This window comes from Schistocerca nitens, chromosome 4 (genome assembly GCF_023898315.1).
Source record: "Schistocerca nitens isolate TAMUIC-IGC-003100 chromosome 4, iqSchNite1.1, whole genome shotgun sequence".
Lineage (NCBI taxonomy): Eukaryota > Metazoa > Arthropoda > Insecta > Orthoptera > Acrididae > Schistocerca > Schistocerca nitens.
Window position 1 is genome coordinate 74,162,095 of NC_064617.1, and position 72,089 is coordinate 74,234,183.

Genomic DNA, 72,089 nt, shown 5'->3' on the forward strand with positions numbered 1-72,089 from the left:
TGGAGGAGATGAGACTTGGGTAAACTGAAGGAACCATAGGTTGTGAGGATGTCAGAGGAAACATTTGACCAAATTTTGCCGACCAGAGTGGCCGTGCGGTTCTAGGCACTACAGTCTGGAGCCGGGCGACCGCTACGGTCGCAGGTTCGAATCCTGCCTCGGGCATGGATGTGTGTGATGTCCTTAGGTTAGTTAGGTTTAATTAGTTCTAAGTTCTAGGCGACTGATGACCTCAGAAGTTAAGTCGCATAGTGCTCAGAGCCATTTTTTGACCAAATTTTGCTGAAGCAGATCAAAGGAATATAACAATAGGTGAATGGATAGCTTTTGACAAGAAATTCTGAAGGCAGTAGAGGATCACAAAGATAAAAAGCAGAAGTCTAGTGTAAAGTCTTCGATAACACGTGATATAATGAATTTAATGGACAAAGCAGAGAATATAAGAATGCAGCAAGCGAAGCAGGTGAATGGGAATACAGACGTATAAAACCTGAGACTGACAGAAAACGAAAAGTGCCTATGCAGGAATGGCTAGATGAAAAATGCAAGGCGGTAGAAGCACGCGTGACAAGGCTAAAGATAGATGACACCTATAGGAAAATTAAAGAGGCCCTTGGAGGAAAAAGGAGCAGCTGTACGAAAATCAAGGGCTCAGAGGACAAGTCAGTACTAACCGAAGAATATAAAGCTGAAGGTGGAAGGAATATAGAGAAGGTCTATATCAGAGAAACCAACTTGATGTTGTAGAAAGACTACAGGAAGCAGGTTAAGATGAGACTGGAGATGTGATACTCCGAGAATAATTTGACAACACTGAAACGGCTAACTGGAAACAAACTACTTAAAGGACGTTCCCTCAGAATTACTGACGTATTTGGGAGAGCCAGCCGTGACAAAATTATTCAGTCTGGTAACCGTATATAAGTCAAATAGCCTCAGACTTCAAGAAGACTGTAACAACTTCAGTTCCAAAGAAGTAAACTGATGAAAGGTGTGAATACAGCCGAACCATAAGTTTAATAAATACTGGCTGCAAAATATGTGTGGTGTCACCGCCAGACACCACACTTGCTAGGTGGTAGCTTTAAATCGGCCGCGGTCCATTAGTACATGTCGGACCCGCGTGTCGCCACTGTGTGATCGCGGACCGAGCGCCACCACAAGGCAGGTCTCGAGAGACGTACGAGCACTCGACCCAGTTGTACGACGACGTTGCTAGCGACTCCACTGACGAAGCCTTTCTCTCATTTGCCGAGAGACAGTTAGAATAGCCTTCAGCTAAGTTAATGGCTACGACCTAGCAAGGCGCCATTTCTACCATTGCATGTATCTCAAGATAGTCTCACTTGTATCATCAAGAATGCTGTATACCAAAGGACGATATAAAAGTTAAGTGTTCTAGTAGCTACGTTATTTTCTTTATCACATTCATTACGAATCCTGTTCCAGACTTAACGCCAGACGGCGTGAGTTGACGCGTGCCCTTTCGGCTACTTCACTGTGGACTGGCTGCCTTAACAGTCCACTACAATATGTACGAATTATTTACATAAATAGGGAAAAGTGGGTAGAAGCCGACATGAGGGAAGATCAGTTTGGATTCCGGAAAAGTGTAGGCGCACACGAAGCAATACTGACCCTACCACTTTTCCTAGAAGACAGGTTAAAGAAAAGCAAACCTAAGTTTATAGCATTTGCAGATTAATATACAGCATTCGAGATGTCGAATGGACTACAGTATTGGAAATATTGAAGTTAAAATGTTAAAATATAGGGAGCGAAAAGAGTCGAAGGACATGAAAAGGAAGCAATTGTTGAGTAACGCGTGAGACAGGGTGTAGCCTATCTCCGACGACATTCAGTATGCTCATAGACCATGCTTCGGAGGAAACCAAAGAGAAATTTGGAAAAGGGATTAAAGTTCAGCGATTCCAGGCGCTACAGTCTGGAACCGCGCGACCGCTACGGTCGCAGGTTCGAATCCTGCCTCGGGAATGGATGTGTGTAATGTCCTTAGGTTAGTTAGGTTTAAGTAGTTCTAAGTTCTAGGGGACTGATGACCTCAGATGTTAAGTCGCATAGTGCTCAGAGCCATTTGAACCAAAGTTCAGCGATGTGAAATAAAAACTTAAAGGCTTGCCGCTGACATTGTAACTCTATCAGGGATTTGCCAGAGCAGTTGAAGTGAATGGATAGTGTCTTAAAAAAATTACAGCCCAACATCAATAAAAATTAAAGAAACGTTATGAAATGTAGCCCAAATAAATCAGACGATGCTGAGAGAATTTGATTTGAAAGTAAGGCACTAAAAGTGGTTTGTTACTTTTGAATACATTATGGGAGTGAACAGTGATCAATGTGTTACAAATATTTACTATCAAAAACAGTCTTGATCACAGTTTACTTATTACAGTGAACGGTTTCGACCACTACTGTAGTCATCTTCAGGCCAATGAGTAAGAACCTCCTTCCGCTGGAGAATCACTACTAGTAGTGATTCTCCAGCAGAAGGAAGTTCTTACTCATTGGTCTAAAGATGACTACAGTGGTGGTCGAAATCGGTCACCGTAATAAGTAGTTTGTGATCAAGGCTGTTTTTGATGGTAAACACTAAAAGTGGTATGTGAGTTTCGCTGTTTGGGCAACACAATACCGATAATGGTCGAAGTGAAGAGGATATAAAAATTGGTGACTCGCTATGGTAAGAAAAGAATTTCTGAAAACTAGGAGTATGCTAAGATCTAAAATAAATTTAGGTGTGAGGTAGTCTTTTCTGCAGGTATTTGTCTAGAGTATAGCGTTGTACGGAGGTGAAACGTGGACAATAAGCAGTTCAGCTATATAAAAATGCTGAAGATTTGATGGGTGGTTCGTATAACTAAGGAGCTACTGAATAGAAGTGGTGAAAAATGAAATTTATGGTACAATTTGACTAAACGAAGGAATCGGTTGAAAGGACACATTCTGAGATATCAAGGACATTCCAGTTTATTACTGGGAGGAAGAGGACCAAGGGATGTATACAATAAGCAAGTTCAAATGGATGTATGTTGCAGATATTTTTCGAAGATAAAGTTGCAGAGGACAGATTAACCTAAAGAGTTACCTCTAACATCATATGATAAGGTACATTTGAAGAAGCAAGGGGAGAAAAATGACTATAAACATTAATAATCTAAGTCGCAAAATGGCTTGCGCCTACAAGTCATACTAATGAAGCTATGTTCTTAGTATTTGTAGACTTGGATAAATCTTTTGGCAATGTTGACTGGACTACACTCTTTAAAATTTTGAAGGTAGCAGAGATAAAATACAACAATTCTAGGGACAATTCCACTGTTCCTGTAGATGTTGGATGTCATTGCCGATATTCGCCAGATATTAGTTCTGAAGAGTCTTACCAAAATATACCTTCTTCTGGGAGGGAACTTTTGAAATTAGCAGGTGCGTTATTTACAGTTTGTTCGACACGTTATTTGCTGTCAGACTTTTACCATAAAGCACCCTGTTGTCGAGTAATAGATTGCAAGGAATCGTATCTGGCACAGGTTCAAAATGGTTCAAATGGCTCTGAGCACTATGGGACTTAACTTCTGAGGTATCAGTCCTCTAGAACTTATGAAACGTCCCCTTGAAAAAATTTTAAATGACTGTGCTTAAACTGACACACAATATTTTTTTAGCGCAACGCAATCTGACTTTCAAAAATCTCTACAAAAGAATGGCCCTGACTAACAATAGCCTATACCTTTCATGAATCACTTACAAAAATCTTCGTCACTCAAACTACTGCAATACAGCGTGCGCCAATACTGCCAGCCGAATAAAAGATTCTAACTACTGAAGACACTAACTACTGATAGGCATAGTTAGCAAATGAAAGATTTTGATAGAGAACAAACAATGTATTTGCCTTGATAGTGTTCAAAAGTCATAATATACATATCAGTTCGTGATATCCAATATTACAAATTTATTCTTTCTGATGGACACACGTCCAGATCGTCTGCTCTCAAAACTCCGCCATCTCTCTCCCCACATCCACCACTGCTGGCGGCACACCTCCAACTGCGCAACGCTACGCGCTGTTAACAGCCAACTGCCCAACACTACAATAGCAAATTCCAACAATGCAAACCAGCCACAGACTGCACACAGCACAGCCAGTGATTTTCATTCAGAACGCTACGTGGCGTTACCAATATAAAAACCTAAACAGCCTACTTACAGTATTTTTTTCAACCTGCCATAAGAATTTCACAGGATCTAATACAGTCAACATTTCTAAACTTACACTTAGAACTACATAAACCTTACTAAGGACATCACACACATCCATGCCCGAGGCAAGATTCGAACCTGCGACCGTAGCGGTCGCGCGGTTCCAGACTGTAACGCCTAGAACCGCTCGGCCACCCCGGCCGGCTATCTGGCAAAGGTACAGAACTCAACAACAGAATAGCGGTAGAAGTATTAGAAGAAGAATATTTGTCGTCAATAATGTATGCAGTGGATCGTTTCTCTACCACTCCCTAAACTCGATCATCCAAAGTTACTCCAAAAATTATCGAACTAAATAAGTAACAGATTCTAAGTCTCTCTCTCTGTCGTCTGTCTCTCTCTCTCTCTCTCTCTCTCTCTCTCTCTGTGTGTGTGTGTGTGTGTGTGTGTGTATGTTTTTCAGACAGTTAGAAAGGGAGAGAGAGAGAGAGAGAGAGAGAGAGAGAGAGAGAGAGAGCAAGCACCAGTTCCACCCATGACGGGACCCATAAATTGGTAATACATAACGCTACTTTTCGGAAGCGAAATACAATGCCTTGATGTACAACAACTGTAAGATGTTACTGTGCTCTTCACTAATATTTCGCCACGCTCCTCGCTCTACTTCGTGGTACCCCTGCAACTAAACGATAAGCGAAAATTAAATCGTTGGAGAACCTTTGTTCCCAATTTCGTAACGGGACGCCCACTCTGCGGAGATTCCTATTAAGATACGAGCCCCGAAAGTAATTCTTTCGAATATCGTTTCAATTACAGAGTTTACCACACCTGCTCCACTTATCACACGTTCCGCGCGCTTAAACAAACAAGGAAGCAGCGCCGTAAAGAAATGCAGGGGGCGATCGGATCGCGGGACACGTGTAATGGAATTGTTTGGTGGACACGGCGGCCGTCCAATTACCGGCTGGAGCAGGATAGGAGGCGGAGATGGCATCGTGTGCTCGGCGCCCGCCAGCGGCTACCGGGCCGGCGCGTCTACGGGTTGAAGCTCCGTGTAGGGAAAGCGAGGCCAGCTAGACGGTGGCAGCCATTTTGGTCCCATCGCGCTGCTGCTCGTACAGAGCCGTTTGAAAGGCATGAATTAATAGAAAGGAGAAATGGTAACGAATTACCAATCTGCGCGGAACAGGGACATTTTGAGCCTATTTCAATAAAATCTCTAGTGACAGCTATTACTATACAGTAGAATACACAATGAGGTGACAAAAGTCGTAGGATAGCGCTATGCACATATGCAGATGGCAGTAGTATCGCGTACATAAGGTATAAAGGTGCAGTGCATTGGGGGTAGATGTCATTTGTATTCAGATGATACATGTGAAAGGGTTTCCGACGTGATTACGGCCGCACGACTTTGAACGCGGAATGGTAGTCGGAGCTAGACGCGTAAAACATTCAACTCCTGAAATCATTAGGGGATTCAATATTGCAATTTCCACACTATCGATAGCGTGCCGAGAATACCAAATTTCAGGCACGAACTCTCACCATGGACAAAGCGTTGACAGCCGGCCTTCACTTACCGAATGCCGGACATTTGCCAAACCGGACATTTGCCACGGTGTGCGGACATTTGCCACGCCGGACATTTGCCACGATTTTACCTGCTCTGAAGGGTTGGGTCCCTTGTCTCTGCCCCCCCCCCCTCCTCCTCCCCATCGCTTACTGAGCCTTTCCGCTGGTTCACTTAACATAGAACCAGAATCTCTTTGGATTTTCCGCTACATGTCTATGTTTCGTTGTGGAAACTATTAAATGCATCTCGCATTGAAACCCGCAACAAATTTCTAGCCTTAGTAAAACTTCGCCAATCTTGGAGATTTTGCGTTCGTCGAAATAATACTTGCCTTTTTCGGTGCTCCTGCAGCAGTTGCTGTCGTGTTTATAGTTGAATTCTTTTATCTTGGCGGCTCGCGCATGCCCGCCCAGACGCGGGAGATTGCTGCGTTGCCAGTTGCACACGACGCACGCGCCAAGAGAAACAGCGCCATAGTACAGTATAGTTCGCAAGCTTACGGTTAGGGGGGAGCGCGCAGTTTATGAAGTAAAGCCACCACGGCCGCATTAACCCTTTCGCTGCTACAGAGACGCGCTCCCCGCATTCCGCGCTGTGCGCGATTTTGTCACTGCACTGATCGCCTGTGCTGACACATGGTGTTTCCGACTGCTTTGACACACTTATCATTCGATTCCACAACAACTATTTGGCCCAAAAATTAGATTTTTACACATCTTCTTGACTGATACCTTCCCCCCCACTTCCTTTGACTGACTGAAGTGCTTTAAAATAAAGCCAAACGCGCCCGGTGTAAATAAAACTTTTATTACAGTCGCGAAAGACGGAATATTTCTCAATATTACATACGACACCTATGTGGTACTTAAATTAAATGAGATATTGTTATACAGTAAATTTTATATGAAATTTAGGTACCTTGTCCACATTTCATTCTCAACATTGTGGCAACTAAAATCGACCATACGGAAAGTATAAGCTATGGACTTTTACCTCTGCAAACTCTTCAAAATTTCGTGCAATGGTTTACTACATTTAATGCTGCACAATAACTGGGTTGAACATCGAAACAAAATTAAGTCATTTATGGGGGGAAGGTATCACTCAAGAAGATGTGTAAAAATCTAATTTTTGGGCCAAATAGTTTTTGTGAAATCGAATGATAAGTGTGTCAAAGCAGTGGAAACACCATGTGTCTGCACAGGCGAGCAGTGCAGTGATGACAAAATCGCGCACAGTGCAGAATGCGGGGAGCACGTGACTGCAGCAGCGAAAGGGTTAATGAAGAGACAAAGCACTAGAAATTTCAAAAAACTGCATTCAAACGAATAAAATTCGTGAAGTAAGACACTTCGATATTGTTTTAAAATAAAAAAAAAAATTTAGCGTTGCACAAGGTTTGAACTCGTTACCTATCGCCTGCTAATCCAACGCCTTAACCATTACGCTAACGCAGCCCACGCTGCTTTATCTCTCCATAAGGACTCTAACCCGTCACGCAAAATTCTGACAAACACTGTTGGTATGTCTATGAATTACTCGCACTTCGTCGAAGTACAATAGGAAATAAACAATTACCGCTGTTCTTTATTGCGAAAAAGCGGTTCGTGAAATTGATACAAACACCTTTTCTTGCTATCGCCTGAATTAAGAGTCTTATTGCTTGTTTGGTTTAATTAATTAATAGAAAATGAAGCAATTGGCATAAAGAATGGTTTTTCCAAACTTTCAAAAAACAAAGTCTGCTATCAAGACATTGCTTTTGTTCTATTACTTTATTTATGACTGAACGTTTCTAAAACTGAAGACACTTGTCCGTGCTCTGTACTACAGTCGAGATCTGGCAACGTCGTTCTCTGTTCATTGGCTGACTGTATGTTTTGACGTCAGATGCGCAGAACGAACCTAAACTCGGCCGCCAAGATATATGACGCGCACTTTAGTGTACCATGGGGGATCAGTTCCGTCTCTTATTAATTTATTTGTTATGAATCTCTCGAGTGCTGTTGATACTATTTCTTTGAACTTGAGCCACATATCGTCTTCACTTACATAGTTTGGAAGAATCGGAGATTGTCTCTTAGAAAGACGTCAACCAAATTTTTAGTTGCTTTTATAAACAGATATATTTCGCGTATAGTTTTGGTGAATTTATTTGTTACGGAATTGAGCCTCGCTACGACTGCGTGTTCAATAATCCCAGCATTCGTCGTGATGCTTAGGATTATTTATGGCTAAGAGGTCAAGTGTGTTTTCGTAACCATTTACAATTTGAATGGCCTCGTGAACTAATTGTTCAAAATAATTTTTAAAAAAGCATTTAGAACAATTACGGAAGTTATTTTCTATCTACAATAGGGTCTGAAAATGTATTTTTGTCAACATACGGTAGGTAGGTTGAAGTCACTGCCAACTATAATTGTATGAGTAGGGTACCTACTTGTGACGAGACTCAAGTTTTCTTTGAACTGTTCAGCAACTGTTTCATCTGAGACCAAGGGTCGGTAAAAGGAGCCAGTTATTAATTTATTCCGGTTGTCGAATATAACCTCTGCCCATACTAAGTCACACGAACTATCTGCTTCAATGTCACTTGTGAGCTGGAACAACATTACATTACTTTTCCTTTAGTTTTGCTTCTTGTGTCTGTTGTAGTGCAGATCATTACAATTACGGCTTTTACCTCAAAAACCTTGGATGCTTTCTCTGTGACCCTGTAAATACCAGAGCTAAACAATGTAGGACAACAACGTACGTTACAATCATAGCATTGTGTATTACTTGATTTCCTTATTTCTAAATGGTTCAAATGGCTCTCAGCACTATGGGACTTAACTTCTGAGGTCATCAGTCCCCTAGAACTTAGAACTACTTAAACCTAACTAACCTAAGGACATCACATACACCCATGCCTGAGGCAGGATTCGTACCTGCTACCGTAGCGGTCGCGCGGTTCCAGACTGAAGCGCCTAGAACTTCTCGGCCACCACGGCCGGCCCTTATTTCAAACATTTTAAAATTGTACGTCGACTTTAGATGACATGTCAATCATAGATGTTCTTACCTCTATATAGTGAACGTATTTTCAGTCAGGTTTGAACATTGTCCCGCTAAACTTTATTAACTAATGTTTTGCTGCAAGGGATTTCGCATTTTAGAGAGTAAATTAATATGGAGAATGTCGTTCTTCTTTTCAAACATTCACATACCCATTTATTCTTTCCTTGTTGTCTTTTGGGCATGCAGTTGTAGTATTTAGAGCAGGCACAAATGCAGTGACCAAAAAGAAATGATTAGCTTACATTCACATTCTCTTTACATCGTTCCTTTCTTGTTGCTCCCGTGGCGATGGACTGTTTCTATCGGAATCAGTAAGCGTGAAAGGAAGCTACCGTGCAGACAGAATTAATTACATACTGATATAATCGTCAGTATTGCTTTCGTTTCCCAAAAGTTATCAATATTTCGATTTCGGAAAAGAAGCTCTGTATTTGGCCAAGATGTCGAAGAAGGAGGTCCCCCACTTACTGGTCGTATCGAGTAAGATGTGGAGACGGCGTTTTGAAAGCAGACAGAAGTAGTACGAGAAAGGGCGTCCCTTACCTGAGGGATCGCTACCTGGCGAAGGGGCAAGTGTGGCAAATGAATGCCGGACATTTGCCACGCCGGACATTTGCCACGCCGGACATTTGCCACACTTCCCCCTTCGCCAGGTAGCGATCCCTCAGGTAAGGGACGCCCTTTCTCGTACTACTTCTGTCTGCTTTCAAACCGCCGTCTCCACATCTTACTCGATACAACAAGTATGTAAGGGATCTTCTTCGTCGACCTCTTGGCGAAATACAGAACTTCTTTTCCGAAATCGAAATATTTATAACTTTTGGGAAACTAAATCAATACCGAAGATTATGTCAGTATGTAATTAGTTCTGCCAAGTATAAATATAGATCCTCCTGTCTGTACGGTAGCTTCCTTTCACGCTTACTGATTGCAATACAAACAGTCCATCGCCATGGGAACAACAAGAAAGGAACAACGTAAAGAGAATGCGAATGTACACTGATCACTTCTTTTTGATCACTGCATTTGTGCCTACTTTAATTACTACAACTGCATGTCCAAAAGACAATAAGGAAAGAAGAAATGGGTACGTGAATGTTTGGAAAGAAGAACGACATACTCCATATTAATTTACTGTCTAAAGTCCGATATTCCTAGCTGCGAAACATTAGTTAATAAAGTGTAGCGGGACAGTGTTCGAAACATGACTGAAAATACGTTCACTAAATAGAGATAAGAACATCTATGATTGACACGTCATCTAAAGTCGACGTACAATTTTAAAATGTTAGCAATCAGGAAATGAAGTAATATAGAATGCTATGCTTGTAACGTACGTTGTTGTTCTAAATTGTTTAGCTCTGGTATTTACAGGGTCACAGAGAAAGCATCCTACGTTTTGGAGGGAAATGCCGTAATTGTAATGATCTGCACTACAACAGAAACAGGAAGCACAACTTAAGGAAAAATAATGTAATGTGTGTTCCAGCTCACAAGCGACATTGAAGCAGATAGTTCCTGTGACTTAGTAAGGGCAGAGGTTCTATGCGACAACAGAATAAATTAATAACTAGCTCCTTTTACCGAGCCCGGTCTCACATGAAACAGTTCCTGGACAGTTCAAAGAAAACTTGAGTCTCATCACAAATAGGTACGCTACTCATACAATTATAGGGGGCAGTGACTTCAATCTACCTTCCAAGATTGGCGAAGTTTTACTGAGGCTCGAAATTTGGTGCGGATTTCAATGCGAGATGCATTTAATAGTTTCCACAACGAAAGTCTCTCTAGAAATGTGGCGGAAAATCCAAAGAGATTCTGGTCCTGTACTAAGTAAACCAGCGGAAAGGATCAGTAAGTACCTTTACTGCACGACAGCGATGAGGAAGAGGAGGGGGAGACAAGGGACCCAACCCTTCGGAGCAGGTAAAATCGTGGCAAATGTCCGGCGTGGCAAATGTCCGCACACCCACTTACCGACCAAGGGCCGTGGCGAATTCGTAGAGTTGTCATTGCCAACAGACAAGCAGCACCGCGTGAAATAAACGAAGAAATCAATGTCGGACGTACGGCGAGCATATCCGTTAGGACAGTGTGGCGAAGTTGGACGTCAGTGGGCTGCGGCAGCAGACGACCGGCGCGGGTACCTTTCATAACAGCTTGACATCGCCTGCAACGTCTCTCGTGGGCTCGTGACCGTATCGGTTGGTCCTAGACGACTAGAAAATCGTGACCTTGCCAGATGAGTCCCGATTTCAGTTGCTAAGAGCTGACAAGGTTCGAGTGTAGCGCAGATCCCGGAAGCTGTGCAGTCAACTTGTCAACAAAGCACTGTACAAGCTGGTGGTGGATCCTTCATTGGTGTTGTGTGGTGTGAACCGATCGTTGAGTGGAAATTATGGTCGGCTACTTGGAGACCATTTGCAGCCATTCATGGACATCATGTTGCCAAACATCGATGGACTTTTCATGGATGACACTGCCTCACTACACTGGGGCACAACTGTTCGCGACTGGTTTGAAGAACGCTGGACATTTTAACAAATAAAAATAAAATAAAACAAATAATAACATATAATAATAATAATTTGTAATAATAATAATTATTGTTGTTTGGATAAGTAATTGAGAGATTAAAATTTACGCCGTGAATTTATCGAGCTTCGCACGTCCGAAGATGTACGGAAGGTAGCCAGGGCTCATTATATATATTTTTGTAGACAAAGTCTGATATCTGCCCTCAGCTTCAATCATGACAATGGGGTGACTAAAACTACTAAAACAGAGAAAAGCATACGATTAAATAAAACATATATTCATTACAACATATACTGAAGTGTTGGCAGAAGAGCCAACACCGTGTTGCTACAGGAGGCCGAAATGCACGCTTTTAAGCTCACGTAGATTGGCGTCAGGTCTGGAACAAGGTCAGAGAAATAAGACTAGCAAAACAGGAGGTAACTGGTAGAATACTTAACTTTAATCCAGAAGTGGTATACATCGGTCTGACGGTACAGGCATCACAAGTTATACGAGGGGCGTTCAGAAAGTAAGCTCCGATCGGTCGCGAAATGGAAACGACTATGAAAATCCGATAAAGCTTTGCACAGATGTGTTGGATAGTGTCTCTAGTATAACCCCAGTTAGCATCACGTCGCTCTTCTCATTTCGGAGCTCGCAGTGAGTGCGTAAAGATGTCTAGAAAATAGTGTCTGCCGCCAAGTACGAGGGCCTGGTGAGAAATTTCGCCTGAAGCTATGCAGCTAACATTACATAACTGTCGTGCTGTTTCTTCTTCAAGACAATTCTCAGCCGCATTCTGCAGGGGCAATGAATATGCTCCTGCATCGTTTTCAAATGGAAATGTGAGATTACCCACAATACAGTCCGCAATTGTCTCCCCCTGAGTTTCATCTCTGGTCACATGAACCGCTGTCTTTGAAGACAACATTTTGACACAGACAACGAGGTGTAGGCCAGCGTGGAGAATTGGCGGAAACCACTGGCGGCTGCCTTCTATGATGAGGCTATTGAAAAGTTGGTACAACGCTATGACAAAAGTCTAAGTCAGAACGGCGACTACGTAGAGAAGTAGCTGAAAGGTGTAGCTAATTGTTACAAGTAAAACATTTCTGATGTTCACTGTGGTTTCAATTTGGCAATCAATCGGAGCTTACTTTCTGAACAGGCCTCGTATATCTATTGAATACGGCGCCTTGCTAGGTCGTAGCAAATGACATAGCTGAAGGCTATGCTAACTATCGTCTCGGATAATGAGAGCGTGATTGTCAGTGAACCATTCCTATGAACGTCGGCTGTACAACTGGGGCGAGTGCTAGTAAGTCTCTCTAGACCTGCCATGTGGCGGCGCTCGGTCTGCGATCACACAGTGGCGACACGCGGGTCCGACATGTACTAATGGACTGCGGCCGATTTAAAGGCTACCACCTAGCAAGTGTGGTGTCTGGCGGTGACACCACATTCCGATCCCGCAAATCGGCGTACGGTTGTGTTATAAGGCTTTCGCCCGCCGTGGGGAGGACCCCATGTTGACGTAAGCGACGAGGTGGGGAGCCTAACAACAGGCGAGGCTGTGCCACCCACACCCGGCCATTCGGTCCGAGGGGAGCTAGGAAACGCCTGAAAACCTAGTCCAGGGTGCACGCCAACATGCGGTGTATGCGCCCGTAGAGAGAAACGAGAGGTCGAAGTGTCGACCTCCATCGCGTCGGGGTACCCGACGGGCGAAGACATCTGGTCCGGAGCGTCAAGAGTTCCATGTCGGAGGACAGCTGGTCACGGGAAGCGATCGGCGACTCGTGACCCAGGGAGGCGCCCGGCGGCTGCAGCGACGCGTCCACTGCGGGCGGCGCCGGCGGGAGGACCGGCGGCGGCGGCGGCGCGTAGCCATGGGGCAAAATGGAAAGCAGCGTCGGTATCACCTGGGGATGAGGCGAGCCAGTAGATGGGTCCCCAGGGCGCTGACCGGACGGCACCGTCGCTGAAAGCAGACGGGGAGCGGCAGAACCCGTGCGACGACAGAGGCGCAGCTGATTGAGATGCCGACGCACCTCACCAGAGGCCCCCAAAACCAGATACATAGCGCGGCCGAGGCAGCGAAGAATGCGCCCTGCGAGCCAACGCCGTGAACCGCGATAGTTGCGATAGTACACAACGTCGCCTGGAGCAAAAGCAGGTGGCTGCCGCTGCACAGGAACCTGATGCGGCGGATGTAGCAAAGACATCAACGTTCGATGAGGACGACCGTGGAGCAACTCAGATGCCGAGCGACCATCTCGGGGCTGAGAGCGATACGAGGACAAAAAGAGCAACAACGCGTTCTCCCGAGAGTGCGACTCTTTCAACTTCAACATCTGTGACTTGAAAGTCCGGACCAATCGTTCAGCGGCACCGTGGGACTGAGGCGAAAACGGCGCGGACGTCAGATGTTGAATACCATTGGCCTTGCAGAATGACTGAAATTCTGCGGACATGAATTGTGGGCCATTGTCGGAAACAATAGTCTGTGGAAGACCTTCAATGCAAAAGATAGCGGATAACGCTTGGATGGTGGCAGACGAAGTCGTGGAAGACATCCGTACAACAAAAGGAAAATTACTGAAGGAATCGACCACAACCAACCATCGAGCATTCCAGAACGGACCAGCAAAATCGATGCGTAAGCGTTGCCAAGGGGAAGTGGCTTTTGGCCATGCAAAGAATTTCCGCGGTGGGGCGGATTGTTGTTCGGCACACGCCATGCAAGAAGAGCACATATTCGTAATCGCAGCATCGATTCCGAACCAAGTACAGTGCTGACGAGCACGTTGTTTCGTTCGCACTATACCCCAATGACCTTGGTGGAGAAGCCGTAAGACAGAGGACTGTAACGAACGTGGGACCACGACCCGGGACTGATCATTATCAGAACGCAACAGCAAAACACCACGTCGAACAAAAAGTCTCTCCTTGTGAGCAAAAAATCGGCGAACCAACGGATCCTCGATCCGTGACTTTGACAAGGGCCATTGCGTAGCAACAAAACGCAAAACGGTAGCAAGGACAGGGTCAGCAGCTGTGGCTGTAGATACACGACGAAAATCAATCGGAAACGATGCGACCACGTCATCGGTTTCCGCATCAATAAACATGCCATCAAGTTCGGAAGAATCGAATGCTCTATCCTCAGCAACAGGCAAACGGGACAACGCATCGGCGTTTCCGTGCTTAGCAGTGGACCGATACAAGATATCGTAGCGGTACTGCGAGAGGAAAATAGACCAGCGAATGAATTTCTGCGCTGTACGTGGAGGTACAGGCTTGTTCGGATGAAAAAGCGATGTCAAAGGTTTGTGGTCTGTGATGATTGTAAAGTGACGACCATACAAGAAATCATGAAACTTAGTAACACCAAACACGAGAGCCAATGCTTCTTTCTCGATCTGAGAATAATTTATTTGCGCAGACGAGAGCAATTTGGAGGCAAAGGCAATAGGGCAATCATGCGATCCATCTTTGTGCGCAAGCACAGCACCGATCCCGAAATCCGATGCATCGACCATCAACAAAAGGGGTTTCTGGGGATCGAATGGCGTAAGGCAAGTAGTGGAAATCAACGCCGATTTCAACTGGCAAAAGGGGCGTTCGCATTCCGTCGTCCAGACGAACGGAACACCTTTACGGCGTAAGCGATGAAGCGGAGCTGAAATGGAAGAGGCCTGGCGCACAAATTTGTTATAGTAATTTATTTTTCCCAGCACACTCTGTAGCTGCTTCAAATTCTGCGGCTAAGGCAAGTCCTGTATGGCACGGAGGTGCTCTGGACTGGGACGTATGCCTTGGGCATTGAGTACATGTCCCAGATAGGGTAAGTCACGAGCAAAAAACACACATTTGTCCTTCCGCAAGCAAAGACCATTTTGTCGCAAGACCTGAAATAATGTTCGGAGATTGGCTAAATGTTCTTCTTCCGTCTTTCCGGAGATCACAATATCGTCCAGATAGTTTGCTGCAGTAGGGACCGACGCACAAACAGTTTGCAGATATTGCTGAAACAATGCAGGGGCGGATGCACACCCGAATGGCAGTCGTTTGAATCTGTACAAACCAAGATGCGTGTTAACCACCAAAACGCACTGGGATTCTTCGTCCACCGGTATTTGCAAGTACGCATCTGCGAGGTCCAAATTCGAAAAATATTTACCCGGGCACAGTTTGTCAAAAAGATCTTCCGGGCGGGGGTAAAGGATAAGTTGCAATCACTAGTTGTGGATTCACCGTTGCCTTGAAGTCCACACAAAGTCTCAGTTTTCCGGAAGGTTTTGGCAATATTACTAAGGGTGAGGCCCAGAGAGAAGCCTGCACACGTGCAATCACACCTTGTGATTCCAAATCGTGTAAGGTTCGTGCGACCTCATCACGCAATGCGTGGGGAACATTGCGCGCTCTGAAAAATTTCGGTTGCGCGTTTACTTTCAGTTCCAAATGTGCTTCATAGTTCTTAGCGCAACCAAGGCCCGGTGCAAAAATGTCTGCAAATTCTTCACATAGACGAGAAACACTGGCTGAAGGCACAGTCTGGTTCACTGACAGGACCTGATTGACTATAGACAAGTTAAACAACTGGAACAAATCGAAACCAAACAAGTTCACAGCAGAAGAAGAACGAAGTACGTAAAAAGACACAAGTTTCGTGTGTACCTTGTATGTTGCAAGAAGGCTGCACTGTCCTAACACAGGGATATTCTGACCGAAATAGCTAGTTAACTTAACACTTGCGGCACGCAACGGAGGTGTGCCCAGTTGTTTGTACGTGTCTTTATTGATCAATGAAACTGCAGCTCCGGTATAGAGCTGGAATGGTATGACCTTGCCATGAAAGTCCAAATCTACAAAAAGTTTATTGTCCCGCTGACGACAAGAGCGACTGTCTCGTGCAACGTGAACAGACACTGGTACAGAAGCACTTGCGACTGGACGGGATTTCCGTCGACGTCGACGCACACTATTTGTGGGACGAACACAGTCACTGTTAGCGGGAGTGGCACTGGGCGGAGTGGAATTAACTACATGAATGTCCATGGGCGAAGGTTCACGAGCCTGAGTATTCTTGGTTCGATTCCGGCGCGAAGCCAAGGGGCTGGAATGGTTGTGATTGTCTGATCAGAGCTTTTTCTGGCAAACACTTTGAACATGTCCTTTTTTATTACAGAAAAAGCAAACAGCTTGGCGTGACGGGCAATTGTCACGCGAATGTCTAGTTGCACACTGCGGGCATGATTTTAGCACTGCATGTGGATGCTTGCGCGGCAAACGTAGCGGAGAGCTTGGCGGCAGCTGCGCGGACGAGCGCGAGGGCTGTCAACTGTTCCGGGCAGCTCGCCCGGCGGGCCGGTTAACGTGACACACGGCTGGCGAAGTTGCAAATGATTCCTGAGCAAATTCAAGTGTGTCCTGCCGATCCAATACGTCTATCACTTGTTGAAGGGAGGGATTAACTAGTTTCAAAATCTGTTCCCTTAGACGAACATACTAAACGTTCTGTGCAATTGCATCACGTACCATTGTATCTGAATAAGGGAGTCCACATTCACACTCAAAAGCACAATCCCTAGTAAGGCCTTGCAAAGTTGCAACCCACTCCCGATTAGTTTGACCGGCCGTACGTTTGGTACGAAAGAAAGTATACCTTTTTGCAACTACATTGACTGATTCCTTGAAATATGCATCTAATGCAGACAAAATTTCGTCGTAGGACAGTGTTGCTACGTCGCGTCGGGGAAACAATTTCACTATCACACGGTACGTGTGCACCCCGACGGATGCTAACAAAAAAGGCTGCCGCTCGTTACCGTGAATTCTGTAGGCGGCGAGATTGAATCCAAATTGGCGTGACCACTCCGTCCAACTTTCCAGTGCCGCATCAAAAGGACGAAAAGGTGGTGCAACTGCATGTTCTGGCTGCGGTAGCGGTGGAGCGGCGGCAGCCGCATCGTTTTGCATTGCACGTTGACCCTGGACGAGCTGTCCAAGGGCATCCAATAACGCCTGCGTCTGCTGATTCTGCAAGCGATAAAATTCGGACAGTACATCTGGAGATTGTGGCGAAGCCATGACACATGTAAATTAGAGCAATACGACCATCCCATCCTCGTCGCCATATGAAGTGTTGGCAGAAGAGCCAACACCGTGTTGCTAGAGGAGGCAGAAATGCACACTTTTAAGCTCACGTAGATTGGCATGAGGTCTGGAACAAGGTCAGAGAAATAAGACTAGCAAAACAGGAGGTAACTGGTAGAATACTTAACTTTAATCCAGAAGAGGTGTATATCGGTCTGACGGTACAGGCATCACAAGTTATATATCTATTGAATACGGCGCCTTGCTATGTCGTAGCAAATGACGTAGCTGAAGGCTATGCTAACTATCGTCTCGGCAAATGAGAGCGTGATTGTCAGTGAACCATTCCTATGAACGTCGGCTGTACAACTGGGGCGAGTGCTAGTAAGTCTCTCTAGACCTGCCGTGTGGCGGCGCTCGGTCTGCGATCACTGACATTGGCGACACGCGGGTCCAACGTATACTAATGGACCGCGGCCGATTTGAAGGCTACCACCTAGCAAGTGTGGTGTCTGGCGGTGACACCACATATACATTATGATATGAATGACTCGTAAAATAATAGGTAAATAATTGCAGATAATTCACAAATGAGAGCGACTTATTAATTTTGCGCCTCTTTTCTGCGAGTAAGTATCAAATGGCTAACTGTGGAGCCACACAAAATTTTACGTCCTTCTAGGACAACGAATGACATAAGAGTGTAGATGCCTACTGGCTGCGACAAGAGAGCGGTGTTAATTCCTTTGTTTTGCTTTCTCTTGTCTTAAAAAATCGATACATATAATCTAAGTTAAGTAAATTAAATATCGTCTGTGCTCGAGTGCAAATTGTTCCTTAAAACATCTAGATCGCCCGACATGAATCTCATCGATCAGTTATGGTACATAATAGAGACGTTAGTTAGTGCACAATTTCACAGTTATGGACCGCTGTATAGGCTACATGGCTCAAGTTTTCTGTAGGGGTGTCCAACGACTCCTACAGTCCATGCCACGTTGGGTTTCTACACTAGGGTGGGCTAAAACAGTTCAGACAGAATGTCAGGAGATATTCCTTGACTTCCGTCAGCTCAGTGTATAAGTCAGTGCTACACACGTGATGGTAGCGGGAGCAGAAAGGATGCGTATCACTAGAAACGCCCAAAGACGGCGCATGTCCACTCTTTGATGTCAGACTGCTGCGTGTTGGCTGCTGATACTGATGTTAATGAACTGTACATGTAGAAGAGATGAACACTATTCTGTATTTCGCGGTAATTTTACGCAAAATGCCCGCATCTCGTGGTCGTGCGGTAGCGTTCTCGCTTCCCACGCCCGGGTTCCCGGGTTCGATTCCCGGCGGGGTCAGGGATTTTCTCTGCCTCGTGATGGCTGGGTGTTCTGTGCTGTCCTTAGGTTAGTTAGGTTTAAGTAGTTCTAAGTTCTAGGGGACTGATGACCATAGATGTTAAGTCCCATAGTGCTCAGAGCCATTTGAACCATTCTACGCAAAACTTTGAACCAGAAGTTCTTCTACGATGGCGGTATAATAAAACCAAGGTAAATATCATTGTGGAGTTCCATAAATTAAATAAACAATTGGCTTTTGACATAGCCTAAATTACAGAAATGAGAATAGAACTTAAAACAAATAAATTTGAAAACTAAGAAACAATATGTCTAAACTGTTATACCAATAATATTTACTATTTAGAAGGCTACAGGAGGTGAAGGGAGAAATAGGTAACACGGGAAGAAAGGAAATTACATAACAAGTCCAAGCATTACACTGTTTCAGTTTGTTAGCACAAAAATGTGAAATAAATTACAGTGAAACCACTATCTAACGTTTTTCAAGGGACCACAAATTCTGAACAGTGTATACAGGAAAACTCGATAAAGACGGCTTCCAAATAACAATTATAGGGCATTACTGAAGATTGGGATACCACTAATCAGCTTTGAAAAATGGTGCCATAGATGACATTTTAAATTTTCACAACACTGTAGTATATTACCGCCATGGCAATTTTCCCCACGAAAAGTAAATGTCTTATCCGGCATTAAATTGAAAAACATAAATGTCACGCAGTTTGTAGCCATGTATCAGATTAGGGAGAGTCTTCATCCACTGAGCTACAGTTGGTTCGTCCACACTTTTACTTTCTCCACATTCCGCTTTGTATACAACACCATGACGCTGTCGAATTTATCAGTCCATCTATTGGACGCCTTAAAATTTTCCATTCCTAACTGCAAAGATATTTGAAGTGCCTTCTCCTTCAAAGTAGTTCCATTTATAGGAATGTTTGCAGTACGTGCTTGCTGGAACCAAGTTAATAAAACTTCCCCTATTTCGTAGTAAGTCGATGGTTTCAAACGCATACGTTTCGAATTTCCACAATTCTCAGACCCTTCCATTATCGACGATCAGTTCCTCATAATAGTGTTGAGTGCTGAGGAGGCCAGTTCAAATTGCTTCGCTAGCTCCACGCGACTCATACCAGGAGATGCATCCACTTTCTTAACAACAGAAACCTTCGCTTCCAGAGAAATATTCTTCCGCTTTTCACTCACGTCCACTGACAAAAGTTTTTTTAAAAAAAAACAACGTTATATCGAAGACACACTGTCACTATACACACGAACTGTTTGCTGCTCAGCTCACACAACATGCTACGAATACAAAGCATCGATTGAAATGACACCAAAAAGATCACAAGCAGAATGTGCATCACATGTCACGTGACCGGGTTCTGTCGCTGAGCGCGGGCTTTCCGAGCCGGTGCAAACTGTGAATCCACAGAACGGAAAACGATACGTCTACATCCAGTCACTTAAACGTTATAAAGAGGTAAATAATTGACCAGGGTTCCAAAAATATGAGCGTTACATGGAGGAAATTGTAATATAGAGGAAAGACAGTAAAGAGGAAATTTTAACGTTGTTTTTTATGGGCTATTAGTCGAGACCGAAAAAAAAAAACGAACATGACATAGAGGAAAACATTATATGGAGGAACGTTGTAAAGACGTTTCACTGTAGAACATTAAAACGGCATCAGGGGTTTCCTTTATGTTTGTCCGTTTATTTAAAGGCTCAAAACACAAGCCTTTATGAAAACGAATTCGTATCACATTTTATAAGTCTCTTGAAAGTAAGTATGGTACTTCAGAGCTACATACGAACAATTGCAAATAGTGTAAATGGGGTCAGAGTTAAAAATTTACGCTTACAAAGAACTTAAATGGAGTAATTCAACTTGCCCGTTACTGCATGGCAGCATGTTAATAACCAAGCACTGTGTGGAGAATAGCACACAATTTCGTGCGAGTCCGAATTACAAAGCAATGTGCTACACAAGAGAAGCATTTAGTATGGACAATGGAAGACTGAACAGATTGTATGAGCTGGATATATAACAGGGAAGAGTGAGGTGCCTTCAAATTACCACTGCGGACGCTTGTTTTAGATGGTGCTGTTAAGGATGAATTACGACCGTCGATAAGTAACTTGTTTTTCTTGCAGTGCGACTTATGAGAAACACTCATGGTACCTTAAATTATAGCTGCTGCGTGCAATGCGTCATGATTCTCGACAATACGTAGCGTTTCTTTTATTACACTCCTGGAAATGGAAAAAAGAACACATTGACACCGGTGTGTCAGACCCACATACTTGCTCCGGACACTGCGAGAGGGCTGTACAAGCAATGATCACACGCACGGCACAGCGGACACACCAGGAACCGCGGTGTTGGCCGTCGAATGGCGCTAGCTGCGCAGCATTTGTGCACCGCCGCCGTCAGTGTCAGCCAGTTTGCCGTGGCATACGGAGCTCCATCTCAGTCTTTAACACTGGTAGCATGCCGCGACAGCGTGGACGTGAACCGTATGTGCAGTTGACGGACTTTGAGCGAGGGCGTATAGTGGGCATGCGGGAGGCCGGGTGGACGTACCGCCGAATTGCTCAACACGTGGGGCGTGAGGTCTCCACAGTACATCGATGTTGTCGCCAGTGGTCGGCGGAAGGTGCACGTGCCCGTCGACCTGGGACCGGACCGCAGCGACGCACGGATGCACGCCAAGACCGTAGGATCCTATGCAGTGCCGTAGGGGACCGCACCGCCACTTCCCAGCAAATTAGGGACACTGTTGCTCCTGGGGTATCGGCGAGGACCATTCGCAACCGTCTCCATGAAGCTGGGCTACGGTCCCGCACACCGTTAGGCCGTCTTCCGCTCACGCCCCAACATCGGGCAGCCCGCCTCCAGTGGTGTCGCGACAGGCGTGAATGGAGGGACGAATGGAGACGTGTCGTCTTCAGCGATGAGAGTCGCTTCTGCCATGGTGCCAATGATGGTCGTATGCGTGTTTGGCGCCGTGCAGGTGAGCGCCACAATCAGGACTGCATACGACCGAGGCACACAGGGCCAACACCACTGGTGAACGTCGAGGGGACACTGAATAGTGCACGGTACATCCAAATCGTCATCGAACCCATCGTTCTACCATTCCTAGACCGGCAAGGGAACTTGCTGTTCCAACAGGACAATGCACGTCCGCATGTATCCCGTGCCACCCAACGTGCTCTAGAAGGTGTAAGTCAACTACCCTGGCCAGCAAGATCTCCGGATCTGTCCCCCATTGAGCATGTTTGGGACTGGATGAAGCGTCGTCTCACGCGGTCTGCACGTCCAGCACGAACGCTGGTCCAACTGAGGCGCCAGGTGGAAATGGCGTGGCAAGCCGTTCCACAGGACTACATCCAGCATCTCTACGATCGTCTCCATGGGAGAATAGCAGCCTGCATTGCTGCGAAAGGTGGATATACACTGTACTAGTGCCGACATTGTGCATGCTCTGTTGCCTGTGTCTATGTGCCTGTGGTTCTGTCAGTGTGATCATGTGATGTATCTGACCCCAGGAATGTGTCAATAAAGTTTCCTCTTCCTGGGACAATGAATTCACGGTGTTCTTATTTCAATTTCCAGGAGTGTATGTCCTGTGGATTATCACTTTTCATATACGTTGCTCATGTAGATGCATTAATTTCTTTGCTAGCTTGCAAATCCAGGTTAAAAGTGTCTTTTATGGAGGCTGTACATGATATATCGACTTGACTCTAGACGTGATACATGCTCTGTAGATGTTTTAAAACATGAGTTCCTATACATTTATATTCATTCATTAATATACCACACACACACACACAATGGAGCGAGTTTTGTACACTTAATACAGGTTTTCTGTTTAATTATGAGCTATAGGTCATTATTTGAGTTTCCTTTTGAGGGTTGTCGCAATGATATCCTTCTACCACGCCGTTAACTCTTCAATACTACAGCTATATGTATGTAATGTAAGAAGAGAAAGGAGCAATACGAAAGAATTATCTGAACAGGACAGAAATCAGAAGATGTGACCAACATGCAGAGATAATAAGTGATTACAATCAAGAAGAATTGAATGATTTATTCAGGAGGAAGAGCTTCTCAAGTGGGGGAAGTCAGTAACACGTTGGTCTATCTCTGGCTATTATGCAAGCATTTATTCTGCACCGGCCAGAGTGGCCAAGCGGTTCTAGGTGCTACAGCCTGGAACCACGTGACAGCTACGGTCGCAGGTTCGAATCCTGCCTCAGGCATGGATGTGTGTGATGTCCTTAAGTTAGTTAGGTTTAAGGGTTTAAGTAGTTCTAAGTTCTAGTGCTGAGAGCCATTTGAACCATTTATTCCACTTTGTCTTGATTGATAGAGTTGTCAGAAGTCTCCTGAAGGAAACCTTGCCAAATTCTGACCAATTTGCCCATTATATCGTCAGAATCCTGAGCTGACTGGGGAACCCTGTCCATAATGCTCCAAATGTTGTAAGGTGGCGTGGTCTCCTGACTTGCATTTCTTACATATTCCGACCTCATCATCGTATTCTGCCTATCGAGACGCTTCATTCGAGCCCAAAATCGATAGGGTAGAGTCAATTTTGTATGAATTCATGTAAGCGATATGCAAATCTAATAACTAAGTCGCAAGTGCGCACCGAGGTTGAAAAAGTCGAGGCTGGCGTCCACAACATGGCGGCCACAGGAATTTTCGTTCTAGGGAGGTGGCCGGCACCCTGGGAGGCCTGTCCCTTCAGAGGAGTGGGTTGGCGCACACCTACTTTGTCCAGACTGCCCGCCCAGAGAGAGGACAGCTTTTGCCAGAGTGAGAGGATAACAATCCCTGTGTTTGACTTAAAAGCAAATTCCGCTACACTGTGTGTGAGTAACCAGAAGACGCATTTTTGACAGACCAACTGCATAGTCATGGAGTTCTCACAGGAGGACAGTATACGCCTAACGGAGATGCTACATTTTTCTGCATTGGTCAACTTAAACAAAACGTCATTCTCCTGTTTAAAAGAGCAACGCTGATTGGCGGAATGTTTCTGACACAAAGAGCCAGAGGAGTGACGGAAGACAGTGAATGATATACCCTTGCAACATTTGCAGAAAAAGGGGCAGTTTCATTGTCGCTCTTGGAGCAGGAACACGTAACGAGAGTGAGTGCGGTCGTACGTGTACGCAAAGAGCGAGGAACAAAGTCTCTACTCAGTACTTCACTGGGAGAGCACCTCTGTCGCTAGCGAATTGGAGTGATACTCTATACTGAGTCGCTCGCGATTAAGCGTTTATTCACTGTGTTGGCGACCACACTTAATATGCGTTGTGAACACAGACTATTAGTTAGCCCCTGCGGGCGAACACTGAAGGCATCGCAGTGGACTGGTTATCTGACCTGTGTACCACACCAATAGTTAGACTAGGGGCAGATAGGAGTCCTTGACTTCATCAAGGCGTAGTGAGAGTTCGATTGGCGAAGGTCAATCCAGATAGAAAGAGATAGTTTTGTTATTTTTCAGCAGCGAACGATGCAGGCAGCAGTCGTCGCAGCTCACAATATTGTACGCTACAGTGTAGGCGAGCCCCATCTTTCCTCCATTAGAAATAACATACTTCATTCACATCATTACATTTCTCACACGACAGCCTCGACTGTACTTAGAAAAATTCAAGCGGATAATTATTCAAGTTGAGTAGGTGCGGCTCTCCGCCATTCTGCCGAGTAAATAAAATTCTTAAAGAAAAGGGATAAAAGAGCTTTCCCAAATTTTGTACATAAATGTCATTAAGAGAATTCCTATCCGTAACAGGTAACCTCCTATATCGAAAAGAACCCGGAAATTTTTCTTAAATTTTGCAATAAATAATATTTTCTGTTCGTTTAATGGTTTCCTTACACTAATTAGGAATACTCCATTACCCAAGTATCCCACTAGTTACGTAAAAATAGAACATTTTTGTTTCTTTTCCTTAGAGCAGACGACTCAAGGAGATATTTATTGCTGAAAGATTTTCAGGCATTTCTTTTCGGTACTTTAGGAGCGCCTGTCTGAATTCTGTAGTAGTGTGGGGTGGAAATTGCTTCTTGCAGGAGCCAAAGGGTACTTGTCAGATCAATCCGTTGCGCAACTCTTCAACATAATACCCACACACTCACAACGTTCTCAACTTCTAGTAATGGTAGCGCTTGGCTACCACGAAGACAAGCAGTACAAAGTCTCACCGTCTGCAGGCAGGAGTTAATCTTGCTGAAACATAAGCCCAGAAAAGCTTGCCATGAGGACCAACAAAACGGGGCGTAGAACATCTTCGACATACCACTGTGCTGCAAGGATGCCACGTACGAGCGCCGAAGGGAACCTGCTATGAAAAGAAATGACATCTCAGACCATCATTCCTGCTCGTCGGGCCGTAAGGCGGGCGACAGTCACGGTGGTACCCCACGGTTGTCGGGTGTGTCTCCAGACACGTCTTCGGCTTGGAATCGCATTGACTGGAGTGGAATTCTCTTCTAAATGATCCTCGAAGACCAGCGAAGACGTGTCTGGAGCGCCTCAGACAGCAGTGACATACCAAACTGACTGTCGCCCACCAACGGCGCAACAACCAGGTGTGGTAGATAGATGGTCAACTTTGTTTATCATCCATTGCACCCTTGCAGTACAGTGGTACGTCAACGATATTTGCCGGCCGGTGTGGCCGTGCGGTTCTAGGCGCGTCAGTCTGGAACCGCGCGACCACTACAGTCGCAGGTTCGAATCCTGCCTCGGGCATGGATGTGTGTGATGTCCTTAGGTTAGTTAGGTTTAAGTAGTTCTAAGTTCTAGGGGACTAATGACCTCAGATGTTAAGTCCCATAGTGCTCAGAGCCATTTGAACCATTTTTTCAACGATATTTTACGCCCTGTCTTGTTGCCCTTCATGGCAACCCATCCTGGTGTAAGTAGGCTGTTTAGGTTTTTTTATTGGTAACGCCACCTCTGTATAGAAAATCACTGGCTGTGCTGTGTGCAGTCTGTAGCTGCTTTGCATTGTTGTAATACTCAACCATTGTAGTGTTAGGCAGCTGGCTGTGAACAGCGCGTAGCGTTGCGCAGTTGGAGGTGAGCCGCCAGCAGTGGTGGATGTGGGGAGAGAGATGGCGGAGTTTTGAAATTTGTCATGAACTGCTCTATACATATATATATATATATATATATATATGATGATATCAAGGTAAATACATTGTTTGTTCTCTATTAATATCTTTCATTTGCTAACTATCCCTATCAGTAGTTAGTGCCTTCCATAGTTTGAATCTTTTATTTAGCTGGCAGTAGTGGCGCTAGCTGTATTGCAGTAGTGGGAGTAACCAAGATTTTTGTGAGGTAAGTGATTTGTGAAAAGTACAGGTTAATGTTAGTCAGTGCCATTCTCTTGTAGAGATTATTGAAAGTCAGATTGCGTTGCGCTAAAAATGTTGTGTGTCAGGTTAAGGGCAGTCTCGTATAATTGTTAAATAGGGGAAGTTTCATATGGCGACCCTGCCAGGATACCTCACTGGAATCTTCTGATTTTTTTTTCTTGTAGTTTGTGTAATTAGTGTAGCTTTGTTTATTGCTAGCGTGTAATTGTAGAGAAAATCTCCTTTGTAGTTGCAGTCTTTCATTGTTGTACAGTAAAACAGTTGTGGCATGCATGTAGATTTGCACCAAGTATTTCGCAGCTGCAATTAACTAGATATTATTTTCAGTGTTATGTTAATGTGTTCTCTTATTTTTGATCTTCAAATTGTGTTTTTCTGTGTTGTCGTGTGAAATACTGTGACAATAATGGCGTGTGAAAAACGTAACACTAGGCTCCAAAGCAAACTGAGAAATAATAGTGACGACGAGCGTAGCTTGCCAGCACCACTGTGTAATGAATTAACAGACGTTCAAAGTAGTAATTTGGTAACTGTGCATAGTGAAATGGAGCGGGCTGCAAACAATGGCGTAGGCAGTGAAACAATTAGTGAGCAGGGAAGCATTATCGATCGATCGGTCGGCAATAGCTCGCCTCAGGAATCCGAAATGACAGGACACAATTTTGCAAATACTGTAGATTCAGGTTTTGCGTCCCCACCGTTTTCTCAAATAAGTCAAGACACATTTTCTGCTTGTCAAAATGTGAACGTTTCCGGTGCAAATTCACTGCCGAAAAGCACTGAGGAACATGTTCCAGACACCAGTGCATTGTTATTACAATTAATACAACAAATGGGACAAACACAACAAAAGCTTCAAAAGTTAGACACAATGGAACAATACCAGAGACAAACACAGCAAAAGTTAGACACAATGGAACAAAATGTTCAAAAGTTAGACACAGTGGAACAAAACCAGAGACAAACACAGCAACAGTTAGGCGCAATGGAACAAAATCTTCAAAAATTAGACTCATTGGAGCAAACTCTTGAACAAACACGTGAGGATTTAACTACTGAGTTACATCACATTGAATCGAAATGTCAAAAAGTCTGTAATGACATAAAACCACAAATTTGTGAGCATTTCGAACCTATTTTTTCGCGTCATGAAAATGCACTACAGAATCACGAAGCAGCCATAAAAGAACTGCAAACTACTGTTCATGAAAATCATGAGACCTTGCAAGCTAAATTTGACTCAGTTGTATCTACCGATTCGGTTACGCAACTTGCAAAAACTCAGGAAAACTTGAAGGACACAGTAGATTCGATTTCAACACAAATGGACACTCTGAAACTTGGTTCAGAAAAACACACTGAGGAAATGTGTTCACTATCGGAGAAAGTAGCCGAACTTTCGGATCAGGTCACTAACTTATCCACAAAGGTAGATGATGATCTGAATGACACAACACCTGAAGCCTTCACTGACACAGAAGAGTACGAACAAATTAGAAAATTCAAACAAAATCAAAATCAAATCTTTACACAGTACAAAAGAGAAATCCGGGAAATGCAAGATCAGTTGGCACAAGTAATACAAGAATTACGTATTTCAGAGGACACTCGCGCCCCAATACGGGAAGAGGGACATAGAAACACGGAACAGCCACAAAATAATAACACAGCGCATTTCGGAAATTATGAAAGAAATTGGCAAGGTGCACCGAATTTTGAAATGGAACCGCCGAAACGAGGTAACATTGTCCGATATGCGACTCACCGACATGATGACTTTGACTATAAGCTGTTCATTACTACGTGTAAATTCAAAACATTTAAGAATTCTGCCAACGACATTCATCCACAAGCGTGGCTCCATCAATTCTCTCATTGTTTTCCCCCCAACTGGTCATTGGAGCACAGGTTAGAATTTATGTGTGGCTACTTGGAGAATGAACCAGCTGTAAGAATGCGATCGGTCATTCACGATTGTCACAGTGAAGGAGATTTTTATCATGCCTTCCTCTCAGCATATTGGTCTCAAGCCACACAAGACCGAGTAAAACATAGCATCATAATGATGAATCGTTTCGAACAATCTGAATTTTCCAGTATTATGAAATATTTTGAAGACATGTTGCATAAGAATCAGTATCTTTCAAACCCATACAGCCCCTCAGAACTCAACCGAATTTGGTTAATCAAATTACCTGAACATTTACGGCATATTATTTTAGCAGGACGTTGCAAAGACGACATTGAAGCTTTTCAGGGACTGTTACAAGAACTGGAAATTGACACTTACAATCGCGAAACGCGAGAACGGGAACACAACAATTACAGGTCACATCTGTCACAATTACGCGATGACAGAAATAATACACGACAAGGCTATTCTTATAACGTAAATCATGACCAAAACAGACACCACCCGTATGACAACCGTTGGCAGAGTAGTAATAATTACAGGGAAAGATCACCTCTCCGCGGTAATGACTATTACAGAGACAATCAGAGAAACAGACAATATGGGAACCAAAATAATTATTATAACGGGAGACAGAATAACTTTAGACGCAACGGTCCAGCGCGCAGTTACGATTCAGGGAGAAATTCTCCACCACTTAACCGACAAGAAAGAAACTACAGGAAATACCAACATGACGACAGACGATGTGATCGTAACGACAGACCTGAATTGCATCAGAACTGGCGGGATTTAAACAGGGCAGGGCCCTCTCGTCACGGTGAATTTGTAGAAGTTAGGTCTCCAAATCCCAATAACGGCGCGCGCCAACAAAGAGACAGACAATGACTCGCACAAGCAGGCAGCCGCGTGCGCCCGCTGGCTCCGAGAAAAATAACATAGACGCTAACCTTGTGGAAAATTCCAGTATTCTTTACCGACATATACCGCATGATAATTGCATTCAAGTTCAAACTCTGAGTACCATGAAGAGTAAAGGATTGCACCACACTTCACATGTAAAACCGTTTCTTGAATGATAATCTGCTTTTTAACTTTGTCTTTGCCATAAAATTTTTCACTTCACGCTACTATTATGCATTGACAGACTTTGAAACTGTTACCATGCAACAATGTTTGAAGTTAAATATCCAGTCAAGAACCAAGAGAACTTATTGAAACAGAAATTACGAATGCATTGTTATAGTGAACAGACGACATAGTGTTATTGTGTGTGTACATTCTTGCTTGTTAGTTGCATGATTACGTAATGACTATAAGGCTTACATACTTAGAATATTTACCAGTACTGTTAATGAGATTTTAATGCAACATTTTGGTTTATTTGAAAATACATTCTGAAATTAAAGTGCTTTCTGAGAGATACCAGATGACACAGAGGTTAGTTTATGTGACAGCTACACGACTATATCACGACGCTACTAATGTGTGACACAATTTACATTGTTGCTTTTGCGGTGTATCTGTTTTATATCTGCACAATTTTTCTGAATTCTTCTGGAAAGTAAAACATGTTTTAGTAGTAACTTTTGTGGTATAGCTACAATGAGACAGCCTTTTTCGTGGCACAACAATACGTTACAGTACAGTACTTTCTTCATCACAACAATAAGCATAATAACTAAGATATCTATACGCAAAGCATTTCACCTTTGTTTATCATGAGGTAAGTACATTGACTTCTGCAGAACTTAGCTTTCGGAGGACGATAATTACGACACTTCCACAGAATTATCTTACAGCAAGACGCACATTTAGCGCTATAGGACACGTATCTGAGTGATTAATTTTGTACTTAAAACATTTATTTTTAAAGATATTTGAAGTACAATGATACAAAGGTTTTCCGTGATACATTTCATTCCATTGCTGTAATCTGTAACACCTGAGGGTATAATTACATTAATCCTCAGGGGGGTACATGCTTACTTTGTGTACCATGTGTTTGGCGAGCACAAGGAGCCCTAGCTAATATGGTATTTGCTTACATAACTTTACACATCGGTACCATATTTCTCTAACACATAATTACACAGCTATCTGATCATTTAACCGAGAGATAAACATTTTTTTTACTACATTAGTGACACATGTTTACGCAATTACACAGTTGGGTAACTTCACACTTACGAAATTGTATTTTGTCTGTACTTTGTGAACTGTTCATATTTTTCGGAACCATTGTGATACTATGAGAGCTATGAATGATGTATTTGGTAAGGGAGCATGATTTTAAAGTACGTTTGAGGTAGATGACACTATTGAAATGAGCAGAGAATATTTTTTTAGGATTTGAAATTATTGCAGAAAGCTACAACGTTTTTGAGATTTGACTGAGGTGTTATGATGTTATTTTTACGACGACAATGTCTATAATGCTGTTGAGGTATGTTTATGATCAATAAGCTGATGCTATATAAGGAATGTGATTACGTGTTTATATGTATATGCATAATGAATAGAAGTTAGGGACTATGGTTTGTGAAAAAGGATGTTGGGAACCGAGAATCGTACTTTAAGAGTTATGAAATGTATGTAAATGCGTGAATGTATTACAATGCCGACGAAAACTTTTTGGACTCTGTTATATCAATAGGATTTTGTTTCTACAGATGCGTAACGCAAATTCTTGACCTGTGAAATTTTTTATATGAGACTGTCACTGTAGCGGAAACTGGTGTCGTAAATTTTTCCGTAAGAAAGATAAGTGACCACCTGCACGAAATGCGTCGTGGGCACCCAGCTATGTCAGATGCCTGGAGAAAAAGCCTATTATTGCCAGCCCTTTTCAGCAGCACAGGTAAAAAAAAAAGGGATGCCATTATCCTCGCTATTGACGTTCCTTTGTAGAGAGCATCGCAAAAACGACGCGGTCGAACTTGATAACATATGGTTACACTGTGGAGCTCTTAATTTATGATATTTCCTAAAATGCCTAATGAAACGATGAGAAACATTTCACGGCTATTGTCTTGCTAATTGAGAGAAATGCCATATGGCTTGCTGTATGTATTTGTTTACTCATTTTGTTTAATATCTAGTCTCTAGCTGCACTGCAGCATTGGTTAAAATAAAATTTTATAGGTGTACTAATATAAATATTTTCTGTCTACAGATCCAGTAAATAATAGTTTTGTGATATATTTCCAAAAAAATGAGGGAGCACAAAAAGACATTTACCTTCACAGGAACTGCATACATAATTTTCTTTTCTAGTACTTAGTAATTTTTTGTAGAATTAGTTTTTGTGGTGCACCACTTTAATTACATAGACATTAAGATGTGAATATACATTTCCCTTGTCTGCATTGTTGTCTTTACTGTAATATTTTTCTGCTTGAGCTTTGTCATGTTTAGATATAATTTATTGCTTCTGCTGTTTGCCAGGCATAGTGCTACTGAATTTTAATTTGTGTTACTCTTCTAAACCAGTTTTACTACTGATTTATTTTTCTTGTTTGCTGCTCATTGCCTTATATTAGTTGTAATTTATGCTGCTTGCTTCGCCATTTGTCTTTTTGATCATTGCTGTTTGTGTTAATTGTTTTGTGCTGCTGCATTGCCTCGTCCCTTAGTTTAGCATCTGAGCTCAGTAGATTTAAGTTAGCTTAAGAGGGGTAGACTATATAAGAACCTAACTATGGAGAATAGGGAAAGAATGCATTGAAAGTTATATGAAAACGATTTAGGCCAAAATGAGTATTGTACAATGAGCCATAATTATTTTGAAAGAAATATGGTTAGAATACAGAAAAAGAGGTATAGACAGGACTTTGGGAAACAATGAAGAACGAAGGGAGATCTCCAAGAAGTAAAGAAAGTTTTTTTTTTGCAAAACACTGCAGTAAAACAAACCCTGTCCTTTCCTTGTGTTATCCCACTATGTGTTTGTGTACCCTTGTGTATTTGTTTTCTTCCTGTCTCTGTGTAGTTTCATAGAACTTTTTTCTCTTCTAATACTAAGCTACATTCACTATGATGAGGAATACTATTATCCTCAAATATAATTTGCATTGATAATATGTTATTTACTTTGTAAAGATGCTTAGACATTATTTATTCTGTTTTGTTTTAATGCTCGAGTGTGAAGTCGATGTTTCAATAATTATTCTGATCTTTTATGTATGTACTTATGTCAAAATTCCTATAACATTGATGTATATGTTTATTTCTATTCTATTGTAAAACCTGTACTACAAATGTTATCTGTATTGTTATGTTCTTTAATGATGTATTTTGTACCTTTGTAATTGTATTCTTATGTTATAAAATTGTACTTGTCACCAGTTCATCATATTATTAACTTGTAAGTTACATTTCACTGGACACATTTCTGTTGGTCATAGTATATGGACAATATGTGAGAAGTAGGGACTGATAGTGTTTGCACGTGTGTTAATAATTCAGCAAGGGACTGGATGACAGCATTGCTGGTTCTAAGGACAATTCCAAAAATTTTGTGAGTGCACAAGTGGTGGTTATGGACTTGCTATATTATCCGCAAGACTCTTCAATGGTGATTGTGCACCTGCACAGTCACAACGGATGGCTGCTGGCCATCTCTACAAGGACTACAGTGGGTCTGCATCTTTGATGATCCATCAATACCATTATTTCTACAAGGACTGCAGTGGGTCTGCACCTCTGGTGGCCCACCAATACCATACTCTCTACCAGGACTACAGTGGGTCTGCTCTGTGATGACCTACCCACCAATACTCTTCAAAACTTCGACTGACTCCGCTGTGGGTTTGCTCTGTTGTGGCCCATTACCTGTCAGCATGTCAAGAGTCAGCACTGACTTTCCGTTGGAAGGACAACGCTACTTCTTCAAGACTGCATGGAAATCCACTACTTCCGTGTGCATTTTCTTTTACTGCTCAGAATTTGAGAAAAACACTGCAATGTGATGAACGATTAGGACTGTCTTTATGGACTGTGAGAAAATTTTAGCTTTTGACCAACATTGTATCAATAAGTGTGTGCATTTGATTTCTTTGTTATTGTAATTACGATTATGAAAAATTTTAACAAATATGTATTGCCCAGTGCCCAAACCAATTTGTAAAATTTTTTGTGGGGAGCATGGGGGCTATGTAAGTAGGCTGTTTAGGTTTTTTTATTGGTAACGCCACCTCTGTATAAAAAATCACTGGCTGTGCTGTGTGCAGTCTGTGGCTGCTTTGCATTGTTGTAATACTCAACCATTGTAGTGTTAGGCAGCTGGCTGTGAACAGCGCGTAGCGTTGCGCAGTTGGAGGTGAGCCGCCAGCAGTGGTGGATGTGGGGAGAGAGATGGCGGAGTTTTGAAATTTGTCATGAACTGCTCTATACATACATATATATATATATATATATATATATATATATATATATATATATATATATATATGATATCAAGGTAAATACATTGTTTCTTCTCTATTAATATCTTTCATTTGCTAACTATCCCTATCAGTAGTTAGTGCCTTCCATAGTTTGAATCTTTTATTTAGCCGGCAGTAGTGGCGCTTTTGTATTGCAGTAGTGGGAGTAACCAAGATTTTTGTGAGGTAAGTGATTTGTGAAAAGTACAGGTTAATGTTAGTCAGTGCCATTCTCTTGTAGAGATTATTGAAAGTCAGATTGCGTTGCGCTAAAAATGTTGTGTGTCAGGTTAAGCGCAGTCTTGTATAATTGTTAAATAGGGGAAGTTTCACTGGCTTTACATTTCAGCAAGGTAATGTCCGGCTGCACACAGCGAGGATTTCTTCTGCTTGTTTTCCTGCTTGGCAGATCCTACTTTACTCAGCAACGTCACCGGATCTCTCCACCGTTGAGAACGTAAGAACATCATGGGCAGGGCCCTCCAATCAGCTCGGTGTTTTGACGATCTAAAGCAGCTCTGTCAATCGATGCCAAGCCGAATAATTGCCAGAGCGTTATTAATTTGCTCAGTTTTTGAATAAACCATCCAATTTTTCTGAATTATATTCTTGTCTGTATGTGTACATCACGTCTGTGGATTTGCGTCTCATTCAGATAATTCCTTCATGGTTAGTCGTCTCTTTGCCTTAGAGTATACATATATACTGTGCAAGACGACTGAAGGCGAATGCTAGATGATACGTTGAAACCACATACTCTCCCACGTGAATAACGAGGGACAGGAAGCATAGTGTTTACGTGATTTTAGCGCGATGGTTCTTTCTTACATGTGCCTAAGAGGGAATAATAAACTGCTTGACCCTTCTGCAGCTTATGTCCTTGCAATTTTAATAGTAAAATTCTCTGTGAAGATTAACTCTTCTCTCGTAGATACTGCCACTGTATTTGTGTAATTATGGTTCAAATTGTTCAAATGGCTCTGAGCACTATGGGACTCAACTGCTGTGGTTATCAGTCCCCTAGAACTTAGAACTACTTAAACCTAACTAACCTAAGGACATCACACACATCCATGCCCGAGGCAGGATTCGAACCTGCGACCGTAGCAGTCGAACGGTTCCGGACTGCGCGCCTAGAACCGCGAGACCACCGCGGCCGGCGTGTAATTATGTGAGTGAAGAATTCGCACATCTCCAATGAACCCGTGACGAAACGCTCTCCTCTTCTTTGGATCATCGCTAGTAATTCTGTCTGGCGAGGGTGTAAGTCTTACGACTGATACCCATACATCCCTCCATCGAAGAGTATGTAGACGACCCACTTCATGAAGGAACTACATTTCCCTTCGATTCTTCGAATCAGTCTCAATCGGTAACATTCCCTTCCTGCCTTCATTTCAATGTGCTGCTGCCAGCACAACAGATGCAACTTCGCAAAAATTTTCTGTTTGTGCAGTTTCTAGAAACTGATTATGCAATCGTGTAACCAAACAGTAACTTGTCCTTTCACGCAATTACGCATAGTGCGTAGAAATTAGTTATGTTGAGAATCGACTGCGCCAATCTTCAGGCATTCGCGAATCTAGCTCCATTTAGCTGTAATTGTCACTCACATTTCTTATTTCGTTTTAAAATTACAAAATCAGCTTCCCACCTCTCCACTCTTAAATATCGCGGAATCTCCTCGAATACCTGTTCAGACTGTCAAACACATCCTTGATGTTTTCTGTTTATCTTAGTTTTGCTTTTCGTTGCATCATTAGTTACCAAATGGCGTGGCAGTTTACCAAATTTGCACCTCTTCTGCGCAGACTGTACCTACGTCGAGCTCCCTCCAGTAATGGTGAACAAACTGCAGTTGATTGTGGCACTTCCTCTCTCCACATAGAAATTAAAAGGAAAACAAAATAAGAAAATCAGTTCCTATGAACGAAAAGTAAGTGTTTATAATAGCAGCAGATTAAGTACATGATGTATCAATTTTGCTACATATTGAACTACAAAATTCAACAGAAGAGTATTCAAATGAAAAGATACGGAAGTAACAATCAAGGCTGTAGAAACTGGCATATGCCTCTTCGGGATAATGGACGTCCAGGGTCACGAATGCAGTGTTCTAACCTCCTCGTAAAAAACTGAAAGCTGTATACTCAGTAGGCAAGGTGACTCTCACTACCTTTTGGACGTCTGAGGTCCGAAACTCATCGAATTCCTTGAGCACATAAAAGGCATTAATAGTAACATGTCTGTGAGACAGTCCATAGCCTATGCTAGTCCTTCAAGGGCAGCCGGTCTGGGATGTCTGCGGAGTGAATCTGCTCCACAATAACTTGCGTCCACACGTCTCCAAGGCCACAGAAAGTGTAATGGCGAAGTTCAAATGGGAGCAGTTTGAGCCCTACGACGAGCTCATGTCACCCTACGACTTGGGTTTGAGTGGTCCGCTAAAAAAAATCACCTCTAAGGGGAGCTCTTGAACTAGTATGATGAACTAAAGAACACAGTGGAGGATTTGCTCCTCTCACAGCCACAGGAGCTCTGAGAACAGGGTGTCCTACGGCTGGTGAAACAGCGGGATAGTTGTGTTACTTTTGAATAAAGTCTTCAGTTATAGTCACAATGTCGTTTCGCACCTTTCATTTTGAACGCTCTTCATAATATTTACATTCTCAGCGAATGGTGGCCACGGTGGTCTAGGTCGTAGAGAACTGGACTCGGGCCCAGCAGATACTGTGTTCAATGCCTGGCAGGGGTGGGGCTTTTCCTTGTTGTACTCCCACCATGAGTGCTCCATGTCGACTCAGCCTGCTATCAAAAAAGTAGCAATGATGTCTCCTGGGCGTAAAATTCGGCGGGGGCGGCGGACCCTCAAGCCCTAGAGCCGCACTGAATAGAATGGTCGCACTCTTCCTGCAAACAGGCCAATAGTTAGGTTGGCTGTTCATGTCACGGGCTTCGTCATTATCAGTTACTGCCCAAGAGGCAGTGATACGAATGGCAATGGCAATAATTTAGTGACATTACAGCTGCGCGTTGCTGCACTGGATGGCGATGATGGTGCTTCTAAGGGTTGGAAGGCAGATAATGATCAGAGGCTAGAACATCTCTGGGTGAACAGGTGGATAGAGTGGGATAATTAGATCATACAGAGGAAGCTGGAACTGGGATTAGGTGGGGCGGTGATATCAAGGACTGTTAGTTCGAGAATGGAGTTCGTCAAGGTAGCATATGTGTGGTTCAGGGTTAGAACGTGATCTGGGTGTGTTTGTCGAGAGAATCAAGTTCAGTAGAATGACAAGGTGTTTTGCACCTTTGGGTGGGTGTGAGCCTGAACAAGTGTATCTAGGCAGGAGGAATCTGGGAGCACGTGGCGATGGCATTTAGGTGAAACGCAGCGTGAGCAACCAGACTTACTTTCTGGACGCCTGGACGTCGCGCAAACGGGTGAGTAAGTTTGAAAGCAGGAGTGACAAAGCTGGTTGTATGTTCAATGGTAGGGAAAGGACCTAAGGAATTTTATTTGTGTGCAGTAATGATGACAGGAGTCTATTTTATTTTTCACTCATTTCATTATTTCGCCGTCTTTACGGGAGGCATTACTGGAATTGCGGTGTCAAGACTTAGTGAAAATGATAATAGGACTGATTCGGTAATTGTTGAAAGGAGACTGAATGTTCGCTCGTGTGTGGCAAGTACAGTAATCCTTCTTATCGTACTGCTAATGAGTAGTGTAGTTGTAATGGCTTATTAGAGCAGAGTAATGCAGGACCCCACACTGAATTCATACCACAAACGCCTTGAGGAATGTCCAGGTCCTCGACAATACTTCCTGGTCCCCATATTTGTCGTCTGTAGATCATGTCTGGGATGCCTCGAGGCACTAGTCTACATATACATACATCTAATGTGTTTCTCACTAATAAGTTTGATATAAGTCGGATTGGTGCCTAATGGTGCAACACTCCCCATTCCGTCAACGAACGTGAGACGGCTCCGTCTCACGTGCACATGGAGACCCACAACGCTTCGCAACAGCGCAAATTGTATGGGTAAGTGGGTGAGGTAAGTTACATATATTTATTATATTTTCCCAAGGATTACAAGTTAGGATGTTGTTTCAGGAGATGGGCTTGTTAACAGTACGAAGAATGACACAGTTAATGTTACCAAGTACAGTTGCAGAGACATCAGTGAGAACAACCCGTACAGTGTTTCAAGCGATAGCGAAGAGAACGGCAGTATTCAGCGCACACGGCGGAACTGCTCGCGCGATAAACCTCTCAGCCGCGGAGGCAAATTACAGGTGGAGGCCGGACGGTAAGTTGTGTTACTGCCGCCATTAAACCTGGGATAGACAAGATACGGGCCGCCGTGAGAACACTGCAGAATGCCGGGGAACGCCTGCTCTCAATAGACGGTTCCCTCTTCGTACGGGACGCCGCGCTCGCTAGAGACGCGAGCAGAATTGAACCACAAATTGGTATATCGCTCGAAATAAGACACAGCGCAAGAGCGACGCGGAATCGAAGCTTGTACTCTGAGTAAAAGACACGGACGGGAAATTGCTCGGTTGCAGCAGTGAATCTCGGCGGCGGAGATTGGCCGTAATCAGCCGCGGTAAATGAGAACAAGTCCCCCGAGTGCAGAAAGCGGACCGGCCAGGTGTCCGGGCAGATATAAGGTTTCCTTTAGTGGGTGGCGTATAAGGAAAAGAGCAATCAAGAACACTGCTTCTCTGCCACAAGCCGCGCGTTCTAGCCCGCGGGTGGGGCAGCGATTCCAAGGGAGACTGAGGGGGGACCAGGCCGCAGTTAATGGATTCCAAGTGATCAGACCGTAGGGCTCCGATCGTCCTAACAACGGATTAGGATAACCTGCGCGTCCGCCGCACGTTACTTAGGTCTCTTACTCATCCATAGCTTCAGAGCACAAAGAAACTATGCGGAAGGCACCGGGCTACATGACGAGGAACACTTTTATCAGTGCCACACATACTTTAGTTTTCGTTGTGAAGGGACCGCTGCGTGAAATATGTCTTGCAGAGATGTTATAAGTAGAGAGATCCAAATCACTGCTACCTTTTACGGATGTCGAAGACCACAAGATGTGTCATTGGATAATTACCCAATTTTGTCAATCATCGTGCATAAGAATAGAAACAAATGCTAACCAAATTACGTACAGGGTGGTCCATTAGAAGTTTTGGATGAGATTATCTCGAAAACTATACATAGGGTAAAAAGTGTGGGTAAGACAAGTTCGTAAGCTCAAAGGGGACATCAAATGATACTGCACGTGACCTCCAGCCTTGCCCCCTTGGGTGGGGTGGGGGCAACTTTTAAATCTCAGATGGAAACACCCATTTTTATTGCAGATTCGGATTCTCCATAAAAAAGTAATGAAGTTTTGTCTGAAACATTTTTTAAACCATTGACAGATGGCGCTTAAATCGAGAAAAAAGTAAAATTGCGGAAAAACTCTGATTTATTTAGAATTATCCGAGAAAGACGCATCAAATCGATAAAAAATGTACATCAATTCTTTCGTTACGCCAAACAAAGCTATTTTTGCACAAAATGTACTGTATCCTACTTTTAGCGTTACCCAGGAATAACGACATGGACGTAGTAGAATGATGTTCCCATGGGGTGCTTCGTTAGTGTGAGTCCCCTTGCCTCTCACATGTTGGGGTGCTTCATTAGTGTGTCCCCTTGCCTCTCACAATTTGAGGTGCTTAATTAATGAAATTGTTCAAAATTATCCCCATTTGCTTCAATGCATAAAGTCAATCGTCTGCGAATGCTGTCCACAGTTTTCAGCTGCACATCCCGTGGTATGGCTGCACACGCTCTTCGAATGCATTGCTCCATATCGTTGTGGGCTGTCTTTCATAAACAATATTTTTTAAACAACCCCACAAGAAAGAATCAGGAGATGTTAGGTCTGGTGAACGTGGAGGCCGCTGAATTGGTCCGCCGCGTCCTATCCACTGACCAGGGTACCATAAATTTAAAACGTTCCGCACATTTTTAGCATAATGGGGAGCTGCTGCGTCCTGTTGGAACCCATTCGTTGCCTAGTTTCCAAATCAACAGCTTCCATTAGCTCCGACAAATCATCGTGGGGAAATAGTAAATAAGCTTTTCCCAGTAACATTTCGGTCAAAAAATACTGTCCTGTCAAGTAACCTTTTAAAATTCCACACCAGACCATTAACGACCATTTGTGTTGATTGTCAATGGGTCTGTGTCACTGTGGATTGACAGGGGTCCAATAATGACAATCACGACGATTTAATTCGCGATTGTTTCTGAATGTGGCTTCTTCGGTGAACATAACGTATATAAAAAAATCATCGTCACCTCTTATCATTTCCAAGGACCATTGACAGAAATGCACGCGTATTTGCATATCTTTCGGTGCTAATGCCTGTGTCAGTGTGATGTGATACGCATGGTATTTATGTGCCTTCAAAATCCTCAAAACAGTTGATTTCGGTATTCCAGTTTGTCTCTGAATCGCACAACTACTCATTTCGGGATCCAGATCAACACAGGCGAGAGCGGTAAGGGCACGAGCATCATTTTCATTTTATCCGCGATGACGAGATGGACGGTGCATGTACCCATTTCGAGCTCGTTGAGTGCAATTTCGAATAATGTTTTCGCTTGGATGTCGTCTGTTTGGGAAACGATCAGCATACAATTGCGCAGCTGCAAAGAAACTGTTATCGCATTCACCTAAAATTAACATCATATCAACAATCTCTGTAGGAGGATAAGGAGCCATGTTTCGCTAAAGAATAATATACTTTCGTCAGTTGATGTTTACGGTTCACAATCTGAAGGTGAAGTGACGTCTGATCGCATTGCACCGACCTTTATACTGAGCCATAGTTCGCAGTTTGGCCACGGTAGCGCCGCAGTCGGGAAGAGTTCCCTAACGAGATTTTAATACCATTCCGCCTCCCTCCATCAAAAACTGTGGCGGGTAGGATCCATCTTGTAAAAAAATAGCTTAATTTGGCGTAATGAAAGAAATGGTGCACATTTTGTATCGACTTGATGCGTCCTTCTCGGATCATTCTAAATAAGTCGGAGTTGTTCCCCAATTTTAATTTTTTTCGATTTCAGCGCCATCTATTAATGACTTAAAAAATGTTTCAGACAAAACTTTATTACTTTTTTATGGAGAATCCGAACTTGCAATAAAAAATGGGGGTTTCCATTTAAGATTTAAAAGTTGCGCCCTGCCCCATCCAACGGGGTGGGGGCTGGGGGTCACGTGAAGTATCATTTGATATCCCCCTTTGAGCTTACGAACTTGTCTTACCCACTATTTTTACCCGATGTATAGTTTTCGAGATAATCTCATCCGAAGCTTCAGACGGACCATCCTGTATATTCACATACAGTTATAAAATGACACGGTGTCCAAAATAGGCCTATCACAAACCAAACAATAAAGCACTAAATGTTTTAAACATAGGAGAAAAAACCTACTACTAGAACAAGCTGCAGTACGAAAGGAACTAGAAATTCTACAACATACAGTACACCAGAATGTTTATAACCCAAACATAACTACTCAGTTCGATAAAAAACCTCACCAAACCAGCCTACAGTGAAAGTCAAAGGACATAAAACTACTGTATTAAGAGAATCACAAGTGAAACAGAAAAATACAAACTTACAACATACATAGGAAATATATCCGACAAATTAAACGGATTACTGGTAAATACAGGAATAAGATTAACCCCGTGTATCAACTATAATGTGAAAACACCAATTCATTCAAGGAAAACACCAAGTACTAGTCCACCCAAATTCAGACATTTATTAGTCGCCAATAATATTATTGCAGGTGGGAGTGACGACGCTTCGGTCACCTTATTGTGATATTTCACAAGGACACACCGAACCACTTGACAGTACATGCACAAGTGTCCCGAAAGCATTCTCAGTTTTCCTGTCACCACTGTGTTTGTTTACTGTAACATCACCGCATGTTTCCGACAACGGCCACGGAAGGCCTAGTGCCATAATATCGTGCTCGGGTAGCACAAACGCAAATGTCAAGACTGTGATTAATTTTATATAGGACACACAGCAAGGAATTTCAGAAATATTATCGAGAACACACCAGAAATAGCGATACAAATCCATCCACTTTCTTCCGTCACAACAAAGTAGACCAGACACAACAAGCAGTGCAAGTATTACACGCAACATCGAAGGGACTAACCATGAGTATGCAACACACAATTACTCCTCTTCATCCTCTGCCGTTCTCACTATCTGCTTCACCTGCTACCTATCTTCTTCATATTTTCTCTTCCTAACAGACTACTATCCATTTACCCACACTCCCCAATCTCTACGGGCCATATTCTCTCGTCCCACTATACTATTTTACCCGGTGCAGAACCTTCAGATGTTAAGTGAAAGTGCAGTGCTCCAGTGTTTTTCATAGGAGAACTTGACTTTATCGCAACTTTGTTTTTGAATTGTGTATATTTTTCGTCCTTTTAGCTGACCATCATTAACCTTTTTTAACTTAAGACGCAAGTGGAGCCGTGGTAATAATTGCTGTCTTGAAGAGCGCGCCGCAGCGTGTAGTGTGAAGCAGTCGCCCTCCGTTTCTGGCGGTGGCGCCGCTGTAGCAATCGCATCTTTGGTGTCTCCCTCTGGTGGGAAAGGGGAAAGGTTGCCTGTTCACGTGCATTTAAGGGGCGCTGTGAGCTCGCCAGTCGTCCTCCTCCGTGAATCCCGCCGTCTCTACCGTGCCTTCCTCCGCACGCGTGACCCGGACACACTACGACGCTACCGGCAACTCCAGCGACACATTCGTAATTTGCTCGCGGCTAAGAAACGCCGGGACTGGCGACAGACATGCACCCGTTTAAATGCTACCCTGCCAATCAACTCGTCCAAGTTCTGGTCGGCCTTCCGTCGCCTTACCGGAACTAAACCCTCCCCCTTTTATCCTCTTCTCCATGATGATCACCCTTTCCCTGACACCCTTAGTAAGGCCAATCACTTTGCCTCCTACCTCTCCGATGTAATTTTCCATCCCCGATGATCCCCAGTTCGATTACTCCCTCTTCCCGGATGTCCGCGATCGAACTGACACCTCTGTCCCTCCCCTCGCTCCTGGTTTCCAGTACTTGGACAACATTGCACACACGGAACTCAATGCCCCTATCACTACACAGGATCTCATTGCTACACTCCGCACAAAACGCAACACCGCTCCTGGTCACGATCGTGTCACCTACCGCCACCTTCGTGAAGCTCCTGTCTCTTTCCTCTCCACCCTGGCCAGGCTCTACAATGTAGTCCGGTCCACCGGTTACTACCCCGACCTGTGGAAAACCTCCCGTATCCTCATGTTCCTTAAACCTGGCAAACCGCCGTCCGCCGGCTCCTCCTACCGTCCCATCAGCCTCGGTCTTCAGCAAGGTCCTGGAATCTATCCTCACCCGACGCATCCACCAGCATCTCCGCCAGCACCGCCTCCTTCCCGTTACCCAGTGTGGCTTTCGGCCGTCCTTCTCTTCCGACGACCTTCTCCTTCACCTCACTCATCTCCTTTCCGAACAGCTTAATTCCCGTCGCTCCGCAATCTTCCTCTCCCTGGACCTCGAACGTGCATATGACCGCGTATGGCATTCCGGTCTCCTCTTCAAGCTCCAAACCTTCGCCCTTCCCATTAACTACGTCCGTCTGATCGGCTCCTTTCTCTCCCGCCGTCCTTCCTATGTCACCATCCATAACACAGATTCCTACACCTTTTTTCCCTCCGCTGGTGAGCCCCAAGACTCCGCCCTCTCTCCCCTTCTGTACCTTTTATATACGGCGGACATGCCGCCGCCGTCAGTCCCCGTCCACCTTCTCCAGTTTGCCGATGACACCGCCTTCCTTGCCCTTGCCCCCACCCTACAGCGCTCCCAACACCTTCTCCAATCCCATCTTGACCGGTTCACCGCTTGGTGCAACCAGTGGTTGCTCAAGGTCAATCCCTCCAAAACCCAGGCGATCATTGTAGGCAAAACCACCCCTTCCTTCCGCCTCCTTGATTTCTATCTCACCATCTATGGCCGTCCTATCGCCCTCACTCCCACCCTTAAGTACCTTGGCGTCACCCTGGACCGTCGCCTCTCCTGGACTCCCCACCTCCGGACAATCCAAGCCAAGGCATGCTCCCGCCTCAGTCTCCTCAAACTCCTCTCCGGCCGCACGTCGGGTCTGGACCCCTCCACCATCCTCCACACTTATAAATCCCTCATCTGCCCTATCCTTTGTTATGCCCATCCGGCTTGAATCTCTGCCCCCCCCCCTTCCTTTTATAAATTCCTCCAAATCCTTGAACGCCATGCTCTCCGCCTCGCCTATCGCATCCGTCTCCCCTCCCCTACGCAGATCCTGTACGATCTCATCCCCTTCCCCCACCTCCTCCTTTTCCTTGAAAGGATACGGATCCTGTACACCTCCCGCAAACTCGATCCTCCTCACCCGCTCGTCTCCCCAATCCTCTCCCACCCCCGCCCGCTGCCGCGCCTGTATGCCCACGTCCCACCTGGTCTCCATCTCTCCACCCTCCTTACCCTCTCCCAAGGTGGCTTCCGCCAGCTCCCCCTCCCTGATGATGTCCTCCTCCCCTCCATCTACCCCTCCTATCAACTTTGACCCTGCCCCACCCCCCACTTCCGGTGTCCTTTCCTTTAGGCACCCTCCCTCCCTCCCTTCTCTACCCTTCCCTTCCCTTCCCTTCTCTTTCCTTTTCCCCCGTCCCCTCCCTCCACCCCTCTTCCCCCGGGCTTCCCCTCCCCCTTCCTCCCTCCACCCTTTCTCCCCTGCCCGTGGCATCTCTGCTCTCCCCTCTCCCTCTCCCACTCCCCTTCCTCCTCCTCCTCTCTTGGCAGGTCCCCGGACTCGCACACGCATAGTGAACATTCGCGCGCCGGAGATCATCGCCATCAGTGTCTAGTGTGTGTGCTTCGTTTTGTGTTTCGTGCAGTTACAACTCAACTGTTCACATGTGCCATCGCCGTTCTCCGTGTTTTGTGCGCCGTGTCAACAACTGTTAGTGTTTTTATCGTCCAACGTGAACGGCTTCTTGTTTTTTGTTTTTTGTATCTACTTTCTTTGCCCGCCATTTTTTGTATTGTCTGTGTCACCTATATCATATTATTGTACCCCTTAAGGCTGAAGAGCAGCGTATTATGCTGCTGCCAGCCCGCCTTGTATGAGGTGATTAAAATTACAATAAAGGAAAAAAAAAACTCGCCAGTCGGTCAGTCTGGGGTCATTCCGGGTCAGTCTCTCGTCCCCAGCTTGCTAGTGTGTCTCTCGTCCGCAATTGTGAGGCAGCTAGTGTCTGTCTGTCGTCTGGAGTGCTAGTATGTCTTTCGTTCGTATCAACCTTTAAGGCCGGCAACATGAGAGTCTTTCCACTCCTCTAGTAAGAGAACTCAGCGAGTTGTCGCTCGGTCCGGGCTTACTTCCTGCATCTGACTCTGCGCGTTAGGCCGCCAGTCTGCTCGAGTTTGCTCAGGCAATGGTCAAGGCGGTTGGATCGATCGGTCTGTCGGTCGCGCACTGAGACAGAAGATGACTTGTCCGTCTTGAGCGTCGGCGCATGTGAGGTCGCCACGTGAGTCCAGCGGACCGCGCCGTATCGCGAGGGGTAGTGACTTCGCGGTCGATACGAGAGCAACAGGAGTCAACCCACGACATCAGTCTGGCCGGTGCGAGCTGCGACGCCGTGAGACGGGAGATCGGCGCGCCTTCCTGCGTCCGTTGAAGCGGCTGGCAGCGGACGGTTCGGGAGAGCGATTTGGGGGTGCTGCGCCAGGTCTTCTCCAGAAATCGCAGTTTATTAGAAGTTAAGTGATTGGTGATATGTTGTTTCACTTACTTGTTAAATTCTACTTGTTTTCTTGGTGAGGTCACCAGCCGGTTTTTTTTTTTCTTTTGGGCCGTCCCACCATTCTTCTCCGTTTGCCCACCCGCGGTAAGCTGGTTGTTTGCCAATTGGGTGGTCCGTTTTTCCTTTGTGGAGTAGGGGCGTGTTAGAGCAACCAGTGGTTCAGGTTGTTCGGTAATCTGACTGTCAATCTACCGAACGTTAGTAGCTGCCTCTGTCATGTTTGTCGGATAACGAATTTATTGCTTGGAGTGTAACAGCCTAATTCCTGAAATATGTTTTGATTCTGCCTATCATCTTGAGAGGCGGTATCTGTGTACTGTAGAGCATGTTAACTTGTTTGGCCAACCTTGTATAATTTTATACAGGTGAGTCACCTAACATTACCGCTGGATATATTTCGTAAACCACATCAAATACTGACGAACCGATTCCACAGACCGACCGTGAGGAGAGGGGCTAGTGTAACTGGTTAATACAAACCATACAAAAATGCACGGAAGTATGTTTTTTAACACAAACCTACGTTTTTTTAAATGGAACCCCGTTAGGTTTGTTAGCACATCTGAACATATAAACCAATACGTAATCAGTGCCGTTTGTTGCATTGTAAAATGTTAATTACATCCGGAGATATTGCAACCTAAAGTTGACGCTTGAGTACCACTCCTCCGCTGTTCGATCGTGTGTATCGAGAAGCACCGAATTACGTAGGGATCCAAAGGGAACGGTGATGGACCTTAGGTACAGAAGAGACTGGAACAGCACATTAAGTCCACATGCTAACACCTTTTTATTGGTCTTTTTCACTGACACACATGTACATCACCATGTGGTTTCCGTTTTCAATTACGGAGTGGAATAGAGTGTGTGCCGACATGTCAGGCCAATAGATGTTCAATGTGGTGGCCATCATTTGCTGCACACAATTGCAATCTCTGGCGTAATGAATGTCGTACACGCCGTAGTAAATCTGGTGTAATGCCACAATACGTTGTTTCATATCCTCTGGGGTTGTAGGCACATCACGGTACACATTCTCCTTTAACGTACCCCACAGAAAGAAGTCCAGGGGTGTAAGATCAGGAGAACGGGTTGGCCAATTTATGCGTCCTCCACGTCCTATGAAACGCCCGTTGCCCGTGTTTGTTACAACACGCAACTGAACGTCGGATGTTTCAAGCGTCAACTTTAGGTTACAATATCTCCGGATGTAATTAACATTTTACAATGCAACAAACGGCACTTCTTACGTATTTGTTTATATGTTCAGATGCACTAACAAAACTAACGTGGTTACATTTAAAAAAACGTAGGTTTGTGTTAAAAAACATACTTCCGTGCATTTTTGTGTGGTTTGTATTAAACAATTACACTAGCCCCTCTCCTCATGTTCGGTCTGTGGAATCGGTTCGTCAGTATTTGATGTGGTTTACGAAATATATCCAGCGGTAACGTTAGGTGACTCACCCTGTATAAGATTGCATTTCATGGGCTTTTATTTAAATGGTCATTTTAGTATATAAAGTTGCCACCGTTTCACCGTAAGACTTTTCTTAGAAGTTAAAGTCAAGTTGCACCTTCGGTGGCAATGTTAATATTTTAATTTTAGTGTTTTGTACCATTTCCATCCCTCCTATGGGGTGCATAGTTTGTGTGCTTGTGTGAATTGTTAAAACTTTTAGTTTAAAGTAATCTGGTGTGTTGCAGATTTGCCCAAGTGCACTCTTTTGGAGGTTGTTGTGACCGGTCGTAACTATGGCCGTGTCAAAAGGGAGCGGCAAGGTTCTCAGCCCGAAAGCTCATACAGTCAAAAAATTTGTTTCTTTGTGCCTCTGAATAAATTGTAACTTGATACTTGGAGGGTGCTTTCTGATTATAATTTTAAATCTGTTCTTTTAAAAAAAAGCTTTAGGCACCATTAAAGTGAATAAATTACCATTCGTTAAAAAGGAATTTGCTTATGATTTCATCAGTTACTCCCTGGCAACTACTTCCATTCTTACATAGCGTGATTAAATGTGTTAATGTTCTTGATGAATCGCTAGTAAATAAAATAAATTCTTACGAATATTTTTTGAAAATAAATCACGGTTAACAAAAGTCCTCACATTATTATTTTTCAATCATAAAAAAAAATGGTTCAAATGGCTCTGAGCACTATGCAACTAAACTTCTGAGGTCATCAGTCGCCTAGAACTTAGAACTAATTAAACCTAACTAACCTAAGGACATCACACACATCCATGCCCGAGGCAGGATTCGAACCTGTGACCGTAGCGGTCGCTCGGCTCCAGACTGTAGCGCCTAGAACCGCACGGCCACTCCGCCCGGCTTTTCAATCATCATTGTTATCTTTTTATGACTACTCTTGAATGAATAACAGAGTATTGTGGATGAAATAACGATAAAGAAAAAAGACATGAATATCTTAAAAAAAACAATAATTTACATGCATGCGTATATCAGTCCTCAGATCAAAAAAAATGGTTCAAATGGCTCTGAGCACTATGGGACTCAACTGCTGTGGTCATCAGTCCCCTAGAACTTAGAACTACTTAAACCTAACTAACCTAAGGACATCACACACATCCATGCCCGAGGCAGGATTCGAACCTGCGACCGTAGCAGTCCCACGGTTCCGGACCGCGAGAACCGCGAGACCACCGCGGCCGGCTCCTCAGATCATATTAACGAACAAACTGATCTTAAACACCAACATTACTTTGAAAATTTTATTTACATCTTAAATGTAGATAAGTATAGAGATAGAGAGGCTGTGACACGTTATTCAGCGCTCCATGCGGTGCCACATCATACTAGTAGTTATCATGTTTTGGAAAGTCATTCTAAGGTTGTTCTGAAAGTTAGAGATTCCATGTATGATTTTATAAGCTAAATAGTTGCTGAGTTTCTTTTCGGAATAGTGCCTTCCATGTGTTCAGAGTATAAATGCGCACACATATCTAAGAAAAAGATTGAAGTTTGGTGCAAATATTTTTACATATTCGGTTCTGTAACTGAAATGTGTTTCGTGTAGAGTAATACATATTTTATCTATTTTTTTACTTCTATAATAAAGGTCGTTTCATCCAAGTTATTGTAAGCATATGATATTCCGAGTATTCTGTGACGTTGCGGACGCTAACAAGGGAAACGGTAGGAGCATTAGACTGTAGCCGTATGTCGTCCATGATGGACTGTTTTTTAAGGAAATTTATCCGTGTCAGTCACTTTTTATTTTCTACCACGACGCGTTTAGAAAATTTATACTATCTTCAGGTGGAAAACAGCGATGTCTTGTTACATGTGTACCGGCTGTATGCAGCTGGTTCTTTGTTTTGGGTTCATTTTGCTGCGAAAAGTATAACATGCACCTGTCGTCATATGGCACTAAGATTATATATATGAAATTGTGCTGGAGTTACTTACAATCTGTTCCAGTGTGCAGAATCCTGCAGTTCATAAACAAACATTTTTTTTTAAATTGCACTTGTTTCAAAGAAAATGCCTATTGCATGCTGCACATCGAAATTTTTATTTTTATTTATGCACCCAGACGCGTTTCGCCTTTCTTGGAAGGCATCTTCAGTGGGTGTCTTGAAATCTTACATGATTTGTTCCTTAACTGTTATTAAATCTATAACGTAGGTGTGAAACCATAACATACGTGTAAAAAGGACAAATCATGTAAGATTTCAGGACACCCACTGAAGATGCCTTGTAAAAAGGGCGAAACGCGTCTGGGTGCATAAATAAAAATAAAAAATTCGATGTGCAGCATGAAAAAGGCATTTTCTTTGAAATAACTGCGACTTATATACAGCTGCTGCGAAAATGGCCACTATAAGAAACGTGTTAAACATTTTTGTCTTGATCTTTCACACAGAAACACGAACTACTAATATAAACACACCAAAAGTTGTAGGGATGTAAAGACAAGGTACTTTGCCTCAGGGATCATTCACAGTTACTTTACATTGTGGATCAAAAACATATTGCACGGATTAGTTCATCAGGAATCGTCCCACATGGACAAACTGTTAATCAATAGTATTATCAGGATGTGTTGTGGCGCCTGTGAGAAAAAGTCAGAAGGAAACGGCCTAAAAAGTGGCGAGGCAATTCACGGCTCTCGCATCGCGCTAACGCACCCGGACATTCATCGCTGTTGGTGCGTGAATATCGCACAAGCCACGAAATCACTGCGCTGAGTCATCCTCCGTAGTCTCCAGCCCTGGCAGCTGCGGACTTATTTTTATTTCTGAAGTTGAAACCTTTGTTGAAAGGGTGAATATTTTCAACGACAGTGCATGGGGGCTTAATTAAAATAGAATGCAAATAATTTTAATTTTTTGCTTCAGTAGCTGTCTGTTCAGTTACGAAGTCTCGTAACGGTTGGCCCTGACTAGTATTATTACGCAATCTGACTGCATAGAACAACAACAAAGAATGAAATGGAAATTTTCATTAACACAATTAATTAATTAAGTCCCCAGCAACTATAAAACCTACGAAACCAAAGCACAAGTGTAACTGTTCTGTGTGTGGAAGTATGACTCAACGTACGCATCTGGCACGGTTCTTCTTCAACAACACAAGAAATTTTAAATATCATTTATACTGAATTAATTAAAGAAAATAGAAATACCATAATTACTCAAGAAAACCAGAATTACACTCTAATACAAGAACACAAGCCAGATGCTTTGTTGACTGAACCTGTAATGACGCATTATTCAGGACATTGAAATAATGAGAAAGAAAAGAAAAGTAGTTTGTTACCTTAATTTATATTGATGAAAAGCACTCTAGACATTACAGTCTCTCCACACCGACTCGCTACTATCACATCTCAACAAGAACTTTTCAGTATCACATCTCAGCAAGCACTGCCTACTAGCTCATCTCAACAAACACTCCTCACTACGACATCTCAGCACTGACTACCACGAGTTCTCCCAAGGCACTGCCCACTACGAGTTCTCAATAATCACTGCCAGTGGAGGCGGCGGAACAATACCCTCTAGCGCGATCTCTGGCGCTGTGGCTCAGTGTAGCCACCTTTCATATGCCCTTCCTCCACGGGCTAGAATTTGATGGTATTTTTGCCAGCATTGGTGGTGAAAATACCACCAAATTCGTCAAAAAAATACAGACAAAAATAAAAGATAATATTAATGCGTAAATATCATATAAGTAGATAAAATTTTGGCTTTGCACTGACCTTTCAATAACCTAATATATAAAATACAGTAAGCAATACAAATTCTTTCATACATGTGACTTTACATAATAGTTTACACAAGTATTATGTGGTTAAACAGTTCAATCAATAGCGTCAGCAATGAAGAATATGTGCAGGTAAGAGTCTCATAACTTTTCACAAACAGTAATACACAAAAAATCAGTTTATACAAATATTCACATAAACACTTTCCATAGCCCAAGAAACAAGTAATTGACAGTTCCAGCAGTAGCACCCAGCAATGGTCAACAGGTGCAAAAACCAACAAGTGACATTTTTTCAGTAGAAACAGTCCATCAGTGGCACCCAGTAATGTTGAATAGGTGCACACACCAACAAGTAACACCATTTCAGTATAAGCAGTTCCATTAGTGGCACCAGCAATGTTGAGCAGGTGCCGACACCAACAAGTAACACCATTTCAGTATAAGCAGTTCCATCAGTGGCACCAGCAATGTTGAATAGGTGCAGATATCAACAGGTGACATCTTTTCAGTAGAAGCAATCCATCAGTGGCATCCAGCAATGTTAAATAGGTGCAGACACCAACAAGTAGCACCATTTCAGTATAAGCAGTTCCATTAGTGGCACCAGCAATGTTGAACAGGTGCACACAGCAACAGGTGACATCTTTTCAGTAGAAGCAGTCCATCAGTGGCACCCAGCAATGTTGAGCAGGTGCAGACATCAACAAGTAACACCATTTCAGTAGAAGCAGTCCATCAGTGGCACCCAGTAATGTTGACCAGCTGCTGACCACAGTCCATAAAATTCACTATCACTAATCACACTGTTCATCAGCAGAAATTAAACATGTCCTAGTGGCACCAATCATGTAGAAAAAGTGCAAATAACAGTTCATAATATTCCCTATCACTAATCACACAGTTCATCAACAGAAATTAAACATGTCCAGGTGGCATCCACCATGTTGAAAAGTGCAGCACCATCACTAATCAGACAGTTCAGGCATGAACAATAGTTTGAATACACATACAATGCTTTTACACTAAACATACAAATCATAACAAACACACAAATGATATCAGATAATTGTCCTATTAACTATTACAATACACAAATACCAGTAAACCTATAATATTTATGGGTCTCAGTGCAAGCCACAACAACAAGTAAAATAATATTTAGGAGATAGGTTGGGATCACTTCTCTGGGATTATAAAAGGAAAATACACAAAACACACTCACTCATCTTTCATCCACATTTAGTGCTACTGTGTAGTTGAATAGTGTTAACTGTGTAAATGCAATTCTGTCAAAATTTTATGTTCATCATGTGTATCAAGTAGTAGTGGCAGCAATGTATAACAGTCAATAATAGTTAGTCAACGTCATAGTCATCATGTCAAGACCAATGTTTGCCAAGCCAGATCAAAATGTACGGTTGCTGAACAACTGTCAGTGAGCCAAGATATGCAAATGCTTCCTCTCTCCAAAAAAAAAAAGTATATACTGCTTATTGATTTAACAAAGTGTGTGTGTAGACAATCTTCTTTGTACATGAGTGTTCTAGTCTGCCATCTTCATCCTCCTTGTTCCATACAGACCAACAAAAAAAATATGCTCCTCACTTACTTCACCTCTTATCCACCAAACTCCAATAATCATCAGCATTACATAATCTCAATACTTCAATAATACCCCATTTACCTTACCTCTTGTCCACGAAACTCCAATAATCATCAACTTCACATAATCTCAATACCTCAATAATACGTCGATACATATAAACCTCAGCACCAATATCATTTCACTTCCATAACAACTCTTTCCTCTAGTCAGTCTCCTCGAACAAGTACAGACAATATCCTAGTGCAACTTCAATTCAGCATCCCATACAATCCGAAGACACAGTGTCCACACACAACCTCTGTGTAATCCATCTGACACAAATTTTCTACTCATTATAAATTATAAGATACATTTTGGTTCCTTGTCCATCATTAAATAAAAGAAATGCATACATGACCTCTAACAGCCTTTAGTTTGAATAACTTTCAGTAAGTAAGTACGATTACGAAGTGTTAATGATCATAATATTTCACAGTGTGTACACCACTTCAAGAATTATGGCAAACAGAAGCAAACATGTGGAGTATTTCTTGTGTCAAGTGTCACTTCCTATTTCAATTACTCACGAAAAATGCAGTGTAATAACTGTCAATGGTCTAACCTAGTGTTGGTATGTCATGTCGTTAGCTTCCTTCCTATTAGCATAAATTTATACAGCTTCCATAAAACCTCCAGCTCATGTGACTTCTATGCAGTTTCTCGTACTAATGTCATTCGTCGAATTATAGCAGTTCATTTTCTTGTCTTAAAAATATAAGGCACTGAGCGTAAGCAAAACATTCAATAGCGCGACAATATACCAGTAGAGAACAGAATGTCAACAAGTGGATGCAGCACAATCCCTATAACGAGTCTCTGCCAAGCGAACAATCTATAATTAATACCATAGTGTGACCTAAACTCCATGTTCGCACACAGTATATCAGCATTTCTATACACCAAATTAAAGAGTAGCTGTGACGACAAAACAGAAATGTGTAAATATGCAATCCATACGCAAAGCAGCAAATATGTATCTTACATAATAAACAGGTCATTATCATCATATCAGCATAAGCAAATAAATGTTCATATGTAACCTTAATAAGTAAACATGAAGGCGCAAGCAGATAAATCACAAAGTATAACTTACATACATAACCACAGTCAGCACAATTAATCAGTTGACAATTACAATTTAAATAAATAAGCACAGCAGGCACATAATAAAAAAAATATGACATCAGTGAAAAGGCATAGCAGCCAAGCGATGCATAATATACACAAGTAATAACACTGTTCATTAATCAATAATTGTCAAAATCAGCAAATGTACACAAGCACGTCGCTTCACAAGTAAATTCATAGAACATGAAATTAGCACAATCACGTAATCGCGAGCAGCAAATTACGTCTAAAGTACGTACCTAAGTGGAAATATGTTACCTGAAAAATAAACTCAATTAACAGTTACCTTTTTGGTTTTTTACTTCTTTTTTTCGAAATTACATTCTTCCTGAAATTTTCTCCATAGCAAGTCGTCTTAACGTCGGACACGCACAGAATTTACCTGAAGGTCTTAAATATTTTATACAACCGTATCCTGAAAAATACTGAACGTTAATAACATAATTTATAAAGTCACCATAGCTTTATACTGAATTTAATCCGAGAAATTAGACTGTGTATTTGTTTACGTCTGTCAGTGCATTCGCACTGAGCGCTCGATCAGCTGTAGACGCGTGACGTAGAAAGTAATTGTTTGCGGTCAACGACTGCCTTGTGCGGCGCGCCGACTGACTGTTGCTTTGAGTATGTGCCGCCGCCAAAACACAGCGCGGTATCCTTGTACTCTCCGTGTGTTTACGTAGCTGTTAGTTTCTCACAAGTATGTCATTCCACAAAAATTTTAACGTTAGATATGTGATGTATTCCCTTAGAGCGCCGAGATTTAAGAGTTTCTACTTCTACAGTGTTATCATGAATAATTTTGCGAACTCTATATGGACCATTATAAAGCAGAAAAAATTTGCGACACAAGCCTTTTCCTTTATGAGACAAACGATGAGACTTAATTAACACCTTTTGACCGACTGACAAAATTTTTAAACGACCAGGACGTTTAGCTGATTTCTCCCTTCTAGCAGCCGCAGATGCAATATTTCGCAGAGCCAGGTTCACAACTTCAGATTGCCGCAGTTTCCGTGTAGGCGGAAAAGGAACTATTTCAGAAATGCGATTTGACGGTGCTTTATTTTTTAATATCAATCGAGGCGGTAAAGAAGTTGAGTCATTAGGAAGTTCATTCAGAATGTTTTGAAAAATATGAAGATACTGATCCCAAGTTCTGTGATTCTGATGACAATAAAGACGACACAATTTATTGATTACCTTCATCCATCTTTCTGAAGCGTTAGATTGAGGGTGAAAAAGTGAAATGAAGATTGGTTTAATTTTACGACGCCGTAGAGTACGAAGCCAAATTTTAGAGCGAAACTGTGATCCATTACCTGATATAACCTTATCAACATGACCCACTTCTTTAAGAAAATGTTTGATGAAAGCATTAGATACTGAACGAGCTGTTGCTTTGCGTAACGGTGTAAAACACACATATTTTGATGTCAATTCCACTGCTACAAAAATGTACGCAAAACCATTAGTAGATCGAACCACTGGACCGAACAAATCAACTGCAGCCATCTCCTTTAATTTCGCTGGAATGATAGGAAACAACGGTGCTCTGTGAGAAATTGTTGGCGGCTTAGCCTTTTGACATAATTTGCATTTGGCAAGAACAGATCGAATACGTTTTTCCATTTTACTGAAGTAGCAATTTTCTCGCAATTTATGAAAGCATTTTCTGGGACCAAAGTGCGCATAACTGAAATGTGTGTACCAAATCAATTTATTGACCCACTCATCAGGAATACAAACTAACCAAACAGAGTTGTCGACCGATTTTCGTTTGAAAAGAATGTCATTTCGAACTAAATAATGCTGTCTAATCGCTACGCTTTCCTTTCTCCTCCACTTCTCCTCAATGTCCTTCCAGATTGGATCCTTATTTTGCTCCTTAGCGATGTCCTGGAGCGAAGACGAAATAAAGTTCTCAAACGCAACACCTTGAATGTACATCAAACAATAATGGTTTTCTTTGCAGTCCTCTTCAGCACTTTGTTTCAAACCCATAGGTGCACGTGATAAAGCATCAGCAACAATATTTGAAGATCCCTGTATGTAAACAATACTAAAATCAAATTCCTGTAGGTACAACGCCCATCGTGACAATCTGCCAAGAGTTAATTTTGTCGACATAAGAAATTCCAAAGCTCGATGATCGGTGTAAACCTTAGTATGTCTGCCATACAAAAATGTGCGAAATTTTGTGAAAGCCCAAACAACAGCCAAAGCTTCAAGTTCCGTAATCGAATAATTCTTTTCTGATTTAGAGAGAACACGACTTCCAAAGGCAATAGTTTTCTGTACTACAACGCCGTCTTCTTCTATCTCTTGAAATAAGTGTGCACCTAGGCCTTTGTATGATGAGTCCGTCGCCAAACAAAAATCTTTAGATAGATCCGGATGTGAAAGAAGTGGAGCAGCAACTAAAGCATCACGAAGTTGTTCAAATTCTGACTGAGCTTCCTCATCCCAACACCAATTAGATTTCTTTCCAGATAGTTCACATAAACGAGGTGTGGCCAAATTGTCCAATCTAACAAAGCGTCTAAGAAAATTACAGACACCAAGGAAACTACGAACATCACGTTTTGTGGTAGGTACAGCATAATTACGAATAGCGTCTAATTTCTCTGGATCAGGAAGAATACCTTCTGTAGAAATAATGTGACCGAGAAATTTCACCTGAGAACGATCAAATTCAGATTTCTCCAAGTTCACAGTAATGCCAACTCTTGCAAAAATACTTAATAATGAATCCAAAATTTTGTTGTGCTCACTCCAAGAATGTTTAGCAATAAGAATATCATCAACATATGAAGTAATATTGTCACGAAGATAAACAGGTAAAATTTCATTTAAGCTACGAATGAATGCTGCAGAAGATACAGTAAGTCCAAACGGTAATTTCCGAAACTGGTAACAGTTACCAAAGGCTAAAAAGGCAGTGTATTTTCTACAATCAGGGTGGAGTTCTATTTGCCAAAAACTTGCGCGCATATCAATCGTGGATAAAACTTTAATTCCATGGAAATGTTGAAGAAGTTCATCTAAATATTGTGGACGGTCAGTTTCAGGAATGATGATATTATTTATCTGTCTGGAATCCAGAACCAAACGAATTGACCCATCCTTTTTAAGAACAACGTGTAATGGGCTGGTATAAGGGCTGACTGCTGGCTCAATAATGCCCTGATATAACATGTATTGAAGTTCATTCTTAACCTTGTCTCTGTAAGCCAAAGGAATAGCGTACGTTTTCCCGCGAAATGGTGTGTGTTCTTTTACTTTAAATAAATATTGTAAGCCTTGTATAGTTCCTGTGTGATGACTAAACACTGTAGCATGTGAAGTCAAAATATGGTGCAGCTCTTCTCTTGCAACGTCATCTGGCACTTCAGCTTTTTTAACCTTTTCATTAATTAATTCTTCGCTACTAATTACATCCTCCATCGCGTCTCTGTATCTATTGTCATTTTCATGAATAAACACACTGTCGTCATAATGCTCAACGAAAACATCAGAAGTAAGAAACCTTAAACATTTTGTATCTGACTCAGATCTTGTTAAACACTCAAAAAATTTCAAACATTTCGGCATTCCGGCAACAGTCAAATTCACACTTCCTTCTTTAAAGTTCAAAATTGCCTTATGTGTGTTAAGAAACTCCATACCTAATATAATCTGTGTACTGAGTAATGGAACAATAATAAAATTAGCAGACAATTCGTATCCTTGACAAATGAAATTTAGGTTGGTCTGTTGTTTAACTTCCACACCTTTTCCAGAAATCGCTCCTCGAATTGTAGTTTTAGAAATAGGTAACACAAGACAGGCAATAGTTCTTTCACATATACGAGAAACTGATTCACTAATGACGTTCAATGGGCTCCCAGAATCTAAAACTGCAGTGAACTTATTCTTACCCACACATACTTCAATAACAGGATGTAAAAATGCGTCTACATTATTTTGCTTTTCGCCTAGCAAAATGTCTCTCATATCTTCCAGGCGTACGTAGTGTAAAGTTGTAGTGTCATTACTTTCTGAACCGTCTATATTGCTGCCAGAAGCCGAAGCTGCAAGTCATGGTCGATTGTTTGCGTCACGTCTTTGATTATTCCCGTCATTTCGCGGATCAATTTCTACTATTTCCACTTGTCTCTCTGAATTTCTGTCACGCGGAGGATGCCAATTAGGTCCTTCCTGTCTGTTAGATGCAAATTCTTGGTTGTGTCTGTTATTAAAATTTCTGTTTTCCTGTCTGTCTGCATAACTACTTCTTGTATAATTTCGACTGTCACTTCTGAAATTACTGTTGTATCTACTACCCTGGTTATTTCTGTAGTAAGAATTTCTATTACTGTATGGATAATTTCTGTCTTGATGATACCGATTACTGTTTCCGTATGATTGATCATTCCGGTAGGAATTACCGTTATTATAATTGTCTGTGTAATTTCTGTTAGAACGTCTGTTATTGTCATAAGGCTGGTATCTATTGTCCTGTCTGTTTCGTCTGTCATTCTCAAAGTTACCCATGTAACGCCCGTTCCGATCACTATCCCTTTTCTCTGAAAATTTGTTGTAATTACTGTTACTGAAAAAATTACAAGAAGTCCCGTCGTCGTTGTCATACTCAAGTTCTTGTAACAAAGTCTTAAAAGTCTCAATGTCGTCTTTACATCTTCCGGCTAAAGCAATTTGTCTTATAGATTGTGGCAGCTTAGTTAAACAAATGCGGATTAATTCAGTCGGGCTATAAGGGTTGGACAGGAACTGATTCTTTCGAATCATGTCTTCAAAATATTCTGCTGGCGTGCGGAACTCAGACTGTTTGAAATTACGCTGCATAATAAGACTGTGTTTGACTCTGTCTTGCGTGTTTTCGGACCAATATGCCGATAGAAATGCATGATAAAAATCATTCAGATTATTACAATCACTAATGAGTGCACGCATCCGCGTCGCCGGTTCGTTTTCTAAATATCCACACATAAATTCCAGTTTGTGACTTAGTGGCCAATTTGGTGGGAGTGCATACATAAATTGATCTAACCATGCACATGGATGTATGTCATTCTTAGAATTACGAAAGATCTTAAATTTCCGAACAGTCAAAAAGTGTTTATAGTCAAAGTTTTCGCCTCGTGGCGACAAAGACCTACCGCGTCTGTCCCAGTTTGAATGTCGATTATTGTCAAGTTCGCGCGCATGGCGCTCTCTTGTTGCGCCCCGTAAACGAAACAAATTATTTTCTTCAAAGCCCTCTGCTATCTGTGATTCTAAATTTCTTCTGCTGTCTTTTCCTACGATTTCGCCTTCAATTTGTTTGACTTGCTTTCGTAATGCCTCAACTTCCCTTTTAACACGTTCATTAAATTTTCCCTGATTTTCAACATGCTTATTTATGTTCTGGTACTCTTCGGTTTCTGCAAATGGTAATGGAGCTGTATCTTCTGAATCTCTATCCCCATTTAAACTAAGACTTGTCAATTTATCTGAAATCTCCTCAACTCTTTCCGATAAGTCACCTATTTTTTCTTTCTGTTTACCTACGTCTTCCGTAAGTGTCGTGACTCGGGTTTCAGTGTTGACACATTTGGTAGTTAACTGTTCATATTGTTGTGTTAGGTTATTTAATCTGTCATTTGGTACGGATTCCTCGATTCTCTCAAATATTTCTTCCTTATCGTGTGCACGTTGTAAATTTAACTCTGAAAATTTTTGTACTATCACGCGATCTCTTTCTTCCTGTTCTCTATCTTGTTCCCTTTGTCTAATCTCTACTGCAATTAATCTATTATTGTGAGAATTCAAAATCGTTTGTACTTCTTCTCTGATTTCTTTCTTTAACTCATCTTTCATATTTTTGAAACATGTCCCTATTCGTGAGTCTAACCGTGTTTCCATTGTTTCCATCTCTGTTTTAATTGTTCCTATTTCTGATCCCACTGTTTTTAATTCAGATCCCAACTGTGATCCCAGTGAGTCTAACCGTGTTTCCATTGTTCCCCTTTGTAAGTCTAACCGTGTTGCCAAAGTTCCCATCTCTGTTTTAATTGTTCCTATTTGTGATCCCAAATCTAATATTGCACCCATCAACTGCTCCATATGATCTGGTTCGAAATTCTTTTCGCCCCTAACATTTCTCGCAAAACCAGTTTCCTTCGTCATAGCTGTAAAGCTATCTGTGTTCGATACTATTTCAGACTCTTCTATCGTTAATCTCGTATTCTGTGAATTTCCTGATTGAGAAAAATTTTGAAATGGTTCCGGACTATTTTCCCGACTTATTAAATTGTTTTCCACTTCATTATTCGTTATACTGTTCTCCTGTGTTGGCGAGTTCGCCATGTCAACAATTTCGTCATTCTGACTATCCATCATTTTTGCCTTTTTCATCGAACGCGTAATCATTTACAAAACATACAAAACTCGTCACTATATGAAAATTACACACAATGACACTTTATCTCCAACAATACCATTCACACGAAATGTTTCCCTCAAACACGATTAATCGAACAATTGAAATAATTGCACTAAATTGTCAAACGCGTATACAAGACAACAAAATTAAATTCTGAAAAAAAAAATACCATTAGAAGAATGACAATTACCAAATCTACACATGCAAAATAGACTACAATTACTAAACTACAAATTACTACAACAATACTACTGTCTACTATTTTTACAATCAGAAGAATTCCAAGGGACGATCCGAAGCAGCGGTCGCCACGTGCATGGGGGCTTAATTAAAATAGAATGCAAATAATTTTAATTTTTTGCTTCAGTAGCTGTCTGTTCAGTTACGAAGTCTCGTAACGGTTGGCCCTGACTAGTATTATTACGCAATCTGACTGCATAGAACAACAACAAAGAATGAAATGGAAATTTTCATTAACACAATTAATTAATTAAGTCCCCAGCAACTATAAAACCTACGAAACCAAAGCACAAGTGTAACTGTTCTGTGTGTGGAAGTATGACTCAACGTACGCATCTGGCACGGTTCTTCTTCAACAACACAAGAAATTTTAAATATCATTTATACTGAATTAATTAAAGAAAATAGAAATACCATAATTACTCAAGAAAACCAGAATTACACTCTAATACAAGAACACAAGCCAGATGCTTTGTTGACTGAACCTGTAATGACGCATTATTCAGGACATTGAAATAATGAGAAAGAAAAGAAAAGTAGTTTGTTACCTTAATTTATATTGATGAAAAGCACTCTAGACATTACAATCTCTCCACACCGACTCGCTACTATCACATCTCAACAAGAACTTTTCAGTATCACATCTCAGCAAGCACTGCCTACTAGCTCATCTCAACAAACACTCCTCACTACGACATCTCAGCACTGACTACCACGAGTTCTCCCAAGGCACTGCCCACTACGAGTTCTCAATAATCACTGCCAGTGGAGGCGGCGGAACAATACCCTCTAGCGCGATCTCTGGCGCTGTGGCTCAGTGTAGCCACCTTTCAACAGATGAAATAAAAGAAAATTCGCATGTGGCGCTTCGTGGATTCCAGCAAGTGGCACACCAATTTCCGGAAGTGGAAGCGGCGTTGTGGGCGGAGAATCAACCGTGGAGGAGAGTATTTCGAGGGAGACCGTACCAATAAGTAAAACATAAGCGTAGAAAAATTTTGTGGGAAAAGTACCGGTGCTTTTTGAACAGACATTGTATGCTTTGTATTGCAGCCATTTGCAGCAATGTTGTCGGCAACACTTTTTGCAGCTACACATTGCCGTAAAATACGGCCCGTGTCAATGCGCCTTAACAGCCCTCGGCTCTTCAACCGGCCGGTCAATTTTTGGACGCGGGCAGTGCTATGATGACGACGAACGAATCGTCGCCAATGTGAATGACTGGTGGCCAATGCTGAATAGAAGCATACAGATCTCTTCCTTGCATATACAGATGTGTTTGTCAGTGAAGTCGATAAGGAGCTGGCTGCATGCTCTGGGTCTACAACGACTAAAATAGTTAGAACACGTCGGTACAAAACAATACATCGTACACTACTGGCCATTAAACTTGCTACACCACGAAGATGACGTGCTACAGACACGAAATTTAACCGACAGGAAGAAGATGCTGTGATATGCAAATGATTAGCTTTTCAGAGCATGCCCACAAGGCTGGCGCCGGTGGCGACACCTACAACGTCCTGACATGAGGAAAGTTTCCAACCGATTTATCATACACATACAGCACTTGACCGGCGTTGCCATGTGAAACGTTGTTGTGATGCCACGTGTAAGGAGGAGAAATGCGTACCATCACGATTCCGACTTTGATAAACGTCGGATTGCAGCCTATCGCGATTGCGGTTTATCGTATCGTGACATTGCTGTTCGCGTTGGTCGAGATCCAATGACTGTTAGCAGAATATGGAATCGGTGGGTTCAGGAGGGTAATACGGAACGCCGTGCTCGATCCCAACGGCCTCGTATCACTAGCAGTCGAGATGACAGGCATTTTATCCACATAGCTGTAACGGATCGTGCAGCCACGTCTCGATCCCTGAGTGAACAAGACGTTTGCAAGACAACCATCTGCACGAACAGTTCGACGACGTTTGCAACAGCATGGACTATCAGCTCGGAGACCATGGTTGCGGTTACGCTTGACGCTGCATCACAGAGAGGAGCGCGCGGGGTGGTGTACTCAACGACGAACCTGGTTGCCAGAATGGCAAAACGTCATTTTTTCGGATGAATCCAGGTTCTGTTTACAACATGATGATGGTCGCTTCCGTGTTTGGCGACATCGCGGTGAACGCACATTGGAAGCGTGTATTCGTCATCGCCATACTGGCGTATCACCCGGCGTGATGGTATGGGGTGCCATTGGTCACACGTCTCGGTCACCTCTTGTTCGCATTGACGGCACTTTGAACAGTGGACGTGTGTTAAGACCCGTGGCTCTACCCTTCATTCGATCCCTGCGAAACCCTACATTTCAGCAGGATAATGCACGACCGCGTGTTGCAGGTCCTGTATGGGCCTTTCTGGATACAGAATATGTTGGACTGCTGCCCTGGCGAGCACAGTCTCCAGATCTATCACCAACTGAAGACGTCTGGTCAATGGTGGCCGAGCAACTGGCTCGTCGCAATACGCCAGTCACTACTCTTGATGAACTGTGGTATCGTGTTGAAGCTGCATGGGCAGCTGTACCTGTACACGCGATCCAAGCTGTGTTTGACTCAATGCCCATTCGTATCAAGGCCGTTATTACGGCCAGAGGTGGTTGTTCTGGGCACTGATTTCTCAGGATCTATGCACCCAGACTGAGTGAAAATGTAATCACATGTCAGTTCTATTATAATATATTTGTCCAATGTATACCCGTTTATCATCTGCATTTCTTCTTGTTGTAGCAATTTTAATGGCCAGTAGTGTACTTTCCTACTTGACGTCCTGAGCAAGAGTGGCTGAGCGCACGCTAGAGACTTGTTGCAAGCCGCGGAGCAGCCCTAGCCGCGTGACCAGCGATACTAGTACGGATCGCGGTCAATAACTGCAACCCCAAATAAGGGTGGTATCGAACTTTGATACCTCAACGGGCGTTTTATGACCTTTTCTGGGCTGAAATTTCCCTTGGTGAACAAATGGTTCAAGTTATTCAGAAAAAAACAGGGTGAACATTAAAAATCCGACAAATTTCCGCGACGTATTATTGACTAAAAATTGAAGTAAAAAGGCCTATGAACGTGTTTCCGGAAATGCATCGTTTCCGCTGTAGATGGCGCTGACGAATGAAACTTCCTCTGATCACGTATCATTTATTCCTTGTGTGTTGCAGACTGTGTGATTGACGCAGCGCACTGTAAGCCGCAGAATGGTACGGTATTAATGTTGGGAACACGCCGAGATCGTGTTTGTGTACGGCCAAGCAGATGGAAACTATCGAGAGACTGCCCGGTTATACGAAAACAACTATTCTCACTGATACCAACCACAGCACACAACATTTCTAGCCCATTTTAGGCGTTTGTGTGCTCATGGTTCCTTTCATACAGACTTACGTGCAGGGAGGCGGCGAAATGTGCTTACAGCAGTTTTGGCGGGCCGGGTTCTGCATGATGTTGATACGAGCCATAGTACAAGCTCCATTCAAGTGGCCCGCCAACATGGTGTAAGCCAAAGTACGATTATGTGCTTCCTGCATGACACTGCATCCCATGGAGACAACATTCAACATCTGTTGTGTCGCGGATGTGATGCTGCTCTGTATTGTGTTCTAGGATGATTCGTTGCCATTGCTCGCACACCGTCCATTTACGGACATATTTTCATAGGGCCTTTTTTCCTCCATTTCCAGTAAGGAATCCGTCGCTCCAGTTTGTCGGTTTTATTAATATTCACCTTGTATGAAAGAGAAAGTCGGAAGAGTATGAATGAACATACATAATTGATTTTACGTAAACTGGAGTGACGAGTGAAATATTTTTAACGGTTAAAGTGGTCTTAACCAAAGATAAGAAGCAAACAGTGGAAATCAATGATCTCTATACAACCCGGATATATATATATAATCTCAGTATGGAACTGCACCGTGTCTACAGATTCATGTGCTTTGCATCGTTCGTTATGCTGTAGTTTGGCAGAAAAATTTCCATCGGTCTGTACGTGACAGAGAATTGCAGACTGATTTCTTGTTTAGAACTTTATGTCAATATGTGATGCAATAGGCTGATATACGAGCGGAAAAGGAAAGTATTTTCCTTTCTTTGTTCTGGTGACGTTTCCTAGCAGCCATGTTATAGTTTGGCAAGAAACGAAATATGAGTATCTATGGCTGGCATGATCAGACATTTGAAGTTCAACATCCTGGTAGTACAGAAATCGCTGGTCGAAATTATACTTTGTTATCTCTTCGTTTTTACAAAGATACCGGCGACGTTTATAACCAGCAATAAAAACGGTGTAAATAAAAAACCACTAACAACTGTATTATATCATCTACGGAATATCTTTGCAGCAGCAATGTCAGAGAATCGTTGTGCCGTTCCATAGCTTCAGAAAACGTGACAGGACGGCAAGAAAATTTTTACCGACAAGATTTTTCTCCTCCGAATAGCTTCATTCTGTGAGATCCAATGAAGAATATGTGGTGGACTGAGAACGGAATAGGTCACAAATAAAGCTGTGAAGAAAATTTACCAAAACATATCTCTAAATAGTCACAACTCAGAACAAACACAGTGAACGCATGACGAGGGCTTGCATCCGTTCCCACTGCATTTAGCACCTGATTGTTGCTGCACTGCGGCGGAACCGGATGGGAGACTAGAACGTAACACTAAAGAGGTCTTTAAGCTTGGTGATCCCTGTGGTGCTATTCGAGATGTGTAGCCATACTGACTGCTCCGGATTGCACCCTCTCCCACCAGGCAACACAAAAATGATAATATACGTGTGTGAATCAGATACACTTGCGCCATCTGACGTGCAAGCTTCTCAAGCGATGTCGACAGCGAAAATGCTTCCAACAGGTCGTTAGTCACACAAATACATCACACTGCCGTCGTCTATTTCGCAAGACGACTAGCATCCACAGCTCATCTAGAGAGACCATGACAGTAATGAAATACGTGGTCTGCTCAGACAATTTGGAGTTTTGTCCACAAAATTTTTCCTGCGCATACCTCTTACTTATTCTGATGGTCTCCTTCGAAATACTCTCCTCCACAATTGATACACCGCTCCAAACGCCGTTTCCAGCTCCGGAAACAGTCTTGGTACGCCTCTTGCTGGATCGCGCGAAACTTCGCCTGAAAATTTTCTTATTTCTCGTATATCATTGCAAATCTTCGTCCTTTCAAACGGGTTTTCAACTCTGGAAATAAAAAAAGTCCACAAGGGCCAAGACTGGAGAGTACAGAGGATGAGGCTGCACAGTGATTTCGTGTTTTGTGCAATAATCACGCACCAAGAGGGGCGAATGTGGAGGTGCGTTATCGTGAAGCAAAAGCCATGGATTGTCTCGCCACATTTCATGCCGTTTCCTTCTCAAATTTTCTCGTAGGCGTCGCATCACGTCCCGACTGTACCATCGGCTAACAATTTGTCCCCATGGCACGAATTCATGATGACCTAACCCTTCAAAGTCAAAGAAAACTACCAGTGTGGCTTTGACATTTGACCTGCTCTGACGAGCTTTGCTTTTGGTCTTGGAGAACCTTTTCCGTCCGATTGTGAAGGTTGAACGTTAGTCTCAAACATCAAAATCGTAGATTCATGTCTCATAACCAATTATGGTTCTCTCTAGTAACATCTCGTTCTCATTTGTGTGATCCAAAGACTCTGCACAGACTGCGAGGTGGAGGTGATTCTGGTCTTGACTCACGAACCGTGGGACGAATTTGGCGGTAACACGTTCCACTCCAAGACGCTGTGTCAGGATTTCATGACATTGTCCAACTGAAATGTTATATTATTCTGCAGTCTCTCGGATAGTCAGTCTTCGATTGGCACGCTCAATTTCGTTGACGTTCATAACATGAGCGTCGTCGGAAGACTTCGAAGGGCGTCCTGAACTAGGGTCATATCTTTTACTCCCGTTCGGCCACTTTTAAACCGTGTGAACCATTCGTAACACCAAGTACAGGGGGGTGGCCGAGCGGTTCTAGGCGCTACAGTCTGGAACCGCGAGACCGCTACGGTCGCAGGCTCTAATCCTGCCTCGGGCATGGATGTGTGTGATGTCCTTAGGTTAGTTACGTTTAAGTAGTTCTAATTCTAGGGGACTGATGACCTCAGAAGTTATGTCCCGTAGTGCTCAGAGCCATTTGAACCATTTGAACGAAGTACAGGCTAAGTACTCCTTACCGTAGGCTTCCTGCATCTTTTGGTGTGTCTCTATAATGATTTCCTTGACTATTATGCAAAATTTATTGCAGTGTGTACACAACATTGTACTCAATACAGCAATGAACCGTAACTAACAGATATGCAACACTGAAATTTCCGGTAGTTACACGTTAAAGACAGGTGTGTGCAGGGATGCCAAAACATTTCGCTCTAACTCACTATTGGCGAGAAATTACGAACGTTTCGGAATTTTTTGAACAATCGTCGTAAGTAGCTTTGAGCACTCCCCGAAATTCAACAAAAAATAGGGAATATGGCTTGCACGTCTATGCAGTAGACGAAGAGCCTCTCCTCTTTTGAAATCAATCTCCGTTATTTTCATTGGTGTGTTATGACAACAACTAAACCGTGGCGGGACTGGCGCCAGGGATATCTTTGGCTTAGGCACTATCGATTCCCTCTGGCAGAAGTTTGTCTTTGGAGCCTGGGCAGGCTGAGAAGATAGTGGGGCAGTACGGAGTGGAAAGGGACAACAACGTTGGACACGGCACGCGGAAGTGTGCGTGTCAGCGAGACGTTGGAGAGACGACAGCGAGACGGTGTGTCTGAGTACGGGCGGCAGTTAGCGCTTGATCGTACTGGGGTCAGTAAAAGCGGGCAGGCGCTGTGGCTTCTTGGCAACCTCGTGAAGCTATGCATGTGCTCGCTTCCGTGAAGGAACACGCTGTGAATATCGGACTAAGCAACGTCTGGTGTCTTCGCCACATCGATTCAGCAGCTGGCATCAAGCGAAGTAATTCAAGTCTATCAACGATTAGTGAAACATAATGGTTATTGCTCTTGAGGCAGCAAAGTGTTGCAAGGACTGTGATCTGATATTTCATGCCTCTTATTAAGTGTGTGCTTCGCTCCTTAATAGTATTGTTCTTACTTCAGCTGGCAAGTGTCGAGAAAAAAAAAAAAAGATACGTGTACGCAGCCTTAGCGAACGATCTATATTCCGTGTATAAAGATTGCCGTGTGGTACCTTACACGCCCACATAAGGTACTCCATGTGATGCGTGATGCTTGGGTTTTAATGAGCCAGTTCCGTTTGCATTATTCGTGTACGTGGTTGCGCTTAAAGGAATGAAATCAGTTTTTGTCAATTTTATCGAAGTATTTTTCTGTATAAGTTTGAGTATTAAGGTGAAGGAAGGGTTGTTTGGTTCCCTGTTGTCGCTTCTGATTTATGTCTCAGAGATCGGAAGCAGTGGGCTACCGAAGTGCAGAGCCTCCCCTTTTAAATTACTAACGGGGGTACGGGTGGTGGACTTTGCCTGAGTTCGCGTGTGCTGTTTGGTTCCGAGTTGGGTTGGGTTGTTTTGGGAAGGAGACCAGACAGCGAGGTCATCGGTCTCATCGGATTAGGGAAGGATGGGGAAGGAAGTGGGGCGTGCCCTTTCAAATGGACCATCCCGGCATTTGCCTGGAACGATTTAGGGTAATCACGCAAAACCTAAATCAGGATGGTCGGACGCAGGATTGAGCTGTCGTCCTCCTGAATGCGAGTCCAGTGTCTAACCACTGCGCCACTTCGCTCGGTTTTGGTTCCGGTTTCGGTGTTCTGAACGGGGTGGAAGTACAAACGGAGTCCCCATCTTAATTCGAAGATCTCAGTCGGCTGCACCGTTCGTGGCCAAGTCGGGCCTCAGTTATTTCACAAGCTGCAGTTTGCTAAAACTTGTGGTGACTCTGCAAGGTTGCCCGGATTAAATGTTTTAAATATTTGTCTTAAGAATTTTGAGGGATTTCTAGAAGAGTGTCTCTCAATTGAAACTGTTTTCTAAAATTTCGGTGCAATTCAGCCTTAGTGGCTGATGGGGAAATAACTGGGTTATTGATCACTGTCTATAACCTTGTAAAGTTGTTTGGTAATATCTCGCCCGGGAGGGGCTGTTTTCAATCTATGTGGAAATAATTGATTTCCTGGTTATTAGATGTAAAGTTTATTTTAAATTATTTAGTTGGCCCGAATGGCGTTTTTTTTTTTTAATGTTTGTAAAGAGATTAATTCGCTTGTAGTTTCATATAACAAGCAGTTTGTAAAATTGGCCTGAGTGGCGGGTTTTTAAATGTTTTTAAAGAGATTAATTGATTTGTGGTTTTATATATCAAGCAGTTTGTAAAGTTTGCCTGAATGGCGTTTCTTAAAGAAATTATTATCTGATTCATGATTGTCACTCTCTTAATGACATATCTACGATGCAAATAAATATGTTGAAATGAAATGGTCACTGTATGGGTCAAGTCCTTCCACTCCCTTTATAGTAAAGGTTAAGGAAACTGCAGTTCAAAACGGAAATAACGTCGCAACAACGCTACCTTTTGCAAATATACACCGTGTTTTTGAAAGCACTCGAAACTCCCATGGCAGGTATCAAAAACAGCCGGCTCAGAAAAGTGTGTATTTTTCTCTCTGAAATCGCGTTGCCTGGTGGGAGCAGAGGTACGGGCTGAGAGATACATACAGTAGGTGGAACAGGTGTGTGGGACTAATCTTACGGCCGGCAGGCTGGGGCAGTAGCTCCAGCTACCGGCGCAGCCTCACAAAAACTGGGTTAACCTCAGAGAGCGCGGTCGGCGCCGGTGGCGGCGGCGGAGCGGCGACAAGGCGAGACTGCTTTTTGCCGCTCCTCTCCTCTCCCCTGCTCTGCTCCGGTCTCCTCCGGCTGTCGCGTCAAGCGCTGCCGTCATTAACATCCCGCGGGCTAATTGCCTCCCAATGGGCCGCCGTTTACCACCACGCTTCTGCACAGCTCCCTGACCCGCTACAAGACTTACTCGTGTACCCACGTCTGCGTCGCCAGAAGTAGTAAAAAAAAAAATAAAAAAAAAAATACAAGCCGTCTCACCCTGCTTTAATTGAAGCATGACTGTATGGACAGAGCTACTCGTTGCCACTGCTGGTCGATCCAGCAGCTATATAACGCCCAGGATACGGTACCCATGCACAGTGGCCAGTTTTCGTCCAATGCGCTTGGTGAATTCATTCGTTTGTTCGGAAGGGTAGGCTGACAAGCATTTGCCATCTTTCGGCCGGTCAGCGATGATAGAATCGATGCGCGCACCCTGCAATCTTTCTCTTTTTACAGAAACTATTCGGTAAAAAGATTTCGTTTTCCCTTCAGTTGTAGCTTTATATGTCAGGTTCAATACAATGTGCCCATCATTTCGTTAATGGTCATAGTTACTGTGATATTTACTTAGAAATAAGACACAACGCGAAATTCGAAAAAGTTTGCTATGAAAAATAGGGGTCGCTCTGATTTTTCGTTTGGTGCAAATTACATACTATGTTGCTGCATATAAAATTTAGGTAACACATTGAATTCTTCTTTAGACTTGGGTGGATGTCTCTACCTGCCACTGATCACGAGGAAAGCAATCTGACAAAGCACACTCCTTTGTGATCGCACCGAACCAGCAATAAAGCAAGAGTGAAATATGCACAACATTTCTCATATTTCATAAACGGTTTGAGATACTGTAACGAGATTTTGGCAAATGATAGCACAGAAGGAAGAGAGTGATTTGGCATATGGTCACTGTGCAAAACTTCGTTACCTACCATGTTATTCCACCAACTGCAGACTTTTCCGATGAAGGAACGTAATTTTTAAGGGCCCTTGATTGATTGTGAAGCGAGAAATGTTGTAGGTTTTGCAACAACATAAGTAAAATCTAAATCCCATATGACTGGGGCCTCCCGTCGGGTAGACCGTTCACAGGGTGAAAGTCTTTCGATCTGACGCTACTGCGGCGACTTGCGCGTCGATGGGGATGAAACGATGATGATTAGGACAACAGAACACCCAGTTCCTGAGCAGAGAAAATCTCCGACCCAGCCGGGAAACGAACCCTGTACCTTAGGACTGGCTTTTCGTCGCGGTGACCGCTAACTACCAGCTACCGATTGCGCATACAACATAAGTGAAGTCATTATACGTTTATTTTGTACCCCGGATGCGCTTTTTCATAAGATGCGGACCATACTTTTCCTCAATTCCTCACTTAACAAATTTAGTAAACCACTGTTTCAGAATTCTCCCACAGTTACGTCTGCACAACAGGTTAGTGAGGTAGGATTGTGTAGAGTCCGCTGCGTTTTGGTAAAAGAAGCCAACTTTACCATGGCAGGAAGAGAAATGTGTAGGTTTTACTCAAAATTCCCCACTCGTGACACTTCTCTGAAAGTTACAAATGGTTAGCAAACCAGGTGAAAATAAATCGCTGCGTTTTCGGCAGAATTCCTTTCAGATACTAACCAAAGAAAATGTGAGAGATCTTTTTGAATGGTCACCATACATGCCTGAGCGTGAAGAAGTCCCACTTAATATTTACAACAAAGTTAGCCTACGCTTCAGTTTAGTAACAGCGCTTCCCCTCCAGCGCTCGGCGTTTTTCCTGTAGCGCCTGCTCGCACCCCCCACCACTACCGCTCTCTGCATGCATGACCTACCATCTGCGCATCTACCGGCCACGTTTTTTTTTTTTTCTTTATTGTACTTTAGTTCCGCATCCGGGGTGGGCTGGGGCTGGCAGCAGTATAATCGCTGCTCTTAGTCGAAAGATATTAATAATACAATAGAATTAAAATTACAAAGAAGAAAATATGGCATACATAAATATAAAAAGGGGGAACATAATGGAAGAGAACAGACAAAAATAGGGCGGCTGTAGAATTGAGATAAAAAACTTAAAAAAGTATTGCGCCCACAAAACCTCATACTGGGACAATTTAAACAATACAAGGCAAAGTATGGCTGGAACATAAAAGTAGCGATGGATGGCGTAGCACGTAACGAACACTGACAGTAACACTGTGTACAAGTCCAGCACACAGTGAAATGGAATGAGTGACTGGCATCGGTGGCTGGGAGGCTCCAGTCAGGGAAGTTTGGCCACCAGGTGCGAGTCTTATTTCAGTGGGCGCCACATTGGGCGACTTGCGCGCCAGTGATGAGGAGGAAATGATGATGAGGACAACACAGCACCCAGTCCGTGAGCGGAGAAAATCTCCAACCAGGCCGGAAATCGAACCCAGGCCAGCTTGCATGGGAGGCGAGCACATTACCGCCCAACTAAGCTGGCAAACAGCACACTATTAAAATCACAGCTCTGGACACACAGGAGAACAGCACCAAACACAACACTAACGTAGCACACGACGATGAGCGAACACAGGATCTGCCAGGGGCATGGAGATGATGGAGAAGGGAAGAAGGGGAGGGAGGGGTGGAGAGGGGGGAGACGGGCAGAGTCACATCGAAGAGGGGGGAAGGACGTGGGACACAGTTGGAGGGATGCAGGGACAGGTGGGGAAAGGAGGAAAATCTACTCTGCAAGGAGGAGGGGAGAGGAAAAGGGGGCTCTGGAAGTGGAGGGAACAAGGCCAAGTTACAGTTGAAAGTTCAACAGCTGGGAGGGGAAGGTTCTGGAAATTGCCCTGATGAAGGAGGTTGAGAGAAGGAGGGGTACAGCGATAAAGGTGTGGCAGCAGGAACGGGTGGATAGGTAGGAGGAAACCAGGGGGTGGGGAGGATCAAGCCTGTGGACATGTAAGGGATGTGGTGATGTTGGAGGAAAAGGAGGAGGTGGGGGAAGGGGATGAGGTTATACAGGAGTCGTGTGGGGGAAGGAATGTGGATATGGAAGGCAAGGCAGAGTGCCTGGTATTCGAGGAG